Raw genomic sequence first — 72,089 nt, forward strand, 5'->3', positions numbered from 1 at the left:
CTAGCCAAATCCTTAGCAAAACAGGAACACAACCCTGCCATTAGCAGAAAGGATGCCCAAAGTCATACCAAGCCCACAGACACCTCAAAACACACTACTGGACATAGATGGCACTGCCCTTCAAAGAGACAAGATCAAGCTCCACCCACCAGAACACAGGCACAAGTCTCCCCAACAACAAAAATTTCACAAGGCACTGGCCAACACCATCCACAGAGCAGACTCCACAATTAAGAGGACCTACAACCTTGCAGCCAGCAGAAAGGAGACCCCAAACACAGTAACTTAAAAGGAAAAGTTAGAGAAACATGTAGTAGATGAAGGAACATGGTAAAAGGCTACAAGACAAAACAAGTGATGAGAAAATAAGCAGTCTAACTGAAAAAGAATTCAGAGTAATGATAGTAAAGATGATCCAAAATTTTGGAAATGAAATGGAGGTACAGATAAATAGACTGGAGGCACATAGCAAGAAAATACAAGGAGTGTTTCACAAATATGTAGAAGAATTAAAGAATAAACAACCAGCAATTAAAAAATCAATAATTGAGATTAAATATACACTAGAGGGAACTGACAGGCAAATAACTGAGACAGAAGAATGGATAAGTGAGCTAGAAGATAGAATGATGAAAATAACTGAGGCAGAGCAGAATAAAGAAAAAATAATGAAAAGAAATGAGGACAGTCACAGAGACCTCTTGAACATTAAGTGCACCAACATTCAAATTATAGGGGTCCCAGAAGAAGACAATAAAAAGGGTACAAGAAAATATTTGTGATTATCATTGAAAAATTCCCTAACATAGGAAAAGAAATAGTCACCCAAGTCCAGGAAGCCCATAGACTCTGACACAGGATAAACCCAAGGAGAAACACACCAAAACACATAGTAAGCAAACTAACAAAAATTAAGCACAAAGAATAAATATTAAAAGTAGCAAGGGAAAACAACAAATAACATATAAGGGGATCCCCATAGGCTAACAGCTGATCTTTCAACAGAAAATCTGTAGGCCAGAGAGAGTAGCAAGATATACTTAGAGTAATGAATGGAAAATATCTATAACCAAGACTACTCTATACAGCAATGATGTCATTCAGATTTGAAGGAGAAGTCAAAAACTTTTCAAGCAAGCAAAGGTTAAGAGAATTCAGCACCACCAAACCAGCTCTACAACAAATGCTAAAGGAACTTCTTAAAACACAAGAGAAAGAAAAGGCCTACAAAACAAACCTAAAACAATAAAGTAAATGGTAATAGGGTCACACACACCAATAATTACCTTAAAGGTAAACAGACTAAATGGTCCAACCAAAAGATGCAGATTGGCTGAATGGATACAAAAATAAGACCCCCCTACATATGCTGTCTACAAGAGATCCATCTTAGACCTAGGGAAACATACAGACTGAAAGTAAGAGGTTGGAAAAAGATATTCCATGCAAATGGAAATTAAAAGAAAGTGGGAGTAGCAATACTCATATCAGATAAAATAGACTTTAAAATAAAGACTATTACAAGAGTTAATGAAGGACACTGCATAATGATCAAGGGATCAATCCAAGAAGATATAAAAATTATAAATATATAGGCACCCAACATAGGAGCACCTCAATACATAAGGCAAATGCTGCTGCTCCTGCTAAGTCGCTTCAGTAGTGTTCGACTCTGTGCGACCTCATAGACGGCAGCCCACCAGGCTCCCCCATCCCTGGGATTCTCAAGGCAGGAACACTGGCGTGGGTTGCCATTTCCTTCTCCAATGCATGAAAGTGAAAAGTGAAAGTCAAGTTGCTCAGTCATGTCTAACTCTTAGTGACCCCATGGACTGTAGCCCACCAGGCTCCTCCATCCATGGGATTTTCCAGGCAAGAGTACTGGAGTGGGGTACCATTGCCTTCTCTGAAGGCAAATGCTAACATGTATTGAAGAAATTGACAATAACACAGTAATAGTGGGGGACTTTAACACCCCACTCACACCAGTGGACAGAACATCTAGATGGAAAATAAATAAGGAGATACAAGCTTTAAATGATACACTGGACCAGCTGGACCTAATTCATATCTATTGGGCATTTCATCCCAAAATAGTAGATTTCACTTTTTTCTCAAGTGCACATGGAACATTCTCCAGGTTATATCACATCTCGGTTCACAAATCAAGCCTTGGTAACTTTTAGAAAACTGCAATTATTTCAAGTATCTTTACTGTATGCTGTTAGACAACAACTACAGGAAAAAAAATTAAAAACATAAACACATGGAGGTTAAACAAAACATTTCTGAAAAACATTTCACTAAAGAAATCAAGCATAAGCAGAGCTAAGGTGGAAGCTTATAGCAATTCAGGCCTATCTCAAGAAACAAGAGAAATATCAAATTAACAACCTAACCTTACATGTAAAGTAACTAGAAAAAGAAAAACAAGAAAATCCCAAAGTTAGTAAAAGGAAAGAAATCATAAAGATCAGCAGATAAATAACTGAAAAAGAAATGAAGGAGGCAATAGCAAAGATCAATAAAACTAAAAGCTGGTTCTTTGAGAAGACCAAAGAACCTAACATAGGAACCTGGTTTTTTGTCAACAAAATTGACAAAACATTAGACAGACTCATCAAGAAAAAAAAGGAGAAGACTCAAATCAATAAATTAGAAATGAAAAAGGAGGTTACAACAGACAACACAGAAATACAAAGGATATAAGAGACTACAACAAGCAACTATATGCCAAGACAATGAACAACCTCGAAGAAATGGAGCAATTCTTAGAAAAGTATAACCTTCCAAAACTGAACCAGAAAGAAATAGAAAATATGAACAGACCAATCACAAGCATGGGAATCAAAACTGTAATCAAAACTCTTCCAACAAACCAAAGCTCAGGGCCAGATGGTGTTGCATGTGAATTCTACCAAAAGATTAGAAAACAGTTAATACCTATCCTGTTCAAACTCTTCCAGAAAATTGCAGGGGAAGGAAAACTCTGAAAATTATTCTATGAGGTCACCATCACCCTGATACCAAAACCAGATAAGAATAACACAAAAAAAGAAAATTACAGGCCAATATCTCTGAAGATTACAGGCCAATATCTCTGATGAATATAGATGCAAAAATCCTCAACAAAATTTTAGCAAACAGAAGCCAACAATAATTTAAAAAATCATACATTCTGATCAAATGTGCTTTATCCCAGGGATGCAAGGATTCTTCAATATATGCAAATCAATCATTTTGATATATTATATTAACAAATTGAAAGATAAAAACAATATGATCATCTCAACAGATGCAGAGGAATTTTTTTTACAAAATTCAACACCCATTTATGATAAAAGCTCTACAGAAAGTAGGCATAGAGGGAACATGTGAAAGTGAAAGTGTTAGTTGCTCAGGTTGTGTCCGACTCTTTGTGATCCCATGGATTGTAGCCCCCTAGGCTCCTCTGTCCATGGAATTCTCCAGGCAAGAATACTGGAGTGGGTAACCATTCCCTTCTCCATGTGACCTTCCCAACCCAGGGACTGAACCCAGGCTGAATCTGCACCACAGGCAGATTCTTTACTATCTGAGCCGCCAGGGAAGCCCAGAAGGAACATACTACAACATAATAAAAGCCATCTACAACAAACTTACAGCAAACACTATTCTCAATGGTGAAAACCTGAAAGCATTTCCTCTAACAGCAGGAACAAGACAAGCATGTTCACTCTCACTACTATTATTCAATATAGTTTTGGAAGTCAAGGCACAGTAATTAGAAAAGAAAAAGAAATAAAAGGAATTCAGATTGGAAAAGAAGTAGAACTCTCACTGTTTGCAGATGACATGATATTAAACATATAAAATGCTAAAAAAAAGCCAACAGAAAATACTAGAGCTAATCAGTGACTATAGTAAAGTCGCAAGATACAAAATTAATACACAGAAATCACTTGCACTGCTATACCCTAATAATGAAAACTCAGAAAGAGAAATTAAGGAACCAATTCATTCATCAATCCAACAAAAATAATAAAATACCTAGGAATAAACCTACCTAAAGGGACAAAAGAACTGTATACAGAAAACTATAAGACACTGATTAAAGAAATCAAGGTGACAAGCAGATCAAGAGATATATACCATGTTCTTGGATTGGAAGAATTAATATTGTGAAAATGACTATTCTACCCAAAACAATCTATGGATTCACTGCAACCCCTATCAAACTGCCAATGATTATTTTTCACAGAACCAGAAGAAATAATTCCACAATTTACATGGAAACATAAAAGATCCTGAATAGCCAAAGCAACCTTGAGAATGAAGCTGGAGGAATCAACCTTCCTAATTTCAGATAATACTACAAAGCTACAGTCATCAAGGCAGTATGGTACTGGCACAAAAATTGAAATACAACCCAATGGAACTAGATAGAATGTCAAGAGATAAACCCACCAATCTATGGGCACCTTATCTTTGACAAAGGAGGCATGAATACAATGGGGAAAAGGTAATCTCTTCAGTAAGTGGTTCTGGGAAAACTGGACAGCTGAGTACAAGAGAATGAAATTTGAACATTTCCTAACACCATATACAAAGATAAACTCAAAATGAATTAAAAAACTTAAAGTAAGACTGGAAACTATAAAACTCTTAGAGGAAAAGATAGGCAGAACACTGTTTGACATAGATCGCAGCAAGATACTCTACAGCCTACCTCCCGGAGTAATGGAAATAAAAACAAAAATAAGCAAATGGGGCCTAATTAAATATAAAAGTATTTGCACGGCAAAACAACCCTCAATTTGCTGGAAAAAATAACAGCAAATGAAACAATAGACAAAAGATTAATCTCCAAAATATACAAACAGCTCATTCAGCTCAATATCAGAAAAACAAACAACTCAATCAAAAAGTGGGCAGAAGACCTAACTAGATATTTTTCCAATGAAGACATATAGATAGTTAATAAACACACAATAGATATTCAACATCCTTCATTATTAGATAAATGCAAATCAAAACTACAACGAGGTATCATCTCACATCAGTCAGAAGGGCCATAATCAAGAAATTTACAAACAAAAAATGCTGGAGAGGATATGAAGGAAAAGGAACACTCTTGCACTGTTGGCGGGAAAGTAAACTGATACAGCCACTATGGAAAACTTTAAAAAACTAGGAAGAAAACTACCATATGACACGATAATGACACTATCGTGCATATACCCTGTTCAGTTCAGTCACTCAGTCATGTCCGACTCTTTGCGACCCAATGAACCCCAGCTCACCAGGCCTCCCTGTTCATCACCAACTCCTGGAGTCCACCCAAGCCCATGTCCATCGAGTCGATGATGCCATTCAACCATCTCATCCTCTGTTGTCCAATTCTCCTCCTGCCCTCAATCTTTCCCAGCATCAGGGTCTTTTCAAATGAGTCAGCTCTTCACATCAGGTGGCCAAAATATTGGAGCTTCAGCTTCAACATCAGTCCTTCCAATGAACACCCAGGACTGATCTCCTTTAGGATGGACTGGTTGGATCTCTTTGCAGTCCAAGAGACTCTCAATAGTCTTCTCCAACACCACAGTTCAAAAGCATCAATTCTTCGGTGCTCAGCTTTCTTTATAGTCCAACTCTCACATCCTCCATGCATGATCACTGAAAAAACCATAGCCTTGACTAGACGGACTTTTGTTGACAAAATAATGTCTCTGCCTTTTAATATGCTGTCTAGGTCGGTCAAAACTTTCCTTCCAAGGAGTGTCTTTTAATTTCATGGCTGCAATCACTATCTGCAGTGATTTTGGAGCCCCCCAAAATAAAGTCAGCCACTGTTTCCACTGTTTCCCATCTATTTCCCATGCAGTGATGGGTCCAGATGCCATGATCTTAGCTTTCTGAATGTTGAGCTTTAAGTCAACTTTTTCACTCTCCTCTTTCACTTTCATTGAGAGGCTCTTTAGTTCTTCTTCACTTTCTGCCATAAGGGTGGTGTCATCTGCATATCTGAGGTTATTGATATTTCTCCTGGCAATCTTGATTCCAGCTTGTGCTTCCTCCAGCCCAGCATTTCTCATGATGTACTCTGCATATAAGTTAAATAAGCAGGGTGACAATATACAGCCTTGACAAACTCCTTTCCCGATTTGGAAGCAGTCTGTTGTTCCATGTCCAGTTCTAACTGTTGCTTCCTGACCTGCATACAGATTTCTCAAGAGGCAGATTAGGTGGTCTGGTATTCCCATCTCTTTCAGAATGTTCCACAGTTTATTGTGATCCACACAGTCAAAGGCTTTGGCATAGTCAATAAAGCAGAAATAGATGTTTTTCTGGAACTCTCTTGCTTTTTCCATGATCCAGCGGATGTTGGCAATTTGATCTCGGTTCCTCTGCCTTTTCTAAAACCAACTTGAACATCTGGAAGTTCACGGTTCATGTATTGCTGAAGACTGGCTTGGAAAATTTTAAGCATCACTTTACTAGTATGTGAGATGAGTGCATATACCCTGAAGAAAGCATAAGTTATTTGAAAGAGCACATGTACCCCAATGTTCACTGAAGCACTATTTACAATATATAGGACATGGAAGCAACCTTGATGTTCACCAACAGATGAATGAATAAAGAAGTAGTGGTACATATATACAATGGAATATTACTCAGCCATAAAATGAAATGCATTTGAGTCTGTTCTAATGAGATGGATGAAACTAGAATTTATTTTACAGAGTGAAGTAAGTCAGAATGAGTAAAACAAATATATTAATGCATACATATGGAATCTAGAAATATTGTACTGATGAACCTATTTGCAGGGCAGCAATGAAGATGAAGACATAGAGAACAGACTTGTGGACACAGAGGGGTAAGGAGAATGTGGAACGAATGGAGAATAGCATGGAAACATATACACTACCATTTGTGAAATAGATAACTATGAGAATTTCATGTGTGACTCATGGAATTCAAACCAGGGCTCTGTGACAACCTAGAGGGGTGGGGTGGGGTGGAAAGTCGGAGGGAGGTTTAAGTAGGAGGGGCATATGTATACTTATGGCTGATTCATATCGATGTGTGGCAGAAACCAACATAATATTATAAAGCAAGTATTCTTCAATTAAATATAAATAAGTTTTTAAAAAAGAAGTTCACAGGCTCAGAGAGGTAGAGAAATTTGCCCCAAATCACAAACCAGTAAGAGGTGGCACAAGGAATGCCTCACCCATGGCCTTACTGCTAACCTGGGCTACCATTAGCTCTAGCAGCCTACAGCCTACACCATCTTCCTAACTGGCCTATAGACTCACTGGAGGTCAAAAATACTGTTTAAGTGTGGAGATTCCTTAAAAAATTGCAAATAGAACTGCCCTGACCCAGCAATCCCACTGCTGGGCATACACACCGAGGAAACCAGAATTGAAAGAGACACATGTACCCCAATGTTCATTGCAGCACTGTTTATAATAGCCAGGACATGGAAACAACCTAGATGTCCATCAGCAGATGAATGGATAAGAAAGCTGTGGTACATATACACAATGGAGTATTACTCAGCCGTTAAAAAGAATACATTTGAATCAGTTCTGATGAGATGGATGAAACTGGAGCCAATTATACAGAGTGAAGCCAGCCAGAAAGAAAAACACCAATACAGTATACTAACACATATATATGGAATTTAGAAAGATGGCAATGATGACCCTGTATGCAAGACAGCAAAAAAGACACAGATGTGTAGAGCGGACTTTTGGACTCAGAGGGAGAGGGAGAGGGAGAGTGTGGGATGATTTGGGAGAATGGCATTGAAACATGTATACTATCATGTAAGAATCGAATCGCCAGTCTATGTCCGATGCAGGATACAGCATGCTTGGGGCTGGTGCACGGAGATGACCCAGAGAGATGTTATGGGGAGGGAGGTGGGAGGGGGGTTCATGTTTGGGAACGCATGTACACCTGTGGTGGATTCATGTCAACGTATGGCAAAACCAATACAGAATTGTAAAGTAAAAATAAAAATATTAAAAAAAATACTGTTTAGCTCTCATGTATACTCTCACACTGAATTCACTCTCAAGTGCATACTTGGGGAGAGAATTTCTCCCTTTAACCTGGAAAGAAGGGTTCCTTTCAATATTTCAGACAGCTTCTAGAAACAAGTTACGTGAGGTGGTTCTCTAAGTGTACACTTAAAAAAATCAAATGTGATATCTATTGATACAAGGTTTATCTTTAATGAAACTAGACAGTTTAGTGTAGTTTACATAGGCAGTAGGTGAAGCTATAATAAGCTGCAAGGAAGAGATACTGAGCAAGGATCAGGATGGCAGATTTCTCTATTGAGGAGACACTGTTGTGGTCAGAGGGGAGCCACAGGGGCTCTGGGGTTTTAATAATATTTGAGTCACTGTTTTGGGTGGTGGTTACATAGATTTTCACATTATAATTATTCATTATTAATCTTTGTATATGTTTCATGCTTCTTATGTATGTTATATATTACTTCAAAATTGAACCCAACAAGAGGGAATATGTAGGTCCCAAGACACAAATGCTGAGTTTGAATAAAGGTATTAACAGCAACCCACTCTAATATTCTTACTTGGAAAATTCCATGGACAGAGGAGCCTGGTAGGTACAGTCCATTGGGTCACCAAGAGTCAGACATGACTCAGCACACATGCATTAACACGGCTACATGAAGAAGATGTTATCAGTCAGAAGGTTACTCATTCATAAAACAAAACTTTTAATGCCAATCTAACTACTGTTTGGGCAAAAATGTCTCTACTCACTTGACTGTGAGTATTCCTAGTGCCTTTGTCAACACAGTATCTAGTCTGAGATAGACATATCAGATGATGTTAGCCTCATGTGATTAGCAGACCAGGAGTTTCTATGCAAGATGCCAACTCTTCTCCCATCTCCTGCCTCCTGAATTACTATAATCTACTTCTTTATGATCTGAAACCACTACATATCAGAATTCTGCCCCCCTATCAATCACAAACACACACACACACACACAAACACACACACACACACACTCTCTCTCTCTCTCTCTCTCTCTCTCTCTCATCATAACAGTATATGGATGTTTTTTCAGGGGACATTGTGATAAAATCCTCATCATCTCATGTTCATCTAAGCCAGTTATGATGCATCCAATATCACTGACAATCACTGATTTGGGGTTGGTCATATGACCAGATTCAGTCTCATATTCTTGGGATAATGGGGGTGGAAAGTATTATGTCACAGTTTTCTTGCTCTTGGAAAAGGAACACTGGAAGATATTTTCCACTTTCTGTAAATATTACCCTTTCTAGATATGAGCTCTGTATTGCTATAGACATCTGGGGACCAAAATGATAGAGGACACTGAGGTGGATGAGAAAAGAGGGAAAGAATCTGAACCCTTAATGACACCCCTGAACTGGACTTCTCCATGTCTAGAACCCACCCTACTTTGCACTTCCAGTCTACTTGGCAATTAGACCAAATGCATAATGATTAACAGCTACCTGCCAGGCACTACTGTTGACCCTGAAGATACTAAAGTAAACAAAATGTACATCTGTCTCTGCCTTCACAGAACTCATATTTTGGGGTACCTGTATAAACAATAAATAAAATAAATGACTGAATTACACTGTAAGTAGGAATATTATACTGCTATGGAAAGCAGATTAGAGCAAGTTGAGCAGGCTTTATAAATTGTCAAGGAAAGAACAGAAGTAAAAAGCAAGGGATAAAGGGAAAGATAACCAACTGAACATAGAGTTCTAGAGAACAGCGAGGGGAGATAAGAAGGCCTTCTTAAATGAAGAATGCAAAGAAGTAGAGGAAAACAATACAGTGGGAAAGACTAGAGATTTCTTCAAGAAAATTGGAGATATCAAGGGAAGATTTCATGCAAGGATGGGCACAATAAAGGATATAAATGGTAAGAACCTAACAGGCAGAAGAGATTAAGAAGAGGTGTCAAGAATACACAGAATAACTATAATGACCAGGTTTTCAATGATGGTGTGGTCACTCACCTAAAGACAGACATTCTGGAGTGTGAAGTCAAGTGGGCCTCAGGAAGCATCACTAAAAACAAAGCTAGTACAGGTGATGGAATGCCAGTTGAGCTATTTCAAATCCTAAAAGATGATGCTGTGAAAGTGCTGTACTCAATATGCCAGGAAATTTGGAAAACCCAGCAGTGGCTGCAGGATGGAAAATGTCAGTTTTCATTCCAATCTCAAAGGAGGGCAGTGCTAAAGAATGCTCAAAGTAAAAGAAAGTGAAAGTGAAGTCATTCAGCCGTGTCCAACTCTTTGCGACCCCATGGACTGTAGCCTACCAGGCTCCTCCATCCATGGGATTTTCCAAGCAAGAATTCTAGAGTGGGTTGCCATTTCCTTCTCTAGGAGATTTTCCCAACCCAGGGATTGAAACTGGGTCTCCTGCATTGTAGGCAGACGCTTTACCATTTGAGCCACCAGGGAAGTCCATTGGCAGGTCGATATAAACCCCTGACAGGGTTTCTGCCATAAGCAGTATGAGATCACTGCAGAACTGCAGAAATGAAGAGCAGGGCTCCTCACTTGCTTCACGCAGGGTGTGTAATTCATTCACACAAGCACACTGTAGAGTTAGTAAAGTACAGCAGAAAGCATGTTCACTAGGAGATCAAAGAACTAGAGCTCCAAGCATCCTTACTTGTCCTGAAGAATCCAGGATGAGGCCCCAAGATGAAAGATTGCTGCTAAACCACAAAAGATGCCGGGATTCTTGGCCTCCAGAGGACAAGAATTCAATCCAGGGCCAGTGATGAGGTTTGATCGCTCAGAGCTTTTATGTAATAAAGTTTTATCAAAGTATAAAAGAGACAGAGAAAGTTTCTGACACAGACATCAGAAGGGGGCAGAAAGAATGCTCAAACTACTGCACAATTGCACTCATTTTCCATGCTAATAAGGTAATTCTCAAAGTCTACAAGTTAGTCTTCAGCAATATGTGAACTGAAAACTTTCAGATGTACAAGCAAGGAGTTAGAAAAGGCAGAGGAACCAGAGATCAAATTGACAACATTCACTGGATCATAGAGAAAGCAAGGAAATTCTAGAAAATCATCTACTTCTGCTTCATTGACTATGCTAAATCCTTTGACTGTGTGGATCATGACAAACTATGGAAATTACTTAAAGAGTTGGGAAAACCAGACCGCCTGACCTATCTCCTGAGAAACCTGTATGTGGGTCAAGAAGCAACAGTTAGAACTTTACATGCCAGAACTGACTGGTTAAAAATTGGAAAAGGAGTAAGACAAGTCTTTATATTGTCACCCTCTTTTATTTAACTTATATGCAGAGTACATCACATGAAATGCCGACTAGATGAATCACAGGCTGGAATCAAGACTGCTGGGAGAAATACAAACAACCTCAGGTATGCAGATGATACCACTCAAATGGCAGAAAGTGAAGAGGAGCTAAAAAGCCTCTTGATAAAGGTGAAAGAGAAGAGTGAAAAAGCTGGCTTAAAACACAACATTCAAAAAACGAAGATCATGGCATCCAGTTCCATCACTTCATGGCAAATAGAAGGGGAAAAAGTGGAAACAATGACAGATTTTATTTTGGGGGGCTCAAAAATCACTGTTGATGGTAATTGCAACCATGAAATTAAAAGATGATTGCTTCTTGTAAGAAAAGTTATGACAAACATAGACAGCATATTAAAAAGCAGAGACATCACTCCCTACAAAGGGCTGTATAATCAAAGCTATGGTTTTTCCAGTAGTTACGTATGGATGTGAGAGCTGGACAATAAAGAAGGCTGAGCACTGAAGAATTGATGCTTTCAAATTGTAGTGCTGAAGAAGACTCTTGAGAGTCCCTTGGACTTCAAGGAGATCAAACCAGTCAATCCTAAAAGAAATCAACCCTGAATAGTCATTGGAAGGACTGATGCTGAAGCTGAAGTTCCAATACTTTGGCCACCTGATGTGAAGAGCTGATTCATTGAAAAAGACCCTGATGCTGGGAAAGATTTAAGGCAGGATGAGGAGGGATGATAGAGGATGAGATGGTTGGATGGCATCACTGACTCAATGGACATGGGTTTGAGCAAAATTCAGGAGACGGTGAAGGACAGGGAAGCCTGGCATGCTGCAATCCATGGGGTTACAAAGAGTCAGACACAACTGAGCAACTGAACAACAACTGGAATATTGTGAAAACTGGAAGCATGAGTTATAGACAAAGTATATATATTTCTATATTTATAGATATGATTTAGCCACTGAACTATAACAACAACAAAGAAAGATCTGGAATGTTGAGAAATTGGAAATTTTGTTAAGTACTCAGAATAAGCCTCACTCAGAAAGTGTATTTAGGCAAAGATTTGAATGAGTTGGTGGGATCAGCCATTAAATATGTAAAGGAAGAACATTTTAAACACAGACAATAACCAGTTGAAGAGTCTTCAGGTAACGTGTGATTACTTGAGGTAGATATGGAGGGATTTCGTGGTAATGTAGTTGGATTTCAGAGAAATAACACATCAAATCTTGCAGAAACTTGTAGGTCATGTAAATATTTTGATGTTGTGTTGTTGCACTAATCAAGGCAAGAAGTTGTAGTGGCTTAGAATCAAGTGGTAGGAGTGGGGAAGGCAAAATTTTTCATACTCCCAGTCTACTTAGACCACAGAATCAACAGGATATCTGGATGGATATAATGGTAAGACTGATTCCAATATTTTAAAATATTTATTTATTTGGCTGTGCCAGGACTTAGTTGGAGCATGTAAGATCTTCAATCTTTGGTGCAACATGTGGGATTTTTAGTTGGGGCATGTCAATCTTTATTTGGGGCATGTGGAATCTAGTTCCCTGATCAGGCAATCGAAGCCAGAACCCCTGCACTGGGAACACAGAACCACCAGGGATTCCCCTGACTCCAGTATTTTTAAGTGAGTATCTGGAAGGCTGATGTTAACTGAGATGACAACCAACAGAATTTGATTGGCTGAAATGAAATAAGTTCATTTTTTGCATGATTGAAATGTAATGTCTATTGGATATCCATTTGTGCTTCTAGGCGGACAGTGACAACAGACTCTGGAGCCTAAGTTGGATATCAAAGCTGGGGAGAAAAGAGGGTATAGATGGCACAGAAAGCCTCGGTCCTGGATGAGATCATGAAAGGAATGAGTGTAGGTAGAGAAGAAGAGGATAAGGATTCAGTTCTGAGGTTTGTCAATATGGAGAGAACACAAAGAAAGGAGGAGAACCAGCCAAGGAGACTGAGCAGCTACAGTTACATGACATCAGGGAACACCAGGGAAGTGTTGTCCTGGAACCCGGGTGTGTATGCGTCAACCTGACTGGATCACGGGGTATCCAAATATTTGGCTAAACATCATTTCTGGGTGTGTCTGTAAGGCTATTTCCAGGTGAAATTAACATCTGAGTTTAATTTGGATTGGACTCAGAAAAGAAGTTTGCCCTTCCCAGTGTGAGGGCAAATAATGTTGAATACAACAAAAAGGAGGAGGAAGGAAAATCTGAGCCTTTCCTGACTGACTGAATGAACTATGATATTGATCTTCTACTGTTCTCGGTGCTACAGTTTCTCAGGTCTTCAGACCCTGACTAGAATCTACCTCATTAGTTCTCTTGATTCTCAGGCCACTGGAGTTGAAATGAATTAAGCCACCAAGCCTCTCTGGGACTCCAGCTTGCAGACACCAGATTGGGGGAATTCTGTCTCCACAACTGCATAAGCCAATTCCTTTAAAGAATCTCTTCCTGTATATATATCCTATTGTTTCCATATCTCCAGAGAATGCTAAATGATGCACCAGGGGAGAAAGTAGTTCCAGGTGGAAGGAGTGATTGACTTGGCCCAAAATTATAGACAGGATACACAAGAAGGAACTGTGACATAGCAACTGACTTAGAAATATTGATGTCATTATTACATTGATTAGAAGTTTCAGTTCAGGTGAAGATGTCCTCGCTCAATCACAGTGAGATTAAGACAGAATGGAAGGATAGGGAACTGGAGACAGTGAGTGTAGACCCTCGCTATGTGAGGTAGGCTACCAAGGGGAGGAGAAATGTCCCCACAGGGAGTAAGAAATAGGGAGGCAAAAAGAAAGTTTTTAAAATAATAATAATAAATCAATTTTTATTTTGACAGGAGTAATCTACCAGAGGGAGGGAAAGTGATGCAGATGTTACAAATGCTCTGAGATCATGAACTTCCTTTTCCATTGAGCCAACCTAGAAAATAATTTCCTGCTCCTTGCAACCCAAAGGATTTTCACTAATAGAGTGAACAGCATCTTCAACATATGTAAGTCTTTTCTGTTTTATGCCCACTGAGGTATAATTTTTCATAGTGCTCTCATTCTGGTGTGGATGATAAATTATATGCTCACACTAACTAGTTATGGACATTGGTTCTGAAGCCATAGATTCCAACCCTGGGCCTACCACTTAACAGTTGACATCTTCAGCAAATTATTTCTGTGCCTCAGTTTCTTCATATGGAAATGGGAATAACAATGGCATGTGTCTCGTGGGGTTTTGCTGAACAAACAAGGTAAAGCGCTTTAAAAACACACAAAAGGATGTGCTATATGGTAACTATTTCATAAATATTAGGTATTATTAAATCTGCATGCTACATGATGCAATATTCTCCTTTACCATATAGAATGTACACTGCTTCCTGATCAGTGTTTCCCTTTCACACATATATTCTTCAAGGTAATTAGTTAAAATAAAACTAACAAAGGGAACTTATCCACAGCTCCCTCTTACAGGCAAGGAAGGTGGGAAACTAAGCAGTTAATTAACAAAGAATAGGAATTTTAAAATAAATGATAACGTATGGACGGTGTCAAGATGCCTGGACTGATGTGCAATATTTTTTGTCAACGTGATTGGGCCACAGAAAGTGCCCAGACAGTAGGTCAACCATTATTGTGAGTGTGTCTGTGAGGGAGTTTTAGATAAGATCGGCGCTGGAATAAGTGGATTGAGTAAAGCAGGTTGCCCTCTAATGAGGATGTCCCATACCAAACAGTTGAAAGCCTGAATAGAACAAAAAAGCTGAGCTTCCTTCAGGAGGAGGGAATCAAATCTGACTGCTTGAGGTGGGACTCTGGTCTTTTCCTGCCTGTGGACTTGAACTGAACAAGCTCTTGAGGCTCAATCTCAGCACTTTTGGATTAGAACTTACACCACTGGCTCTCCTGGTTCTCAGCCTTTGGACTCAAATTAACTGTACCATCAGCTCTCCTAGGTCTCCACCTTGCTGAATGCATATCTTGGGCTCTTGTCAGCCTCTATAAATATGTGAGCCAATTCCTAATAAAAAAATCTCTTTCTCTCCTCTCTCTCTCTAAATATCCTATTGGTTCTGTTCCTCTGGAACCCTGACAATACACTTGTGAAGGCACTAGTCACTGGTGCAAATAAAATTACATGATGACATGCTGGAGCTCAGTGAAGACCTGCAATATGATCACAGAATTTACAGATACTCCATCAGGGTCACAAAACAGGGTTTTAATAAATAATTATCTGATGGTTATTAAAGGCTATGGTAGACAGAATCCTAAAACTGGTTTCCCAGGATACCTCACCATAATCCCAGGTACTGTCAATTAGAGGAGGAATCACAGGCACATTTGTGTTATATTTGCATGGCTAATGGGATTTTGCAGTAGTAACTGAGATTATTAAACCACTTACCTCAAAATTGGGAGATTATCCTGGATTATCCAAAGGGGCCTAACATAATAACAGCAGTCCTTTAAAAGCAGAGAGTTTTCCCTGGCTTGCAGCAGAGGAAAGCAAAAGAAATTTGAAGCACAAGGTTTTGACACACCATCATTTGCTTGAAGATTGAGGGAACCATATGATGAGAAAAACAGGCAGCTTCTAGGATCCAAGAGCAGCTTCGACAAGACCCTGCAAAGACATAGTTCAGTCCTGCCACCATAAGAGATAAATTCTGCCAATCACCTGGATGAGCTTAAAAGCTGCTTCTTCCCCAGAGCCTCCAGGTAAGATTCCAGCCACATTGACACCTTGATTTCAGCCTCATAAGATCCTAAGCAGAGAACTCACTTGATCCATGCAGCATGTATTATCTATGGGAACTGGGAAATAATACATATGGGCTGGTTTAAGCTGCCAAATTCGAGGCAATTTGCTGTGCAGCAATCAAAAACCGATCACAGGTATATAAGTTATTGGTGTATTGAATCTGTTGAGCATAACGTAATTCTCTGCATTATCCAATCTACTGGGGAGGTTAAGGAATAATTTCTGGCCCAGTGATAATCACACATACTACAAAAAGTGCCAATTAAAATAAGCATCACCAAAGTCACAGTGAAGAGAATTCTAACTCTAACTGTAGTGAAGACTAATTGCAAAATAGAGGCAAAAACAGGCAGCCTATAGTGGGACAGCAACATGAGGTCACATGGCTGTCAGATGGGGCCATACTCAACATGAAGGGATTGGGCACAGGAGCTGCCCACTCAGTCCCTGCTCTTTAGATAGGGCAGAACATTCAGTTCCCAGTTCCTCTTAAGGGCAACAACAGGCAAGCACAGTCAGGGGAACTGCAGGTAGTGGTTCTCAATTAAACTGAAATACATTATTATGAAAAAGGGTTTGATGTCATAGACATTCTTTGAGGCTTTGGAGGCAGACAGACTGGCTCCAAAACTGTGATCTTAGCTAGCTTTCAGAATTCTAATTTATTAACTGTGCGTGAGTGTGTCTGTGTGCATGTGTGCAGGTAAGACACCTCCTCCATCAACAATCATGACAAATCTTTCAAGACCACTGGGTTTAAGATACGACTACATGATTCTGTACTAAGAGACCTGGATCAGCTTGCCTGATTGCTCTAATCCCAGAGCCTACCATAGCACATGGAACATACGCATCTCCTGACTTTTACAGCAGCTCCCTGTACTCAGGAGCCTTTTACTAGTGTACTGGCGACTTCCTGGATTCATCATCATTGGCCTTTCTAACACCTCTCAGTTTCTGAAATGTCCTCACAATGGGAGCCTTTGGAAATCCAAGGCTTTGCAAATAAAAAAATGACAGAAACACAAAAATCATCAAAAAACCAATACAATATTGTAAAGTAAAAAATAAATAAATAATAAAATAAAATTTTAAAAAAGAAAAAATGTAACTGGAGAGATTAATTAGTGAATATAAGGTTTGTATAAGAATATAATAGAAAGGGATGACAGAGGATGAGATGGTTGGATGGCATCACCAACTCGAAACACATGAGTTTGAGCAACCTCTGGCAGTTGGTGATGGACAGGGAAGCCTGGCGTGCTGCAGTCCACCGAGTCGCAAAGAGTCGGACACAATTTAGCAACTCAACTGAACTGATAAGGCTGGTAATGTGATTATTTAATCATTCTGTTGAAAATCACAAATATTCAGGATTAAGGAATTGCATCCCCCCGCAAACAGTGGAATCTTCCAATACAGGCATTAGTGTTCACAGTCATAATATGATCTGACTTCTGACCCTACTGCCTCTCTTCATTCTCAGCCCTAATCTTTGTTTCCTCTTCCTCTTTGCCCATCTTGCACTGTACATGTACTCCATGGATACTTCTAATTCAGAAAGGACACTTCTTTTTTGGTTTGTTTTCCTGTGAGATCCTAAGGGCTGGCACCATGGTTGCTTTGCTCTTTGCTTATCATGTAGGACATACACTGCAGGAAACATCTTAGACGTCGCTGAATGTTTGTTGAATGCGACTCTTTCATACTGAAACTTTAACCCCAAAAACATCCATTTGCAACCTGGGAGTAGTAGAGTAGAGGCTTTCTACACAGGTAGCATAGCTGTGGGTTATGAGTATCAGGTACCATGGAAACTCTTCTAGAAACTCAGGAGGTTTTGGAGGACATGAACTGGCTCTTATCTCCATGTGCCTCTACACAGTATATGCCACAGTTTTTAGCCCACAGTATGGCAAAATGCAACACTTTCCAGAACTGAGTCATGTTTATGCCTTTCCACGTTTGCCACCCCCAAGTATAATGTTATAAGCTTAATACTGTCTGTAAAGGAAAGTACTATTTGTCATGAGAAAGACTCTAAAAATAAACAGAATGAGGAGATAGAGAAACAGTATAGAATTTTTCAATTTACATTGGTGACTCTCAAAAACACAAGTGAAGTCGCTCAGTCGTGTCCGACTCTTTACGGCCCCATGGACTGGAGCCTACCAAGCTCCTCTGTCCATGGGATTTTCCAGGCAATAGTACTGGAGTGGATTGCCATTTCCTTCCCCAAGGGATCTTCCCGACTCAGGGATTGAACCCGGGTCTCCCGCATTGTAGACAGACGCTTTACCATCTGAGCCACCAGGGAAGTCCTCAAAAACACAAGAATGTTCTTCAAATTCTTTTTTAAATTGTGGAGATATGCAGACAATGGATTGTGACAGCAGTTCTAAATCCCAGCTCTGCCAATTCCTCACTCTGTGGTGAGCAAGGCATCTATCCTCCCGGGCCTCAATTCCCTCATTTGTGACACTGGAATAATGGTATTTATGCTGCAGGGATTTTATGAAAACTGTCAGCGAGTTATGAAAACAGCTGACCTGCAGTAGCCCCCAAAGAGATTCTATCATCTCTTCTGATATGTAGTTAGGAAACAGCAACAAGAGAACTAGGATTCCTTTACAAGAACTCTGGGAATTATACACATCAGAAGATTCATCCAAAGCAACAAGTCAAGGAGCTTTCCTGTGAGGTGTAGGCTGGTACTAAAAGCAATCTGATCAACGTTAAAATGAAGTTTAGAAACTAAGAGTCTAATTGGTGTCCTCTGCTAGGAGATCTTCTATTTTATGAAAACTGCTAACAAAACCACTGATTTTCAAATGTGCCTGAAATAAATACCCGAGAAGAAGATGGGGAAAAAATAAAGGGGAAGCCATTGTCCACTAATCTCTAATTCCAGAGAATGATGCCTGGCTCAGAACCCCTCTACCATGCTGCTCACTAATGTGCATCATCCCAGAACATGCAGATTTTACTGAGGTCCTGGAAGACTGTGGCCATTTTCCTGATTCCAATTTTGATTCCAAATCTCACTTGTTGTCTTTATCAAAGGAGCCTGTGAAATGTGCAGAACAGCTTGGTAACCCTGAAAGATCTGTGTTGCTTCTGAGGGAACCGGTCTCGTGGTGCAGTGCTTGGGCCTGTGGGTACACAGCAGCACTGATCAGTAAGATCCTGACCTTCCCTCCTGGGCCAGTTTGAAGTCTTTGTGGAAGGAAAGGGCATCCTGCCAAGAACTTGATTCTCACACAAGGAAACTAGCTCTGCAGCAAAGGACCCTCCCCAGCATACACAATCATCAAAAGTCATGAAGAAGTATAAATAACATTTACTTTGTTCCTTTGCAAGGACTCAAAACAGTCACCTTCCATCTGCCACAGCAGGGGTCAGTGTTGAATATACCACCATTTGATCAAAGGAGCTGGGCTGAAATCTCTGGGATGAAGCACTTCTGCAAGTGATATGAGCTGGGATGAAAGCTTTGGAGAGTGCATCAGTGAAAAAAGGAAGGGAACCAAACAGGACTGCTGGGAGCAGATTAAGTGTGTGTGTGTGTGAGGGGGGTGTGTGCCTTCACTGTGGGCTTCCCTGGTGGCTCAGTGGTAAAGAACCCACTTGCTAATGCAGGAGATGCGGGTTCAATCCCAGGGCCCGGAGGATCACCTGGAGAAGGAAATGGCAACCCACTCCAGTATTCTTGCCTGGGAAATCCCAAGGACAAGGATTCTAGTGGGCTATAGTCCATTTGGTCACAGAAGATTCAGACACGACTTAGTGACTAAACAACAACAGCAACTGTCTATGCTGAACTCACTCTGAGGTGTTATCACCAATGAGCCCTGAATTGGGCTCTCATTGGGCTATCTACTGCCAGATCACAGGAAACTCAAAGAATGTCCATGGTCTCAATACTCTCCCTTGTGAAATGGGAATGACAATATGACCTCTTGAGGGTTTTTATTAGGATTCAACTACAGAAGATCCATGAAGAGCCTAGCGTGGTGCTGATCTTTGTGTGTGCTATGACTCCACAGTAGTCTCAACTTTCGTTCAACTAGTTCATTACCTTCTTTTGCACTCACCATGTTTGATTATATGGTTACCTTTTTATTCTCAAAGATACAATTTTATTGAAAGAAAATATGTAAAGTACTGCATGTTCTGCACAGCTAAAGCAAAGTCTATTTAGATGACGAAGGCCTGAGTTCCAGAAATGCCACCCTAAGTCAGGCTGGGTAGTAAGCCCAGTGCTAGCCTATGAGACTTCCACAGAAAATGAGTCAGACATCTGACCGCACTGACTAGCAGACTTTGCATGGCGCTGATAGGTCCATGGTTCTCACACGGATGGTGCCTACTGGGAGAACTGCAGTTTGGAAACAGAATCTTTTCTCTATTAGTGCCACTTTCACAATTTAATTCATTAACTCAGTGAATATTCAGTAGTGTCTCTCCAGCTGTATCAGAAAGTTTGCTGGACCGTGGACTGACAAAGTTCCATGGTTTGACAAAGACAAACAACAGCCCTTGCCCTCAAGGGTATCACAATGTACCAAGGGAGGCAGAAACATTCAGTATAGAAACTGATAGCATCTGCATGACTACAGTGTGTTCTTAGTAATGTTCTGGGCTGGTGGAGATTGACCAGTGAGCAAGAGAGAAAGATCTCTAAGATCAAGGACTTTGCAGCTGGGAACTATGGGGGAGGACAGAGATAAGTACAAACAAAACAAAGAAGTAAATAACAGAGTCTGTTAGGTGATAAGTGTTGTAACGAAAGGACAATGTACGGCAAGATAAAGGGGATGAGGGATAGGGTGGATGGTGGGACAGGTGGGTACACCTGCCCATATACTGTCCAGTGGCCTGGGTAGCCCTCACAGAGAAAGCAAGTGAAAACTGAGCAAGGCCTCCAGGGAAGTGAGCAGGTCAGCCAGGCAGATGTGGGTGAGGAGCATGCAGGCAAAGGGAAGAGCTGGGACAAAGGCCCTGAGCGGGGAGCCTAGCTGACATGACCCAGAAACTGCAGAGCCCAGCTGACCTGGAGCTGAGTGACTGAAGGGAGGCTGCTGGGGGTATAGTCAGAGAGGAGACAGGGTCAGATCCCATAGGACCTCAAACACCTCTCTTAGTGATTAGCATTTGACTCTAGAGACAGCACTAGCAAGGGTTTGGGTGCTGAATTTAGGTCAGTAGAGAGGACAGTATCGGTGAAAAAGGGGGACACTGCACTCAGGGAACCAGAGGGAGTGACCAAAGAAGCAGGAGGAATCAAGACGTGCTCACGGCCTCTTTGAGAGAGTGGAAACACTCACCTGGACTTGCTCTCCATTGATCTTTGTGCTCACACCCTTGATTGTTCACACGTGTGCTGTTACTCACACAATCACAAACCTAGAAGTCTTGCTTTTATCCCCATGGTTCATTGATTAATCAAAGAGAAAGACTGGAAAGATATTGTTTTGTTCTGATCACTTGGTGTTTGAGAAGTTTCTACTGAATGCCCTCCTATAGCCCCTCTCTGCACTTGAGGGAAAAAGAGATAATGCAAGGAACACGATGAAGACTCCCCACATGAAAAGCCACGTATGGAGTTGCCTGTGTTCACTCATCTCTCATTTTATATTTGGAATAAACAATTATTAGGTGTAATAAGAACCATCCTTCATGATCCAAATAGCCTTTGTCACACTCTTTCATTCAATCAATATATTTTGAATCCCTGCTGGATGCCAAGTTCAGGTCACTGTGCTGACTCTGAGAACAGGTGTTTATTTGGCTGGCCCCTAGCCTTTACATTTTTTTCAAACATGCAGACAGACCATCACAGCGCTCCCTAAATAAAACCATGACAGAATTCAAGTCAACGGAGCCTGGCAAAAAGAGGAGGGTAATTTGATCGCAGTATAAGAGATGAGTGAGTAATGGTCAGGAAAGCCTTTGCGGGAGGGAGAAATTAATGAGGTAGGTACTTTCATGATCCCCATTTTAAGATGAGAACTATCAAGGTCCAAGATATTCACTGATGGAAGAAACACAAGCTGGAATCAAGATTGCCAGGAGAAATATCAATAACCTCAGATATGCAGATGACACCAGCCTTATGGCAGAAAGTGAAGAGGAGCTAAAAGCCTCTTGATGAAAGTGAAAGAGGAGCATGAAAAAGTTGGCTTAAGCTCAACATTCAGAAAACGAAGATTATGGCATCCAGTCCCATCACTCCATGGGAAATAGATGGAGAAACAGTGGAAACAGCGTCAGACTGTATTTTGGGGGGCTCCAAAATCACTGTAGATGGTGAGTACAGCCATGAAATTAAAAGACGCTTACTCCTTGGAAGAAAAGTTATGACCAACCTAGATAGCATATTCAAAAGCAGAGACATTACTTTGCCAACTAAGGTCCATCTAGTCAATGCTATGGTTTTTCCTGTGGTCATGTATGGATGTGAGAGTTGGACTGTGAAGAAGGCTGAGCGCGGAAGAATTGATGCTTTTGAACTGTGGTGCTGGAGAAGACTCTTGAGAGTCCCTTGGACTGCAAGGAGATGCAACCAGTCCATTCTGAAGGAGATCAGCCCCAGGATTTCTTTGGAAGGAATGATGCTAAAGCTGAAGCTCCAGTACTTTGGCCACCTCATACAAAGAGTTGACTCATTGGAAAAGGCTTTGATGCTGGGAGAGATTGGGGGCAGGAGGAGAAGGGGACGACCGAGGATGAGATGGCTGGATGGCATTACTGACTCGATGGATGCGAGTCTGAGTGAACTCCGGAAGTTGGTGATGGACAGGGAGGCCTGGCGTGCTGCTATTCATGGGGTTGCAAAGAGTCGGACACGACCGAGCGACTGAACTGAACTGAACTGAAGACTATACAGCTAGTGAGAGAGCGAGATTTAAATTCTAAGGCATTTGGTTAACAAAACACCAATTTTCCCCACTCAGTGACTACTACTAAAATCACATTCCCTGACTCTGCTTCCCTTTAACACATCCAGAAATTCTCACAGGTATGGGTGGTAACTCTCCTGAAAGCTGGAATCGGCTATAAATACCATAAAGCTCTGAGAAGGTCTGAAATTGTCTCCATCTGAGCTGACATCTGTTTTGGAGAACTCCTCCCTCTTAGAATTGCATTCCACTTCAATTTAATCACAGAAGAGGCAATTCTAAGTTCCCTGCCCATCTCACCAAGAAAGGTGCCCAACTGTGCACGATCATTTTTCTAATCTTTGTCTCACTTTCCAATCTGCCTGCTCCTTCCTAACTCAGAAACAGTGCACAAATATGTATCCCTGACCTGTTGCTCTCAGGGCAGATCATCTCAGTTTTAGAACATTACATAGAAGCTATGGTTTCCTGGGTGCCTGGATCACCCAGGTAGAAAAAAAAAATGAGAGAGGAGAACATCTGTACCATAAGGGACGACATGTACTGTGTGTGCATCTCAGCAATCTCTGCACACGTGCAATCTGTCATAGTGAAGGGAAGATTACCTTCAGAGTCAGAGTCAAGGTCTGACTCAGTTCAATGTCAATCTCTTCAAAAGAGGTGAAATTCTACTAGGAAATATACATTCTCTCTTTAGTTTTGGTTGGAATTTGATGGATGGCAGTTAATGGTTGTGTCAGCTAGCTCTTGATGCACCCCACAATTTACAAAACTGATTCTTTTGCTCACAATTCTGCAGCTCAATGAGTTCAGCTGGGTTCAGCTGAGCAATCCTGCAGTTCTCAGAAGACTTAATGCATTCGTGTCAGTGCTCTGTTAGCTAACTGGCTCTGCTGGAGGCTGGATGGTATAGGATGGTCTCACCCACACTTCTGGTAAATGATTCTCTGGCAGCTAGGGTGAAAGCAATGCATGGACCATGGATCTCACATCATTCACCTAGCCCAGGCTTCTTCACATTGCTATCATCTTGTTTCAAGAACAGCAACTGAGGGCAAACCCCAGTGCACAAGCGCTTTTCAACTCTCTGCTTGCTTCACACATGCTGTTGTCCCATCAAAGCAAGCTCCATCGCCAAGGCTATGACAGTGTGGGAGGCATGCACGTATCACAGCTGTCGCTGTAACAGGCTACTACTACAGTGGCTCAAAAAACAACCCTGCTCATCAGTGCAGTAGCACTGAACTACAGATAAACCACACGGTGGAGCTAGTCTTTCAGAAAAGATTTCTACTCTTGTTTAGAAAAAGTCAAAACTGTCTTGCCCTATTGTTTTAACAGGTGGAAAATACAATTATTTTATGAAAATCAGGGGAAAAAACTAGTTTGTAAATATCCTTGGCATTGTACTAAACCTGCAACTAGTGGATCTCATTATCCAGAAACATGCTATGACTTTGCCAGTAGGAATTCACTCTCTACCTCCTTCCATATTATAATGTTGCCTCTCCTCTGCCTTCCAAAAACTATGCCCCACCCCCAGCACAGACATATTCAGTTCAGTTCAGTCCAGTCGCTCAGTCGTGTCCGACTCTTTGCAACCCCATGAATAGCAGCACGCCAGGCCTCCCTGTCCATCACCATCTCAGGGAGTTCACTCAGACTCACGTCCATCGAGTCAGTAATGCCATCCAGCCATCTCATCCTCGATTGTCCCCTTCTCCTCCTGCCCACAATCCCTCCCAGCATCAAAGCCTTTTCCAATGAGTCAACTCTTTGTATGAGGTGGCCAAAGTACTGGAGCTTCAGCTTTAGCATCATTCCTTCCAAAGAAATCCCGGGGCTGATCTCCTTCAGAATGGACTGGTTGCATCTCCTTGCAGTCCAAGGGACTCTCAAAAGTCCTCTCCAACACCACAGTTCAAAAGCATCAATTCTTCGGCGCTCAGCCTTCTTCACAGTCCAACTCTCACATCCATACACGACCATTGGAAAAACCATAACCTTGACTAGACGGACCTTAGTCGGCAAAGTAATGTCTCTGCTTTTGAATATACTATCTAGGTTGGTCATAACTTTTCTTCCAAGGAGCAAGCGTCTTTTAATTTCATGGCTGTACTCACCATCTGCAGTGATTTTGGAGCCCCCCAAAATAAAGTCTGACACTGTTTCCACTGTTTCCCCATCTATTTCCCATGAAGTGATGGGACCGGATGCCATGATCTTCGTTTTCTGAATGTTGAGCTTTAAGCCAACTTTTTCATGCTCCTCTTTCACTTTCATCAAGAGGCTTTTTAGCTCCTCTTCGCATTCTGCCATAAGGGTGGTGTCATCTGCATATCTGAGGTTATTGATATTTCTCCTGGCAATCTTGATTCCAGCTTGTGTTTCTTCTAGTTCAGCGTTTCTCATGATGTACTCTGCATATAAGTTAAATGAGCAGGGTGACAATATACAGCCTTGACATACTCCTTTTCCTATTTGGAACCACAGACATATTACATGGGTGTAATTTAATGTGGGAATGGGGGAATAGACTATAAAACGGCACCTCTGGTATGACAAGGAAATAGTACCTGGCAATTGTGACGCAGACCTGTGATGTAGCTGCAGCGTGTTTGGTCCACACCTCCCTGCAGACAGGAGAAGAAAATGGCAACCCATTCCAGTATTCTTGCCTGGAGAACCCCATGGACAGAGGAGTTGGCACGACATGACTCAGGGACTAACACTTTCAAGCCCTAAGCAGATAGTGAAGGACAGGGAAGCCTGGTGTACCGCAGTCCATGGGGTCTCAGAGAATCACGACATGACTAAGTGACTGAAAACAAGAAAGTACTAAGCAAAAATTGAATAATAATAATCTCTGCAGACACCAGCACAATCTCCCAACTTTGCTAAATTGCCTCTTGATTTACTCAAATATCTTTTAAAGCTGAGTATGAGTTTTATCATTTTACAATGTCCTAACCATATTTTTAGGATTCCTTGGTGTTTCATTTACTTTGTAGTGGTTGATACTACCACTGTGATGTGATCATTCACCCATTCTATTTTCTACAGGATTATTGATGGCATACATGAAAGCTTTTGGGATTTTAAATTTTACTATTTATTAATTTCTCCCACTTAAAGAAGTTTATTTTTACATCATTTCTCAGGTGTTTCCCAAGAATATATTCCTCCTGTCTGCAAAAAAGAGAATTTTGTCTTCTTTACCAAAATGGCAGGCATTTTTCTCTTTATGATCTCGTTACATGGGAAAGAAAATTTTAAATGATATCTAATAACATGGGTGATAATTGATATATTTGCCTAGATTCTGATTATGATGGATTTTGTTTTTGATTTTTAATTGTCAGTATGAACACACTGAGGAATACATCTTGCTGAAATCTATATTTTTTCCTAGTATAGTGTTTTGTTTTGTTTTTTTTTTGGTGGGGGGTAGGGTGGAAGTCCTAGCATGCAGCAGAGGAAACTTTCCTGAGCAGGGATCTAACTCGTGCCTCCTGCTTTGAAGTGCAGAGTCCTAACCACTGGATCTCCAGGGAAGTCCTCCTAGTTTGTTTTTGGTCATGGTCTGTTGCATTCCACCAAATGTTCTTTGATCATCCATACATCATTGAAATATGGTCATTAGAGGTAGTATGGCTATTGGTTCAGGTGATACTCTGTATATCTCTTATCTTTTTCTTCCGATAGTTTTGTTCTATCATGCCCACATACTTTTGTCATATTATGCTCAAGATATTGAGGGTAGTCTTGCCACCAGGAACAGAATCATTTTTATGGGCTATTTGGGTATACACGGAGTGGAACAGACCCTGGGAAGCTGAACAAACTTGTTATTTAAAAAACAGACTGTATGTTTCATAACCATTTTCCACATACCTTTCCGATTCGATTTCCCCTTGAGGAATGGATTATTTCCTTGGAAAAGTGAGTTGTCATGATCCGGCTTGCCTGATGCCAGCAGAGTGTCTGCAGGTAAAAGAGACAAAGATGCCTAAGTTGCAATAAGGCAAAATGTGGGGGACATCAGAGGTCTTCTCCATAAGGTTACTGTGAGAGCAGGGAAACAATCAGAAGGAATGAAATGCAGGGCGAAGGCTTTAGGTTGTTATATCTGGGGTTGTGGGAAGGCCACTTCTTGGCCATGGGTATAGGATGGCTAGACCCACTCCAGTATTCTTGCCTAGAGAATCTCGTGGACAGAGGAGCCTGGTGGGCTGCTGTCCATGGGGTCGCACAGAGTCGGACAGGACTTAAGCGACTTAGCATGCATTGGAGAAGGAAATGGCAACCCACTCCAGTATTCTTGCCTGGAGAATCCCAGGGACGAAGGAGCCTGGTTGGCTGCCATCAGACTCAGACACGACTGAAGCGACTTAGCAGCAACAGCAGCAGACAGAGGTGAGAGATCACCAAGTGGCCTTGCTGGAGTCCCAGGCCAGGAGGCTTCTGAAACTCAAAATGTAAAATGTGAAGGGACTGCCAGAGGCATGTTTCCCAAAACCTCAACCAGTGCTTCCCAATGAGAAAGAGACGTGTGGAGTGTGTGAAGGGGAGAGATTCCTGCTTTGCATGGCTCTCCAGCTGTTGGGTGAATATGACCTAAAGTGCAAAGGTCTGGACCAAGTAGGTGAGGAGTTTACTGATGAGGAAACCAGAGACCAGAGGTTAGGTAACATGTCAACAGGGGTAGGTTCAAGAAAGCTGTTCAGTCGTGGACTGGACTGTGCCATGGTGCCTGGCCAAGTGAAGAACCTGTTGAAAAAACAAAACTGCACGAAATGACTCAGCAACGATTCGGTACTCTTTCGCCCAATACCTAGGATCATCTTGACAAAACCGAGGCCTTCCTATAAGGAAGCCGGTACTCTTCACTGTGGAAGATGACTACGACCTTATGCACTTGACCATCCGTCTTGTGGTGCTGTGTGAAAAACGATTGCGTGTGTGTTTTCTGCGACCTGCTGGAGAGGGTGAAGAGAAACGTCCGGCCGCGCCACAGCCACGTCTGGGTCAAAGGCACACGTGGAAAGAAGCTGGCCCAAGTCACAATGCGGTGCCTTTCACCCTGGGGGACGGACAGCCCCAGCCGGAGAAGGGCCAGGCGCCTGCGCTGTGCGCCAGTGGCGCCGGGCGCTGCGGGAGCCGCGAGACCCCCGCCCTCCGACGGGAACGCGCACGTGCCTGGGGACGCGGACGCGCGCGCGAATGCGCATCACCTCGCTCAGCCTCAGTCTGGGCGGCTGAGGAGGGAAGGAGGGACGCACGGAGACGCGCACCGGAGACGCGAGTGGGCTCTTCGCAGAGTGGCGGGCTCGGGGCGGAGGCGGGGATGGGGGCGGGGGCGGGGCCTCCTCCACTCTGGCGTCTGTGCCCGGGACCCCCGGCCGCGCAGGGGACGGACCGACTGACGTACCTCGCGCGCCCCCGCCCCCGTCCCCGCCCCCGCCTTATCTTCCCTGAGCTCCTGGGGCTCCTGGGCTGAGGCCCCTCTCTCTCACCCTCGGCCCCTCCCCGCGGCTCTTTCTCTCCCCAGCACCTTGGAGCCCCTCGAGCCGGCGGCGGCGGGGACCTGAGCGGTGGCGGACGGCCTCGAAGATGAAGTGCAAGCCGAACCAGACGCGGACCTACGACCCGGAGGGGTTCAAGAAGCGGGCGGCGTGCCTGTGCTTCCGGAGCGAGCGCGAGGACGAGGTGCTGTTAGTGAGTAGCAGTCGGTACCCGGACCGCTGGATCGTGCCGGGCGGGGGCATGGAGCCCGAGGAGGAGCCGGGCGGTGCGGCCGTCCGCGAGGTGTTCGAAGAAGCGGGAGTCAAGGGGAAGTTAGGCCGGCTCCTGGGCATTTTCGAGCAGAACCAAGATCGCAAGCACAGAACGTACGTGTATGTACTGACTGTCACTGAGATTCTGGAGGATTGGGAAGATTCGGTTAGCATTGGGAGGAAGCGAGAGTGGTTCAAAGTCGAAGATGCGATCAAGGTTCTCCAGTGCCACAAGCCCGTGCATGCCGAATATCTGCAAAAACTAAAGCTGGGCGGTTCCCCAACCAATGGAAACTCCGTGGCCCCGTCCCTGCCGGAGGGCGATCCCTAGTATGTACCGCTCGTGCACAGACTTCTGCTTTCCGCCTACCTGACAATAAGTAGTGCCCGGAGCACCTCTCTTGTTGCCGTGTGCGTTCTCACTGGGAGGAGGGAGGCTTCTTTTGTTTCCTTGGCAGACCTCTGAATCACGCTTGCAAACTGTCTCAGTTGCCAGGCACTGTTTTCAGACACTTTGCACGTTTTTCAGATGCTTTCAGAATCGCTTCTTGGTAGCACTATAACACATTTCAGAAAGCCAAAGCCACATGGGTTTTTTAAGTTGCCTTAACTGGTCGCCCAGAGTTTGGGATGTGTGTGTATGTGCATGCACGCGCTTGTGTGCATGTGTACTTTTCGTACCAGTCTTGTGGCTTGTATTGTATTGAGGGCCTTTAAAATCTGATCACCTTGGTTGTGTGGCATTTTCATTAATTTTTTTTAAGTTGTTTTCTCACTCACAGCTTTAGTCCTGTCAGCAAGTCCTTCTGTGATGGGAATTGGTTTGACGGTCCAGCTTTGAATTTCAAAAAAGTATTTAAGAAATTTTACATCATTTGCTCTTTCTGCACTGAGCAATAATTGCATGTTCAGATATGTGATCTAATTTGCCCTTTTCAGTAATTGCTTTATTCATATGTTGTTAATTCGAGTTTCAGAATATTTTCATAACTGATATTTTTACTTCTTACTTGAAATAACCATTACCTTTTTAGCCCAAATGTAGCTTAGCAAAATATCATTTTATAAACACCCTCTCGAGAAGGTTGTTATATACTGTCCTGATAATGTACATATTATGAAAACTGTATTCCTAGTGTGATTTAGCATGCTCAACTTCCAGCTTCCATTGCTCTTTTCTCAGTGCCCTAGAACAACTATGGTTCTCTCAGTATAAACTAGTCTTGAAAGAAAGTTTGCCTATTTGAATTTGTGATAGTCAAGTTAAACTTGTCTGAATATCAGTAGTCAAATAAGTGGAATATTATATGGTAATTTCATCCCAATTGAGGGAGTTAGCTTTCTTGATACTCAGCTACTACTGACTTCTCAAACTGTTGAGATGTCTGAACAATCTCTTGTGAAGATTTTGGATAAGGTTTTGTGTCACATGACAATCTTTTTTGGGTATCTAAGTAAAAGCTCTTACTTAAACATTTGCTTCAGGACTTGTTTGAAATCAGGGATCCTATCTAAAATGTATAGGTCTGTCTTCTGGAACTACCTTTATTCCTCTAGCCATGTCGGCAGTTAGGTAGATGGAAAATCTACTTTCTAAATTGGACATCAGGTTGAAAAAGTCATTCCATAGATAATACTTAAGCATTTTTAAAACATCCTTCTAGTATATAATAAGATAGAAAGTAATAGTTATTTCAAACATTTCGTTAGTCCTGAAAGTAGCCTGTTTTTAAACACAATTACTGCTAAAGATTTAATGGAAGTTATCCTTTGTTAAATTAATTCATATTTTACTGTTGTGCAACATACATGCAGAACAGTTGACAAATCTTTACAGCTTAATGAATCTTTACATAGTGAGCAATACATGTAACTAGAGTTCAGATCCAGAAATTATTAATAACATTACCTGTAACTCAAAAGTCCATTGCATTCCTCTTCCTAATCAGTACTCTGCCCTTCTATCTTTTAAGACCATAGAGTAGTTATGCTTTTAAACTTTATATTGAATTTTAGAACATATACTCTTTTGTGCTATTCCCTTGTGTGCTGTATGTGTTTGTTCCTCAAAATACTCAAATATTTTTCTCTATTTGGTTGCATTTTAGTTCTATAAATTAATAGCATGCTTATATGATTGCTGCTAAAAAGTGGGTTCTGTTTCACTTTCTAAAGAAATTTGGTACTACTATTTTGAAAACAAATCTTATTACACTTTCAAGTACAGATAAAGTGCAAGTTTCAGTTCGCAAAACATTTTCTGTACTAATGCCATTGAAGTAAACTAAAAAATGAGTTTTAAAAACAAATGACAGTTTATTATCTGAATTATTTCATTTGATTATAGTTATTGTGTATTTTTCAATTTTCCTCTGCAAAAGTGATCTATATCAAATATATATTTGAGCACATGTTTAATTCCAAACAACTTGACCTTTACTATTCATATAATCTCAAATAGACCCAAAGATATTTTCCCCCAATAACCTAGTTATTCAAGAGGGTTCTTAAATTCTACCTTAACATTAACACAGCAGATATGCTGGGTTCTTATTTTACAGATATTTTTGCAGATAAAAACCCCTTCCATCTGAAATGCTGTCACAAATACTTTGGAGCCTTAACTTGTTATTCTTAGAGGTAATAATGCATCATCTTATTTGGTTCTTAAATTAAGTGTCTGACAAAGGCAGAAATATACAGTATTCATATTAACACGTTGTTAAGAATTTAGCATCTAAATACATTGTGGGTTTGTTTGCTTTTGCCAGAAACATTTAGAATATGTCATGCTATACTTTAGGATTGACTGTTAGCTTCATTTAAGTAGCTTTTGTGAAATATTCTCTGGAACTTAGCCTGGTTGAAATAGTTTAAAGCTCCAAGGAGACTTCTCTTTTTCTCTTTAAGACCAAGGCTTTCAAGCTAAACAGATGAGCAGAGATCATGTAGAAAATTTCTACCACCTCAGCGCTCCAAAGATTGATGTACAGTTGATTTTTTTTTCCTTCTAAGAGTGTTAAAAAGTCACTTATATGTTGTTTGTTTGTTTTTTCAGCCTTCCCCTTGGTGAAAAGAGAAAAAGAGTACTCTCCATAGATAATTGAGGTTTGCAGCAATGAATCAAATTTTTTTCTGCATGTTTTATAAACACCATATATTTTCAGCTGCTCAAATATTTTATTCTTTTAATTTATAGACAACATTAGAGATTAATATAGATACATAGAAACACTGAAAATAATTGGTGCTATGTCTATAATGTATAAAAATTTTTAAATAAATTGTATCTGTATATGTACACACACAAATATATTTGGGGGGCAAATCTTTTACTTCCAGGTGTCCCATATAGGGAAGCCACCAGGCACTACCAGAGTTTCACCAGTATTTTCCTGGCAGTTGTCTCCTGATAAACTGTTATACTATATTTAACAGATATTAAATATTTTATGGGGAAATAGCATTATGAGAATCAGAAAGGCCACTATGGTAACTGAAGTAAAACTGGATATTTTTATGAGCAGTTTTCAACTGCTTCTTTCTGCTAATTCTGTAACTTCAGCCAAGTTATCTATCTGATGCTCAGGGTTTTTAATATAAAATTGAAGATAATAAAAATAGTTACTTCATAAACTTTTCCTATAAGAAGCCTTTCCTGACCTGGGTCGAGATACCCTCTCCTGTGTGTGTCATGGTTTTTATAATTTATTGTACTTACCTATTTGCATGGTTGTGTGGCCACTACACAACAAATTTCACAAACTTTTTGATGGCTAGGAACCAATAATTCCCATAAGCCTGCAGTCCAGAACATGAAATTTAGGATTTTTTTTTTTATGTCTTAGATGACCACTCCCCCTTTTGCAAAACTTCTGGTATCATTTCTTTGCAGACTTTTTTGTTTTGTAACATATATTGACTTATAACTTCCTCAGCTGCTCATCCAGACTCACATTGAAGCTGCATTACATAATTCTGGGAAGGCTTTCCAAATGTGAAGTGAATGATGCAGATAATAAAGCCTTTGTAAATTTATCAATTGGAAGAATTGTTACATTAGTATAAGCCTTCTAATTTTATGTTGGTTTGTTTCTCCAGATGAACAGCAAAGATGTCCAGGATTGTTTGAAAGAATCATTGATGTGAACCATTAATAAATGGAATTGTCAAGTATAGGTGAGCACTTCCATGCTTCCAAAGAGACAGCTCATCTGGTTTTCTTCCTGCATCTTGAGACACTCCTTCCCTGTCTGTTTTGCTGATTTCTCTTGCCCTGGTGATTGTACTGTTGTACATGAACAGACTCTTATTCAGCACCTGTAGCCTTTTGTTGTGCTTTTTTATTGATATGTCTGCCTTCTTTATTGGACTATGATATCCTTGAAAACAAGAACCACGTCTCCTTATTCTTTTCATATTCTGCACCTGAGACACTACTTGAAATATGGTTGACATCACTGAAGTTTCTTTGATTCAATTAATATTTTATAATCACTACATATAATTATAATGGCAAAACATCCCCCTTCCAATCTGGTGCTATATGCTCTCCAGGCACCACGTGTGTGGCTTTTCTGAATAAGACATTTTGGAAACTTTTCAAGGCAGTTTTAGGATATTCAAGGACAAGAATTATACTCCTATTGCTATGTCATACCATGCAGTGGCTAGCACAGTTTTTACATCACTTAGGGCAAAATTTTATAGAATCAGTCCTTTGTGTAACAACTTCAGTGTTTTTGTACTATTGTTAATTTGCTTAAAATTTTATTCAAGAATACCACTTGCTGTAAAACTAATTATAAAAATAAATACAATGAACATAAGAAGATGATGTGCTTTTTATAAACATTTTACAATATACAAATAATAATGTTTTTGCACTGCCCTAACCACTTGCATTGGAGAAGGAAATGGCAACCCACTCCAGTGTTCTTGCCTGGAGAATCCCAGGGATGGGGGAGCCTGGTGGACTGCCATCTATGGGGTTGAACAGAGTCGGACACGGCTGAAGTGACTTAGCAGCAGCAGCAGCAACCACTTCTTACATGTAATCTTAACATTTCTTTGAAGAAAAGATTGCTTTTCTAATTTTACAGATTCAGTATACTGTATTATTTGATGTCAGAGGCAACAAAAACTGCTACAGGCAGTTTCCAAAGTTAATCATGCCACTTAGTTTGCCTAGGTTTCTTTATTATCTCTCACTGATTCAGTTGGCCACAGTTTTCATCCCCTTTTCCAATACACTCAGCTAGATTCTCATCCCACCTGGATTCTGTATTTGAGAATGCAGAGCATTGAAAGAGAGCTACATTGTTGTCACCTGGAAAAGTCAAGGGTGAGGGGACTTCTAGGAGGGTGCTGAAAATTAAAAGATTTAGAGATGACTTGGGTCAGCTACCTCCAAGAGAGCAACTTTAAGAAAATTACAGAGATGTTTAGAGGAAATTTTATGGAGTTCTGCCATGGGTTTGTGATGTTAGCACTCTTCCTCATCTCCCTACAGAGGCCCTAGAGTGACCTTAATAAGGTAGTTTTCTTTCTTTTGCATTGTAAAGCAGTAAAATCGAAAAAAAGCTTGGGCTCCATTTGAGTGTTATACCCTTCCACATGGTACCAGTGAAATGTATTGATTATTTCCCCAATTTTTATAGAATTTGAAATAAAAACACATCTCCCTGGTGTATTGGGATATTTTTAGGTATGATATGGTACTGTGGTTATGTTTTTAAAATCCTTATCTTTTAGGGAAATATACTGTAAATTTAACAGATGAAAAGATATGCTACTGATATTTGCTTAGATGGGGTAAGCATATAGATGAAATTGGCAATAAATTGAAAATTACTGAAGTTGGGTGATGGATATTTGGGAGTTCGTTATACTATTCTCTATACTTTTGTATATGTTTGAGATTTTTCATAATAAAAATTGAAAAAAATTCTTCAGAGTATAATTGTAGGCCTCCCTCTGTCCTTAAGACTTGAGAAGGTTGGTTGGAAGATCAGTCAACAGCCCATACAGCCAGAACCTCTCCTCCCCTCAAAAAACCTAGGTTTTGTTCCTGAGCTAACATGTTGGCAGACTTTCTCTTCCCTAAATGTGAATTCTTTCCTCAGAGGTCTCCCCGCTCTACATGTAAAAAGACTTTTAGTTGCATCAGTATGTCAAAATGACCAGACAGCTTTGAACACTACTGGTGGACATAGCTTAGGTTCCACTCCCCATTCTATAATTGAGTTTTAAAAGCTGAAATTTTTTTCCTCATTACAAAATTAATTCATCTTAATTTCATAAAAGTTGGAAAATTCCCCCCCAAATAAATGAATCAAAAATCACACATGATCCCCCTACCAAGAATAACTATGCTTGAAAATAAATGTGTGTGTGTATTCTAGCCATTTTTCTTTTCAAATATAAACATATGTAACCCAGACACAGATGGCATAGATGAGCCCCTTCCCCCAGAATAGTTCCCATATCCATGACCCCTTTATTGTTAAACACACACAACACCGGCACCTTGCTGTTCCTCAGAGTGTTTTAGGGTACTGCTCATGGTTGTTATGGGCTTCCCTGGTGGCTCAGATGGTAAAGAATACTCCTGTAATGCAGGAGACCTGGGTTCGATCCCTGGGTTGGGAAGATCCCTGGGAGGAGGGAATGGCAACCCAGTCTAGTATTCTTGCCTGGAGAATCCCCTTGGACAGAAGAACCTGGCAGGCTGCAGTCCATGAAGTTGGAAAGAGTCAGACACAACAGAGCGACTAAGTACAGCACACTGCACAGGGCTGTCATGGAATTTTTGCTACTTTTCTGTACAAGTGCACAGGCATGGCACAAAACTTGGGTGTCAAATCCAGACCAAGTTTTCTATCAAGTCTTGATGAAGGGAGGAATGCAGGCTTCTTTTATTTATTTATTTAGCCATGAGAGAGCTGCAGCCTAGGCTAGCAAGCCCTGTGTGGAGATCTTTATACAAGAATAAGATAGTAAAGGTTGTGATCTTTTCTTATTTTCTAATTTATTTTTTTACTTTACAATATTGTATTGGTTTTGTCATACATTGACATGAATCTGCCATGGGTGTACGTGTGTTCCCCATCCTGAACCCCCCTCCCACCTCCCTCCCCATACCATCCCTCTGGGCCATCCCAGTGCACCATCCCCAAGCACCCTGTATCATGCATCAAACCTGGACTGGCAATTCATTTCACATATGATAATTCACATGTTTCAATGCCATTCTCCCATAGCAACCCACCCTCACCCTCTCCCACAGAGTCCAAAAGACTGTTCTATACATCTGTGTCTCTTTTGCTGTCTGGCATACAGGGTTATCATTACCATCTTTCTAAATTCCATATATATGTGTTAGTATACTGTATTGGTGTTTTTCTTTCTGGCTTACTTCACTCTGTATAATAGGCTCCTGTTTCATCCACCTCATTAGAACTGATTGAAATGCATTCTTTTTAACAGCTGAGTAATATTACATTGTGTGTATATATATCACAGCTTTCTTATCCATTCATCTGCTGATGGACATCTAGGTTGCTTCCATGTCCTGGCTATTATAAATAGTGCTGCAATGCACATTGGGGTACACGTGTCTCTTTCAATTCTGGTTTCCTCGGTGTGTATGCCCAGCAGTGGGATTGCTAGGTCATATGGCAGTTCTATTTCCAGTTTTTTAGGAATCTCCACACTGTTCTCCATAGTGGCTGTACTAGTTTGCATTCCCACCAACAGTGTAAGAGGGTTCCCTTTTCTCTACACCCTCTCCAGCATTTATTGCTTGTAGACTTTTGGATAGCTGCCATTCTGACTGGCGTGAGATGGTACCTTATTGTGGATTTGATTTGCATTTCTCTGATAATGAGTGAGGTTGAGCATGTTTTCATACGTTTGTTAGCCATCTGTATATCTTCTTTGGAGAATTGTCTGTTTAGTTCTTCGGCCCATTTTTTGATTGGGTCATTTATTTTTCTGGAATTGAGCTGTAGGAGTTGCTTGTATATTTTTGAGATTAATTCTTTGTCAGTTGCTTCATTTGCTATTATTTTCTCCCATTCTGAAGGCTGTCTTTTCACCTTGCTTATAGTTTCCTTCATTGTGCCAAAGCTTTTAATTTTAATTAGGTCCCATTTGTTTATTTTTGCTTTTATTTCCAATATTCTGGGAGGTGGGTCATAGAGGATCCTGCTGTGGTTTATGTTGGAGAGCGTTTTGCCTATGTTTTCCTCTAGGAGTTTTATAGTTTCTGGTCTTATGTTTAGATCTTAATCCATTTTGAGTTTATTTTTGTGTATGGTGTTAGAAAGTGATCTAGTTTCATTCTTTTACAAGTGGTTGACCAGTTTTCCCAGCACCACTTGTTAAAGAGATTGTTTTTTCTCCATTGTATATTCTTGCCTCCATTGTCAAAGATAAAGTGTCCATAGGTGTATGGATTTATCTCTAAGCTTTCTATTTTGTTCCACTGATCTATATTTCTGTCTCTGTGCCAGTACCATACTGTCTTGATGACTGTGGCTTTGTAGTAGAGATTGAAGTCAGGCAGGTTGATTACTCCATTTCCATTCTTCTTTCTCAAGATTGCTTTGGCTATTCGAGGTTTTTTGTATTTCCATACAAATTGTGAAATTATTTCTTCTAGCTCTGTGAAAAATACCATTGGTAGCTTGATAGGGATTGCATTGAATCTATAGATTGCATTGCATAGTATACTCATTTTCACTATATTGATTCTTCCAATCCATGATCATGGTCTATTTCTCCATTTATTAGTGTCCTCTTTGATTTCTTTCACTACTGTTTTATAGTTTTCTATATATCAGTCTTTTGTTTCTTTAGGTAGACACATTCCTAAGTATTTTATTCTTTTCATTGCAATGGTGAATGGAATTGTTTCCTTAATTGCTCTGTTTTGTCATTGTCAGTGTATAGGAATGCAAGGGCTTTCTGTGTGTTAATTTTATATCTTGCACCTTTACTATATTCATTGATTAGCTCTAGTAATTTTCTAGTGGAGTCTTTAGGGTTTTCTATGTAGAGGATCATGTCATTTGCAAACAGTGAGTGTTTTACTTCTTCTTTTCCAATCTAGATTCCTTTTATTTCTTTTTCCGCTCTGATTGCTGTGGCCAAAACTTCCAAAACTATGTTGAATAGTAGTGGTGAAAGTGGGCACCCTTATCTTGTTCCTGACTTTAGGGGAAATTCTTTCAATTTTTCACCATGGAGGATAATGTTTGCAGTGGGTTTGTCATATATAGCTTTTATTATGTTGAGGTATGTTCCTTCTATTCCTGCTTTCTGGGGGTATTTATCATAAATGGATGTTGAATTTTGTCAAAGCCTTTCTCTGCATCTTTTGAGGTAATCATATGGCTTTTATTTTCCAATTTGTTAATGTGGTGTATTACATTGATTGATTTGTGGATATTGAAGAATCCTTGCATCCCTGGGATAAAGCCCACTTGGTCATGATGTATGATCTTTTTAATATGTTGTTGGATTCTGATTGCTAGAATTTTGTTAAGGATTTTTGCATCTATGTTCATCAGTGATATTGGCCTGTAGTTTTATTTTTTGTGGCATCTTTGTCAGGTTTTGGTATTAGGGTGATGGTGGCCTCATAGAATGAGTTTGGAAGTTTACCTTCCTCTGCAATTTTCCGGAAGAGTTTGAGTAGGGTAGGTGTTAGCTCTTCTCTAAATTTGGTAGAATTCAGCTGTGAAGCCGTCTGGACCTGGGCTTTTGTTTGCTGGAAGATTTCTGATTACAGTTTCAATTTCCGTGCTTGTGATGGGTCTGTTATGATTTTCTATTTCTTGCTGGTTCAATTTTGGAAAGTTGTACTTTTCTAAGAATTTGTCCATTTCTTCCACGTTGTCATTTTATTTGCATATATTTGCTGATAGTAGTCTCTTATGATCCTTTGTATTTCTGTGTTGTCTATTGTGATCTCTCCATTTTCATTTCTAATTTTGTTGATTTGATTTTTCTCCCTTTGTTTCTTGATGAGTCTGGCTAATGGTTTGTCAATTTTATTTATCTTCTCAAAGAACCAGCTTTTGGGTTTGTTGATCTTTGTCATGGTCTCTTTTGTTTCTTTTGCATTTATTTCTGCCCTAGTTTTTAAGATTTCTTCCCTTCTACTAACCCTGGGGTTCTTCATTTCTTCCTTTTCTATTGCTTTAGGTGTAGAGTTAGGTTATTTATTTGACTTTCTTCTTGTTTCTTGAGGCAAGCCTGTATTGCTATGAACTTTCCCCTTAGCACTTGCTTTTACAGTGTCCCACAGGTTTTGGGTTGTTGTGTTTTCATTTTCATTCATTTCTATGCATATTTTAATTTCTTTTTTCATTTCTTCTGTGATTTGTTGGTTATTCAGCATAATGCTGTTCAGCCTCCATATGTTGGAGTTTTTAATATTTTTTTCTCCTGTAATTGAGAGCTAATCTTACTGCATTGTGCTCAGAAAACATGCTTGGAATGATTTCAAGTGTTTTGAATTTACCAAGTCTAGATTTCTGGCCCATGATGTGAGCTATCCTGGAGAAGGTTCTGTGTGCACTTGAGAAAAGGTGAAATTCATTGTTTTCGAGTGAAATGTCCTATAGATATCAACTAGGTCTAACTGGTCTATTGTATCATTTAAAGTTTGTGTTTCCTTGTTAATTTTCTGTTAGTTGATCTATGCATAGGTGTGAGTGGGGTATTAAAGTCTCCCACTATTATTGTGTTATTGTTAATACCCCTTTCATACTTGTTAGCATTTGTCTTACATATTGCGGTGCTCATATGTTGGGTGCATATATATTTATACTTGTTATATCTTCCTCTTGGATTGATCCTTTGATCTTTATGTATTGTCCATCTTTGTCTCTTTTCATGGCCTGTTTTAAAGTCTATTTTATCTGATATGAGTATTGCTACTCCTGCTTTCTTTTGGTCTTTATTTGCATGGAATATCTTTTTCCAGTCCTTCACCTTCAGTCTGTATGTGTCCCTAGTTTCGAGGTGTGTCTCTTGTAGACAACATATATAGGGGTCTTGTTTTTGTATCCAGTCTTTGTCTTTTGGTTGGGCCATTCAACCCATTTACGTTTAAGGTAATCATTGATAAGTATCATCCCGTTGCCATTTACTTTATTGCTTTAGGTTTGAGTTTATACACCCTTTCTGTGTTTCCTGTCTAGAGAAGATTCTTTAGCATCTGTTGGAGAACTGGTTTGGTGGTGCTGAATTCTCTCAGCTGTTATCCTTATGGGAATCCCCTTGTATGTTATTTGTTGTTTTTCCCTTGCTGCTTTCAATATTTGTTCTTTGTGTGCGATCTTTGTTAATTTGATTACTGTGTGTCTTGGGGTGTTTCGACTTGGGTTTATCCTGTTTGGGACTCTTTGGATTTCTTGGACTTGGGTGATTATTTCCTTCCCCATTTTAGGGAAGTTTTCGACTATTATCTCCTCAAGTACTTTTTCATGGTCTTTCTTTTGTCTTCTTCTTCTGGGACTCCTATGATTCGAATGTTGGGGCATTTTAACATTGTTCCAGAGGTCTCTGAGGTTGTCCTTATTTCTTTTAATTCTTTTTTCTTTTTTCCTCTGTTTCATTTATTTCTACCATTCTATCTTCTACCTCAGTTATCCTATCTTCTGGCTCCGTTATTCTACTGTTTGTTCCCTCCAGAGTGTTTTTTTTAATCTCATTTATTGCATTATTTATTATATATTGACTCTTTTTTATTTCTTCTAAGTCCTTGTTAAACCTTTCTTGCATCTTCTTAATCATTGTCTCCATGCTATTTATCTGTAACTCCAATTTGTTGTCAAGGTTTTGGGTCATTTTCGCTATCATTATTTGGAATTCTTTATCAAGTAGATTCCCTATCTCTTCCTCTTTTGTTTGGTTTGGTGGACATTTATCCCTGTTCCTTTGCCTGCTGGGTATTTCTCTGCCTTTTCATCTTGTTTATATTGCTGTGTTTGATGGCTCAGATGGTAAAGTGTCTGCCTGCAATGCGGGAGACCTGGGTTCGATCCCTGGGTGGGGAAGATCCCCTGGAGAGGGAAATGGCAACCCACTCCAGTACTCTTGCCTGGAAAATTCCATGGAGAGAGGAGCCTTGTTGGCTACAGTCCATGTGTTCGCAAAGAGTTGGACACGACTGAGTGACTTCACTTCGCTTCACTTTACTTCACTTCTGTATTCTGGCAGTCTGTGGCTCCTCTTTATTGTGGAGCTTCCTCACTGTGGGTGGAGTTGGATGGGTGGCGTGTCAATGTTTCCTGTTTAGGGAATCTTGTGTCAGTGTTCTGGTCAGTAGAGCTGGATTTCTTCTCTCTGGAGTGCAATGAAATGTCCAGTAATGAGTTTTGAGATGTCAGTGGGTTTGGTGTGACTTTGGGCAGCTTGTATATTGAAGCTCAGGGCTATGTTCCTGTGTTGCTGGAGAATTTGCGTGGTATATCTTGCTCTAGAACTTGTTGGCCCATGGGTGGTGCTTGGTTTCAGTGTAGGTATGTAGGCATTTAATGAGCTCCTATCGATTAATGATCCCTGGATTCAGGAGTTCTCAGGTGATCTCAGCATTTGGACTTAAGCCTCCTGCCTCTGGTTTTCAGTCTTATTTTTACAGTAGCCTCAAGACTTCTCCATCTATACAGCACCAATGATAAAACATGTAGGTTAATGATGAAGTTTCTCCACAGTGAGGGACACCCATAGAGGTTCACAGTTACATGAAGAAGAGAAGAGGGAGGAGGGAGATAGAGGTGACCAGGATGAGAAGAGGGGGAATCAAAAGGAGAGAGAGTAAGCTAGCCATTAATCATTTCCCTGTGTGCTCTCCAGTTTGTATCCCTAGGAGATGTTCACAGAGTTACACAGAGAAGAGAAGAGTGAGGAAGGAGACAGAGGTGGCCAGGAGGATAAAATGGGAATCAAAAGGAGAGAGACAGATCCAGCCAGTAATCAGTTCCCTAAATGTTCTCCACAGCCTAGAACACACAGAGAGATTCACAGAGTTGGGTAGAGAAGCAAAGGGGGAGCAGGGAGATAAGAGGTGACCTGGTGGAGAGAAAGGAAAATCAAAAGGGGCAGAGAACAATTAGGCCAGTGATCTCGCTCCCAAGTAAAAATGGGTACTGAAGATTGGGTTCTTAAAGGTACAAAGTTGATAACAAATACCAAAAAGCAAAGATTAAAAATCTAGAGTAGAGGTTAGATTCTCAAATATACAATATTTGAAAAAACAAAGTCACAAATATATATATATATATATATATATATATATATGAAGTTTGCTTTAAAAATAGGGTCTTTTTTTGCAAGGTAATAGTAGGTTATAAAAATGAAAATTAAAGGAGTAATAGGGGACTTAAAATAATTTTTTTACTTAAAAAATGATAATAGTAAAAATATATCTAGAGCTTTCTCTGGAGCTGTTGCGAACAGTGTGGGGTCAGTTCATTTTCAGATAGTTCCTTGGTCCAGCTTGTACTTCTCAAGGTCTATAGGCCCCTTCCTATGTAGTCAGTGCTAACTACAGGGTTTTAATCTATTGCACCTGTCTCTTCCAAAGCGGTTCCCTCTGTTTATGTTAGCTTCTTCTGTTTCCTGGTCTCTTCAGTGTCTAATTTCTGCCCTGATACAAGCAGTGGTAGTGGTCACTTTTTTTTAGGCTCACTTGTTCAGTCGTGGGAGGGAGGAACACTGCAAACAAATATCACTGGCGTGTGCTCACAGTGATTCAGCCACACTGGGTTTGCCCCCACTCACAGCATGTGTGCCTTCCCAGTGTACACTGCTCATGCTCTAGGTTGCTCTACTGGGAATTGTCTGATGCTGGCCCTGGGTTGTATGCACTCCCCAGGTCAGGTTCAGGTTCTCAGGTACTCCACAAAGGCACAGATTTGGTTGGGCCTGTTTTGTGCCCATCCCAGGTCCAAGCAACTCAGGTGACCAGGTACTTGGCGAGTACAGTCACCCCCAGTTGAAGGCTGTAACTTATTGCCTCCCCCAACCCAGCTGCTCAGTTTTCTGGGTGTACAACAGGCATGCCTTCTCAGGTGTGCCGTGTGTCTCTTCTGGGGAGCTGATCTCTGACCATGACCCTCCTGGTGGATGTCAACCATCCAGAATCCCAAGAAGTCTTGGTTAGCAATAAAGTCTGCTTGCAGTTTCGTATAGGGTGACTCTCTGGGGCTGTGATTTCCCCCTTCTGGCTCTGGCTGCCCTCGCCTGCCTGTCTCTAGCAGGGGATGTGCCGGCCACAGCTGGCTAGCTCTACTCAGTCCTTTGTTCTGTGAGCGGGCCTGGCCGTGTCTTAGGTTAGGGCTTTTCACGGGATAGCTATCCCACAGTCTGGGTTGCTATCTCAAGCTAGTTCCCTGAGATTGCCCTCGGGGCCTTCAGGCCCCATCCTTACCCTAAGCAATGCAGCCCCCGCTTGCTAGTGGGGGATGTGAGTGTCTGGGCTGCTGCTCCGCTGGGAGTTGCTGTTAGGCATGTAATCTGTGGGGTTTAATTATTAATTATTTTTTCTCCTGGTTATTTTGCCCTCTGAGATTCCAAGGCTCACCACAGACCCACTGGAGAGAGTGTGTTCCGGTGTTTGGAAACTTCTCTCCTTTTTAAGACTCCCTTCCTGGGACAGATCTCCATCCCTACCTCTTTTGTCTCTTTTTATCTTTTATATCTTGTCGTACCTCCTTTTGAAGACAATGGGCTGCCTTTCTGGGTGCCTGATGTCCTCTGCCAGCATTCAGAAGTTGTTTTGTGGAATTTGCTCGGCGTTCAAATGTTCTTTTGATGAATTTGTTGGGGAGAAAGTGGTCTCCCCATCCAATTCCTCCACGATCTTAGGACCGCCCCCTGCAGGCTTGTTTTATTTGGTTTGGTTTTTCATCTCCTAATTCCCACACAGACTTTCTACTCACCAAGCACTGAGGCTGGCAGGGGAGGGAGAATAATCAATTCAAACAGGTTCACCTTTGTTAAGTCGCACAATTGCAATATATTAGCTAAAAGTAGGCTGGCCTGCTACTACCTTGTTTTTCAGAAACTTCCCTGTTTTTTCTGGATCCTTTTTAAGCTGCCATGTGTGACTCTCATGTGCTCTTCTGAGCACAGTGATTTTTCAGCTGGTAAGCAAGGACATCACCACTCTGACCTCAGGAAATAGAACCCTGTTATTCATTCCCCTTCTATCTTTTTACCCCAGAATGTGCCCTTATCAACTTTCTACAGTGCCCTAGAGAAAAGGCCATTTATTGAAGAGTACCAGATTATGTGAGGCAAAGAATACAATTTACAGGTCTTTGCTAGGTTTCATTGTTAGAAAAGTTCCCTAATGCAGGCTGACTCCAAATTGGCCTAGGAAAGTCCCTCCATCCCCTACTCTCCATCACTACCAAAAACCTGAGTTTGCAGTTTCAAATCATGGATAAAATGATTCCCACCATGGATAAGGTAAAGCTGCTCCCAGACTCAATCTCTAGAAAGTACTTAAAGAGTATCTCAAATTTATATTCCTAGAATCAAAGATATAAACCTTAATGGAATGGATCAAAGGACTAAAATGTGATGGATTGGATATAGAAATTGTCTCCTTTTACTCCAAAGTTCATGATTTATGTTAAGATGAAGAAGAACACGACTGACAGTATCTCGCAGTGAATTTGGTGTTCCACCTCTTCCCAGGATAGTGAACATAAGGAATCAAGAAGCCCATCCATGGTCTAAGAAGACTTAACAACCCCTCTCCCCCCTGTATAATCCTACACAGCAGTGTGAAAAAGCAGTCCAGGAACTCTCGAACCTTAGACCTCTCTGGGGCCAGTGCTGAAGGTATAGAGGACTGGAAACAGAGTTCATATCAATTCTCTTTTTGCCCTTTGTCTAACCACTCAAAATTAGACCTCATTTCTTGGTATTACAAACACATAAATTGACTGCAAAATCATTCTTAGTAGGCGTTACCAGTGATAGCATCATGCTCCCTAGTGGACATTTTAGGGATTAGCCCTGTCTATCTAAACAGATGTATCCTGTTTAAAGCAAGGAAAAACCCTTCCCAGGAATACTTTGCTGCCCTAGAGCACCCTGCTGTCCAAGTCTATTTACAATTATTTTTTTCTTAATTAATTTCTAAAGTAAACCTTAATATATTAGATATGCATAAAGACCTTCTATCATCTCAGTCAATAATATTTTGAGTCTTTAAGCTGTGTTCTTTCATCTAGCTTTAACCTGGTAGGTAAATAGGAAATTATTTGCATTTATCTAGTACCTCTATCCTTTCAATTGGAGTTCTCAGTGTTGGGAAGACAGATGATAAAACAAGAAATCCCCAAAAAATGTAGTGGGTTGTTTGTGTGTGTGATAGTGGGGATTCAGTGGGCTCTGCCAGCATGTAGTAAACTAACCTAGTTTAGCAGGGATGAGAGATTCTCAGAGAAAGTGCCATGTAACTTAGCACCTGAAGGGTAAACAGGGCCTAGCCAGGAGAAGTAGTGGGAGGGTATTCTTCCAGAAAGGGAAGAGCCAGTGTGAGATTCTAGATGATTTTAGGAACAAGAACTTGTTCATTATGTCTGGAAGATAGTTTGAGCATGTAGAAAAGGAAGAAAGGATCTCCAAGTGAATGTCTTGGGGTTAAAAAAAAAGCCAGATTATAGAGGGTCTGATATGACTTGTTCAGGAATTTGAGGAGAGGAGACATGACATCAACTTGTCTAAAGAGTAGAAAATTATTTGTAAAGGGAGAGAAGATTGTGATAGTAGTTCAGGTGAGAAATGATGGTGATCTGAACTAGGGTACTGACCATATTGATAGATGTGGACACATTTTAGAAATTTATAGGATTTAATGGGGCATGAGTTGATTAATTGGATGTAGGGGATTAGAGAGAGGTAGATATCATGGATATATTTAAAGATATCTGTCTAAAACAACTGAGATGATGGTACCACTCCCTTGGTGGAATCTAATAGAGGGAAAGCATTAGTTATGGGAAACTGAGCAATGAAAGTAGTTTTACAATTGTTAGTTTCTGCTAGCCGAGAGACATTAACTTAGACATATCCAAAAGTCCAGAGATACGTAGACATGCAGCTTAGGAAAGAAGAATGAGCTGGAGGTGTAGATTCTGGAATCATCAGTAGATGGACAATAAGTGAAGAGGTAGAGAGTATATAAAGAGGACAATGAAAATCTCCCTGAAGAATATCAACATTTAAGGGTGGGTGCAGGAGTTCCAAAAGAGTTGTATGAGGATCTTGGTAGGCCCACTCCCTACTGAAATAACATTTAATTGGTGACAAATATGTATGCGCACACACATATTTAAAGTCCCTAAAAACTGTCATAAGGGCATACAGCAAATGGATAAACATTTGTTTAAAAAAAAACTACTAAATCTCTGTAAAAATAGAATTTGGCATTTGAGCTATAACCTGTTCCAATCTCCCTCAGCTCTATGTGACAAGCTGTCCTCCAAGTATGGGTGTGCCCAAGAAGACCACGGCTCATTATCCTCCCAGTTCTTAGTCTAGGGCTATACTTTCACCTCTGGGGGAAGGCACCAATGTATTTTATTCCATCACAGCCCTATGTTGCCGAATCACTACTCTAGGCAAGCCTGGGCTAAAGAACTGATCTTCTTGGCCCAAGTTCATTTCTAGGGTGAAGTTTCTACATGGAGATAGGAAAGGTGAAATAACCAGGTGCTACCATCTCCCTTGAATGCCCAGGGGAGTGTTACTATAGAAGTATCCTACTATATCCACCATTTCAGGTCAAAACTACAATGAGATACCAGTTAGCATGGCCATCGTCAAAAAGGCTACAAACAATAAATGCTGGGGAGGGTGTGGAGAAAAGGGAACCCTCTTGCACTGTTGATGGGAATGTAAATTGATACAGCCACTATGGAAAATGGTATGGAGATTCCTTAAAAAATTAGCAATAAAACCACTATATGGCCCAGCAATCCCACTCCTAGGCATATACCCTGAGGAAACCAAAATTGAAAAAGACACATATATAGTTGTCTAAAGTTTCTGCCTGGGTACAGAAGCAGGCTGTAAGCAGCACAGCAGCTGTGCCTGAAGGGATTGAATTTATTTCGAAAAGAACCTGGAAACATTTATGCCTAAGGGCATTTTTGGAAAAACAATGAGGATCTTAATGGTGAAAAATCAAAGGGCCTGGTAGCTCCAGGACGCCATTACAAACAGGAACAACACTATAAAACATTAGACTAATACACATATAATGACCACTCCAAACAACAACAAAATGTACATGGATCTTTCTCCAAAAAAGACTGTATGCTAAGCCATAAACATGCCTCAAAAGATTTAAGACTGAAATTATACAAATTATGTTCTCTAACCAAAATGGAATTAAATTAGAAATCAACAATAGAAATATGGGAAACTCACAAATATGTGGAAATTAAATAATACATTCCTAAATAACCAATGGGTTAAAGAAGAAATCATGATGGAAATTAGAAAATACTTTGAGATGGATACAATCAAAACACCAAAGCTTGAAATGCAGCTAAAGCAGTACTTTAAATGGTAATTCGTAAGTATAAATTCTTATGAAAAGATGAGCAAAGTAAACACAAAACAAGCAAAAAGAAAGTAATATAAAAGGATAGAATGAAATTAGGTAAACAATAGAAAAATAACTGTGAAATTAGGTAAACGGTAGTGAAAATCAACAACACTAAATGTTGGTTCTTTGAAATGATCAGTGATCTGTATTGTATCTAGAATATTAAAGAATATGTATAAGTCAATAATAAAACAAATACTGCAATTAAAAGGTGGACAGAGGATTTGAATAGACTTCTCCAAAGATACACACAAAGGGACAATAAGTGTGTGCAACGTTATTAGCTATTAAGGAAATGGATGAACAACAGGTCAGACATACACATCACATATTGTACAACTTCATTTATATAATGCCTAGTATGGGTGAACATACAGAATCAAAACACAGATTAATAGTTACCTATGGCTGAAGGAAAGGGGAATGGGGATTGACCGCTAATGGGTACAAGGTTTCTCTCTGAAATGAAGATATTTTAAAATTAGATTATAACAATGATTGCCCAACTTTATAAATGCACTAACAACTTTTGACTTATACGATAAATAGGTGAAGATTATGGTATATAATTTACATTGTAATAAACCTGTTAACAAAAATTTCTGGGTTGGGCAGAGAAAGAAGTACATACAAAGGGATCATCAAAAAAAAGGAGTAGTTATCAAAATAAAAGGGAAATGGAGAGAATGTAGACACAGAATTGAGTGAATTTAAGGCATAACATGATTAACAAGAACTGCTTCAATAAAGTGGCAGGGTGGAAAGACAGATGACAGTGGGCTAGGGAATGAGTGGGAGATAAGGAATTAGATTCAGTGAGTCTAAATGATTCATTCAAGCAGCTTAATTATGAAAGAGAGGAGAGGAATGGAAGGGATAGTAGCTCAAAGGTGATGTCACATCAAAGAACAGTTTTAATGTTTTCAAGGTGGCAGAGACTTGAGCACCTTTACTTGTTGATGAAGAGAAGCCAGTGTTATCAAGTCAAGCTTGTTCTGCTCGCTGGACGACAGGCCAAAAAATCCGAGAAACAAGGTGTTGAGGCAAGGAGTATGACTTTTTCATAAAGCCAAGATGACAGACTAATGTCTCAAAATAACCATCTTATTAGGGTCTGGATACTGGTTTCTTTTATAGAACAGAGATGGGGGAGGTGAGGAAACAAAGTTAAAAGGTCATTAATCTTGTAAATATCTCCTAGAATGGCAAGCTTCAGGGAGGGGATGTGTTAATTTCTTCTTTCCTGCCACCCACAGGTGGACAGGGTCCTGAACAGAAGCACTTTAGTTTAGCAGTCTGGCAGAGGGGCAACATTCTCTGAGGTAGGCCATTATATATGATTACAATAACAAAAGCAATGAAAAGCAAGTCAAAGAAATGGTTCCAACATGAAGTCAGAATTGGCTTTTCCTTGAAACACCAGTAGAGAGGGAAAACCTGAAAACATAGTAAGATGTGGTAAACAATTGAACAAGAGGATAGAAGGACTTGTGTGTGAAGCACAGTGAATGAATTTATCTTAGATGGTGGCGGGGGGGGGGGTAGGAAAGGTTGGATTACATATAAGCAAGGTTGTACATTTGTGCTGCAAAACTGAGGTACATTACACTTGAGAGATTCATTTCCCTTGGGGATGTAAGAATCAAATCATCTAATGTGTGTGAGGATAGAATGTGTAAAAGGTTAGGAGAAGGAAGAGCAGAATGGATAAAGCTCTGTGGAGAATAAAAAAGAGAACTAAGAAAACAGCAAGATTTCCAAGCAGCAGTGAGAGATGAAGTTGGAAAACACCTACACTGTTGGTGGGAATGCAAACTAGTATAGCCACTATGGAGAATAGTGTGGAGATTCCTTAAAAAATTGCAAATAGAACTACCTTATGACCCAGCAATCCCACTTCTGGGCATACACACCGAGGAAACCAGAATTGAAAGAGACACATGTACCCCAATGTTCATCGCAGCACTGTTTATAATAGCCAGGACATGGAAACAACCTAGATGTCCATCAGCAGATGAATGGATAAGAAAGCTGTGGTACATATACACAATGGAGTATTACTCAGCCGTTAAAAAGAATTCATTTGAATCAGTTCTGATGAGATGGATGAAACTGGAGCCGATTATACAGAGTGAAGTAAGCCAGAAAGAAAAACACCAATACAGTATACTAACACATATATATGGAATTTAGGAAGATGGCAATGACGACCCTGTATGCAAGACAGGGAAAGAGACACAGATGTGTATAACGGACTTTTGGACTCAGAGGGAGAGGGAGAGGGTGGGATGATTTGGGAGAATGACATTCTAACATGTATACTATCATGTGAATTGAATCGCCAGTCTATGTCTGACGCAGGATGCAGCATGCTTGGGGCTGGTGCATGGGGATGACCCAGAAAGATGTTGTGGGGAGGGAGGTGGGAGGGGGGTTCATGTTTGGGAATGCATGTAAGAATTAAAGATTTTAAAATTTAAAAAATAAAAAACTAAAAAAAAAAAAAAAGAAAAAGAAAACACCTGTATGGTGACAAGTGGCTATACACCCATAGAAACTCTATTTAATGTGACCCTGTTTCTTTACAATTAAATGACAGACTAAATAAATTTTCACTGTTTCCACTCTAAAAACAATACTTCTGGAATCTAAGAAAAAACACTAACTTGTGAATATAATAAAAAAGAAACAGATTCACAAATATAGAAAACAGTTAACCAGTGGGGAGACAGAAGGGAAGAGGAGCAATATAGGGGAGTAAGAGATAGAAATTATTATGCATAAAATAAGTAAGCTAAAGGATGTATTGTACAGCACAGGGAATATAACTAATACTTCATAATAACTACAAATTGAGTATGGGCTTCCCTGGGGGCTCAGATGGTAAAGACTCTACCTTCAGTGCAGGAGACCCAGGTTTGATCCCTGGGTTGGGAATATCCCCTGGAGAAGGGAATGGAAACCCACTCCAGTGTTCTTGCCTGGAAAATCCCATGGATGGAGGAGCCTGGCAGGCTCTAGTCCATGTGGTCACAAAGAATTGGACACGACTGAGTGACTTCAGTTTCACAAATTGAGTATAACCTTTAAAAATTCTGAATTACTATATTGTACACCTGTTGTTCTAGTTCGGTCACTAAGTATTGTCTGACTCTTTGCCTCTCTATGGATTGCAGTACACCAGGCTTCCCTGTCCTTCACTATTTCCTGGAGTTTGCTTATATTCAAGTCCATTGAGTCAGTGATGCTATCCAACCATCTCATGCTCTGTTACCCCTTCTCCTCCTGCCCTCAGTTTTTACCAGCATCAAGATCTTTTCCAATGAGTTGGCTCTTCACATCAGGCAGCCAAAGTATTGGAGCTTCAGCTTCAGCATCAGTCCTTCCAATGAATATTCAGGACTGATTTCCTTTAGGATTGACTGGTTTAATCTCCTTGTTGTCCAAGGGACTCTCAAGAGTCTGCACCAGTACCACAATTCAAAAGTATCAATTCTTTAATATTCAGCCTTCTTTATAGTCCAACTCTCACATCTGTGCATGACTACTGGAAAAACCATTGCTATGACTATATGGACTTTTGTCAGCAAAGTGATGTCTCTGCTTTTTGGTATGCTGCCTAGGTTTGTCATAGCTTTCCTAGCAAGAGTCTTTTAATTTCATAGTTCAGTCACTGTCTGGAGTGATTTGGGAGGCCAAAAAAATAATCTGTCACTCTTTCTACTTTTCCCCCTTCTATTTGCCATGAAGAGATGGGACCAGATGCCATGATCTTAGTTCTTTGAATGTTGAATTTTAATACAGCTTTTTCACTCTCCTCTTTCACCTTTATCAAGAGGCTCTTTAGTTCCTCTTTGCTTTCTGCCATTAGAGTAGTGTCATCTGCATATCAGGTTATTAATATTTCTTCCAGCAAGCTTGATTCCAGCTTGTGATTCATCCAGCCAGGCATTTCACATTATGTACTCTGCATATGAGTTAAATAAGCAGGGTGACAATATACAGTCTTTATGTACTCCTTTCCCAATATTGAACCACTGCATTGTTACATGTCCAGTTCCAACTGTTGCTTTTTGACCTGCACACAAGTTTATCAGGAGGCAGGTAAGGTGGTCTTGTATTCCCATCACTGTCTACACTTTGTTTTGATCCACATAGTCAAAAGCTTTAGTGTAGTCAATGAAGCAGTAGATTTCTTCTGGAATTTCCTTGTGTTCTCTATGATCCAAAGAATGTTGGCAATTTGATCTCTGATCCCTCTGCCTTTTCTAAATCCAGCTTGTACATCTGGAAATTCTCAGTTCATGAACTGTTGAAGCCTAACTTGTAGGATTTTGAGCATTACCTTGCTAGCGTGTGAAGTAAGCACAATTTTATGGTAGTTTGAACATTCTTTGACATTGCCTTTCTTTGGGATTAGAATGAAAGCTGACCTTTTCCAGTCCTGTGGCCATTGCTGAGTTTTCCAAATTTGCTGACATATTGAGTGCAGTACTTTAACAGCATCATATTTTAGGATCTGAAATAGCTCCACTGGAATTCCATCACTTTCACTAACTTTGTTCATAGCAATGCTTCCTAATGCCCACTTGACTTCACACTCCAGGATGTCTGGCTGTAAGTGACTGATCTCACCATCATAGTTACTCCAGGTCATTGAGACTTTTTGTATAATTCCTCTGTGTATTCTTGCCATCTCTTCTTAATCTCTTCTATTTCTGTTAGAAGAAATAGACTACAGATAAATAAAAAAATAAATAAAATAAAATGTTAAAAAATAAAACTGTACCTCTATTTGGATATATTTTATCCATTCTTTGGATACTGTACTTTATCTACTTAAGAAAACTCGAAGTCCACATACTGAAAGTCTGTTTCATGACATCTCTTAATAGTTTCATGACATCTCTTAATAGCACTTTGCCAGAGGATACTTCTAGATATAAAAGCTGGATTTAGAAAAGGTAGAGGAACCAGAAATAAAATTGCCAACATCCATTGCATCATAGAAAAAGCAAGAGAATTGCAGAAAAACATCTACTTTTGCTTCACTGACTATGCTAAAGACTATGACTGTGTGGGTCACAACAAACTGGAAATTCTTCAAGAATTGGGATACCAAACCACCTTACCTGCCTCCTGAGAAAACTGTGTGCAGGTCAAGAAGCAACAGTTAGAACTGGACATGGAAGAATGCACGGGTTCAAAATTGAAAAAGCATCCTGCGTCAGACATAGACTGGCGATTCAATTCACATGATAGTATACATGTTAGAATGTCATTCTCCCAAATCATCCCATGCATGTAAGAATTAAAGATTTTAAAATTAAAAAAAAAACAAAATTGAAAAAGCAGTACATCAACACTGTATATTGTCACCCTGATAATTTAACTTATATGCAGAGTACATCATGCAAAATGCCTGGCTGGATGAATCACAAGCTGGAATCAAGATTGTCGGGAGAAATATCAATAACCTCAGATATGCAATGATACCACCCTTATGGCAGAAAGTGAAGAGGAACTGAAGAGCCTCTTGATGAAAGTGAAAGAGGAGAGTGAACAAGTTGGCTTAAAGCTCAACATTCAGAAAACTAAGATCATGGCATCTGGTCCCATCTCTTCATGGCAAATAGAAGGGGGAGAATTGGAAACAGTGACAGATTTTATATTCTTGGCTCCAAAATCACTGTGGACAGTGACTGCAGCAATGAAATTAAATGACACTTGCTCCTTGGAAGGAAAGCTATGACAAAACTAGACAGAGGATTAAAAAGCAGAGACATCACCTTGCTGACAAAGGTCCATATAGTCAAAGCTATGGTTTTTCCAGTAGTCACATACAAATATGAGAGTTGGAACATAGAGAAAGCTGAGCACCAAAGAACTGATGCTTTCGAACTGTGGTGCTGGAGAAGACTCTTGAGAGCCCTTTGGACAGCCAGGAGGTCAAACCAGTCAATCCTAAAGGAAATAAACCCTGAATATTCATTGGAAAGACTGATGCTGAAGCTGAAGCTCCAATACTTTGGTCACCTGATGTGAAGAGCTGACTCTTTGGAAAAGACCCTGATGTTGGGAAAGATTGAGGGCAGGGAGAGAAGGGGGTGACAGAGGATGAGATGCTTGGATGGCATCACCGACTCAATGGACATGAGTTTGAGCAAACTCTGGAAGATAGTGAAGGACATGGAAGCCTGGCATGCTGCAATTCATGGGGTCACAAAGAATTGGACATGACTAAGTGGCTAAACAACAACAACAACAAAAGAATAGGATATTTGTGTGCCTGATGAAATATCAGAGGGACTACAGGAGAAAGTTCTAAAGGAAAGAAGAAAACCACACTTCGTGATCTTAGGTCTTATGACTCTCACCAAGGAGGTCACAACTTCAGCAGATCAGATACCCACTGATAAGCAGTTCTGAGTGAGCTATGCTAATGTCTCTGCCACAGTCACAGTTTAATGGGTGAGTCAAATGATGACTTCAAGGGACAATAGGATTCACGGTCAAAATCTATTTTTAAGTTAAAGATAATTCTAAACTATGAAGATATACCATGACTTTTTTTTTTAAAGGATTTTAGAAGAGAATATAATGGCATAATATGCATGTGTGCCAAGTCACTTCGTTTGTATTCAACTCTTTGGGATCCTATGGACTATAGTCCACCAGGCTCTTCTGTCCATGGAGAGTCTCCAGGCAAGAATACTGGAGTGGGTTGCCATTCCCGATTCCAGGGATTTTTCCTGACCCAGGGATCAAATCTACGTCTTTCATGTCTCCTGCATTGGCAGGTGGATTCTTTACCACTTGCACGACCTGGGAAGCCCCACAATGGCATAATAGCAACTACTATTTGTTATTTTCATATCCTATGAGATTTGCAATAGCCCTCTAATTATTTATTTTAAATATATTTAGAAAGCATATAGCAGTTTCTATATCCCAGTCATTGTTGCATACTATTTAACATAGTAGTCATTTGAATTTTCATAACTACCCTGTGAAGTTGTCTCTATTACAGGCATACTTCAGAGATATTGCAGACTGAGTTCCAGACCCACACAGTAAAGTAAATACTGCAACAAAGTGAGTCAGAATAATATTTTGGTTTCCCTGGGCATATAAAATTTATGTTTACACTGCATGAAGTGTGCAATAGTATTGTTTAAAAAAAAAAACACTGTACATACAGTAATTTAAAAGTTTTTTAAAGTACCTTATACAAAAGTAAGAAGCTAAAAAAAACTTAACCATCATCTCAGTCTTCTGTCTTACTCTTTTTCCTGATGGAGGGTTTAAAATATCTGGTGGAAAATTACCAAAGTATGACACTGAGTAAGGAAGTGAGCAAATGCACCAATAGACCTCCTTGACACAGGATTACCACAAACCTTCAATTTGTAAAGAAAATAATATCTGCTAAGTGAAGTGCAATAAAAAAGGTATGCCTATATTTAATATGCCATTTTACAAATAAGAATACTTGGAAGATTAAAATGTATTCACTTTCCTATAGCAAGTAAGGGATAGTACTGAGCTTCAAAACCGTGCAATCCAATTTCAGAGTCTCAACAACTGTGCCACATTACACCTTATACTATTGTTTTTAATTTTAACAATAATGTTGGGTTATTGGTTATTGGGAATCAAACCCTCAACACATAAAAGTCAATTGCCTAAGGTCATAAAGCTAATGTGCACCAGAACCAAGAGGTAAGCTGAATTTGGCCTAAGAAAGACTGTCTTCTTCCACAGTTGCTTTTTCCACTTCTTGCCAAGTACAAAACATTAAACATTATGGTTTATTCATCTACATCTGAACCTATTGCTGTGCTTAGTTACTCAGTTGTGTCTGACTCTTTGCAATTCCATGGATTGTAGCCCGTCAGGCTTCTCTGTCCGTGGGGATTCTCCACACAAGAATACTGGAGTGGGTTTGCCATGCCCTCCTCCAGGGGATCTTCCCAAACCAGGGATTGAACCCAGATCTCCCACATTGCATGCTGATTCTTTACTGTCTGAGCCACCAGGGAAGCCCAAGAATACTGGAGTGGTAGCCAGATCCCCTTCTCCAGGGGATCTTACTCACCCAGGAATTGATCCAGGGTCTTCTGCATTGCAGGTGGATTCTTTACCACCTGAGCTACCCGGGAAGCCCACCGCTAACCTACGTTTTGGCAAATCCTCTCTTCCCTAATAATTTCCCTCTTCCTGGATTCCCTGTCTTGGAAAATGACCCCACCATGTTTTCTAACGCCAAACACATCACTCTTACCACTCTTACCACCCCTTCCCATTTAACTTTAAAATGAAATCCCACTATGAATCCAGCAGTTTCTTAAAATACTTGTCTGACTCACTAAACTGTGACTAAGAGAGAGATGGTAGCATGGCTTATTTGTTGATGGGGAGGAGCCAGTAGAGAGTGAGCGATGAAGACATAGGAAGATGTGGTAACCAATGGAATAAGAGTTTGAGAGGGTGAAAGAATTTGGGAGTGTCTATATACCACACTTTACCCAGTATACACTTATGCGTACTCTGTCACAGTCCTTGAGTTATTTGCTTCCAGGTTGTTCTCCTACTAGACAATGAGTCCCATGGACTCTGTTTTGTACATTTGAATCTCAGGTTCCTAGTGTGGTACCAGTATAATTTAGTCTGGCTTCTGAATGGGCCAGGTTTGCACAAATTTATTAGTACAATAAAATATATTACATATACTCTGTTGTGTACCAAGATTGGGTTAGAGAAACTATTTAGCTTTATAAAAATTGCTTTTACTGTGATATATTTGTGTAATGTACCAGAATGTTCCTAAATAGCTATAACACATATATAGCCCTTTCTAGTTCACAAAAGTATTTCTACATATGATAATGATATCTAATACACCATCAGTGGAAAGTAGTTGCTTTACCCGACACTTTATCTAAGTGGACACCAAAAATCAGAAATGTTAGGCAATTTTTCTACATATAAAGGTAATAAAAATATGCCATTCAGAAATACACATATTTGGTTGTTTTTTCTTGCTAAGGCTACTATAGGGTGTAGAGATAAATTTTAAAAAGAAGAAAATTAAGGAAGAGTTTTATTTTAATTTGTAGTTTTCTTCATTCTAGTAGTATTACTATTTCTGATCTGTGAAGTCCAGATACCCAAAAGACAAGTGGGAAATCATTTAAGAGTGATAGAGCTACTTTTCTGAAGGTCCATGTATTTCGTGTATTTTATTGCCCCTTCTAAATGGGTACTTAACAGTAGATGATAATGGTTTAATATTTGCTTTTGAGCAGGATTTTCATACTTCAAGTCCAGTTTTCACTGATGTGAATAGTCAAATGGATGAATTTCGGGGAAGGAAGTTCTAGGATGTTTATAAGGATCCATATGATGTTGTTATTTGATTAGATCTTGAGAGGTCATTAGGTAAGTTATAATTGTTATTAAGACTGGGTAAAGCAGCATATTGGGTATTCCAGGCCTGGGGCCAAAGATCAGGAAGATGAGATTCGTAGGTGGTTAGAAAACCAGTGGGATTAACACAGGGCTATATTCTTATAGACCTAGACTCTGGGAGGGTCCTAAGATGGCGGAGGAATAGGACGGGAGACCACTTTCTCTCTCACAAATTCATCAAAAGAACATTTCAACGCTGAGTAAATTCCACAAAACAACTTCTGAATGCTGGCAGAGAACATCAGGCACCCAGAAAAGCAGATCATTGTCTTCAAAAACAGGTAGGAAAAAATATAAAAGACGAAAAAAGAGACAAAGGAGGTAGGGAGGGAGCTCCGTCCTGGGAAGGGAGTCCAGTCCCGGGAAGGGAATCTTTAGAAGAGAGGTTTCCAAACACCAGCAAACACTCTCGCTGCCGAGTCTGTGGCAAGCCTTGGAAGCACAGAGGGCAACATAACAGGAAGGAAAAATAAATAAATAATTAAAACCAACAGATTACAAGCCCAACAGCAACTCCCCCAGCGGAGAAGCAGCGCAGACACCTGAATCCACCACTAGCAAGTGGGGGCTGGGCACGGAGGTGCGGGAGGCGCAGGCTGCAGTGCTTTTTAAGAATCGGGCAGGAACGCCCCACACATAACCAGAACGAACTAACTTCGGCTAGTAAACCAGACTGTGGGATAGCTACCACGCAAAAAGCTCAAACATAAGACACCACCAGGACTGTGCGCAGAACAAAGGACAGAACAGAAATAGCCGGCTGCAGACCATCCCCCTCCAGTGACAGGCAGCCAGAGCCATAAGGGCTGGAAGAGGGCAATCGCAGCCCAAGAGAGACATTACCTACCAAAATGCAAGCAGGCTTCTTTGCTAACTAAGACTTCTGGGGGTTCTGGACAGTCATCGTACGCCTGAGAAAGGACGCCAGCGGTACTCCCAGAAAACTGAGCAGCAGAGACGGGAAAGGCGGTAAGTCGCAGTGACTGCACTTGCAAAACACCTGAGCTACTCGGACCTGGGAAGGGCACAAAACGCAGGCCCAACTGCATCTGCACCTCTGAGGGCTACCTGAGTGCTGAGCCTGAGTGGCTTAGACCGGGGAGGTGCATGCAGCCTAGGGCTGGCCTTAGACGGTTCCCCACAGAGCAATGAAGAGCCTGAGTGGTGTGCGCCGTGAGCAGGGGCAGGACCAGTGGGACTGAGACACTGTGAGCACACGCCAGTGTTATTTGTTTGCAGCATCCCTCCCTCCCCACAGTGAGACTGAACAAGTGAGCCTAAAAAAAAAAGTGTCCACCACCACCCCCGCCCGCCCCCGCCCCCTGTGTGAGGGCGGAAATCAGACACTGAAGAGACCAGCAAACAGAGGAAGTTAGACAGAGAGAACCGCCTTGGAAGTGACCTCACACTGCCCACAACACCAGAGAAAGGGCCAGATATATCTTTACTATTTTTACGATCATTCGTTTTTGTTGTGGTTGTTCATGTTGTTGTGTGGTTGTTTCTTCTTCCTTTCTTTTTCTTCTTCTTTTTTAACTTTTTAAAATTTTAAGTCCTCTATTTCTCCTTTAATTATTATTTTTATAACCTACTATTACTTTTCAAAGAAAAGACCCTATTTTTAAAGCAAATGCCATATATAGTCTTTTTGTGGTTGTTGTTGTTTTTTTAATAATTCTTGTGGCTTTTTTTCTTCTTCTTCTTCTTTCCCTTAATATTGTAGTTTTGAAAATCCAACCTCTACTCTAGATTTTTAATCTTTGCTTTTGGGTATTTGTTGTCAATTTTGTACATTTAAAGGGATCAAGACCATCCCCATGGAAAAGGAATGAAAGAAAGCAAAATGGCTGTCTGGGGAGGCCTTACAAATAGCTGTCAAAAGAAGAGAGGCGAAAAGCAAAGGATAAAAGGAAAGATATAAGCATCTGAATGCAGAGTTCCAAAGAATAGCAAGAAGAAATAAGAAAGCCTTCTTCAGCAATCAATGCAAAGAAATAGAGGAAAACAACAGAATGGGAAAGACTAGAGATCTCTTCAAGAAAATTAGAGATACCAAGGGAACATTTCATGCAAAGATGGGCTCAATAAAGGACAGAAATGGTCTGGATCTAACAGAAGCAGAAGATATTAAGAGGAGGTGGCAAGAATACACAGAAGAACTGTACAAAAAAGACCTTCACGACCCAGAAAATCATGATGATGTGATCACTAATCTAGACCCAGACATCTTGGAATGTGAAGTCAAGTGGGCCTTAGAAAGCATCACTATGAACAAAGCTAGTGGAGGTGATGGAATTCCAGTTAAGCTATTTCAAATCCTGAGAGATGATGCTGTGAAAGTGCTCACTCAATATGCCAGCACATTTGGAAAACTCAGCAGTGGACACAGGACTGGAAAAGGTCAGTTTTCATTCCAGTCCCAAAGAAAGGCAATGCCAAAGAATGCTCAAACTACCACACAATTGCACTCATCTCACATGCTAGTAAAGTGATACTCAAAAATTCTCCAAGACAGGCTTCAGCAATACGTGAACCATGAACTCCCTGATGTTCAAGCTGGTTTTAGAAAAGGCAGAGGAACCAGAGATCAAATTGCCAACATCCGCTGGATCATGGAAAAGCAAGAGAGTTCCAGAAAAACTTCTAATTCTGCTTTATTGACTATGCCAAAGCCTTTGACTGTGTGGATCACAATAAGCTGTGGAACATTCTGAAAGAGATGGGAATACCAGACCACCTGACCTGCCTCTTGAGAAATCTGTATGCAGGTCAGGAAGCAACAGTTAGAACTGGAAATGGAACAACAGACTGGTTCCAAATAGGAAAAGGAGTTTGTCAAGGCTGTATATTGTCACCCTGCTTATTTAACTTATATGCAGAGTACATCATGAGAAATGCTGGGCTGGAAGAAACACAAGCTGGAATCAAGATTGCCGGGAGAAATATCAATAACCTCAGATATGCAGATGACACCACCCTTATGGCAGAAAGTGAAGAGGAGCTAAAAAGCCTCTTGATGAAAGTGAAAGTGGAGAGTGAAAAAGTTGGCTTAAAGCTCAACATTCAGAAAACGAAGATCATGGCATCCAGTCCCATCACTTCATGGGAAATAGATGGAGAAATAGTGGAAACAGTGTCAGACTTTATTTTTTGGGCTCCAAAATCACTGCAGATGGTGATTGTAGCCATGAAATTAAAAGACGCTTACTCCTGGGAAGAAAAGTTATGACCAACCTAGACAGCATATTCAAAAGCAGAGACATTACTTTGCCAACTTAGGTCCGTCTATTCATGGCTATGGTTTTTCCTGTGGTCATGTATGGATGTGAGAGTTGGACTGTGAAGAAGGCTGAGCGCCAAAGAATTGATGCTTTTGAACTGTGGTGTTGGAGAAGACTCTTGAGAGTCCCTTGGACTGCAAGGAGATCCAACCAGTCCATTCTGAAGGAGATCAACCCTGGGATTTCTTTGGAAGGAATGATGCTAAAGCTGAAAATCCAGTACTTTGGCCACCTCATGCAAAGTGTTGACTCATTGGAAAAGACTCTGATGCTGGGGAGGGATTGGGGGCAGGAGGAGAAGGGGATGACCGAGGATGAGATGGCTGGATGGCATCACCGACTCGATGGACGTGAGTCTGAGTGAACTCCGGGAGTTGGTGATGGGCAGGGAGGCCTGGCATGCTGCGATTCCTGTGGTGGCAAAGAGTTGGACACGACTGAGCGACTGAACTGAACTGAACTGAACTTGTACATTTAAAAACTCAATCTTCAGTACCCAATTTTACCTGAAAGCGAGATTACTGGCTTGACCACTCTCTCTTCCTTTGGACTCTCCTTTTTCTCCACCAGGTGGCCTCTGTCTCTTCCCTTCCCCTTCTCTTCTCTACCCAACTCTGTGAATCTCTGTGTTTTCCAGACGGTGGAGAACACTTAGGAAACTGGTTACTGGCTGGATCTGTCTCTCTCCTTTTCTTTTCCCTCTTTTATCTTCCTGGCCACCTCTGTCTACTTCCTCCCTCTCCTCTTCCCTGTATAACTCTGTGAACACCTCTGCGCGTCCAGACTGTTGAGTGCACCTAAGAAAGTGATTACTGGCTAGCTTGCTCTCTCCTCTTTCGATCCCACCTCATCTCATTCCAGTCACCTCTAACTACCCCTTCCCTCTTCTCTTCTCCATGTAACTCAGTGAACCTCTCTGGGTGTCCCTCAATGTGGAAAAACTGTTCATCTTTAACCTAGATGTTTTATCATCAGTGCTGTATAGATGGAGAAGTCTTTAGGCTACTGTAAAAATAAAACTGAAAACCAGAAGCAGGAGGCTTAAGTCCAAATCCTGAGAACATCAAAAACTCCTGACTCCAGGGAACATTAATCGACAGGAGCTCATCAAACGCCTCCATACCTACACTGAAACCAAGCACCACCCAAGGGCCAACAAGTTCCAGAGCAAGACATACCACTCAAATTCTCCAGCAACACAGGGACACACCCCTGAACTTCAATATGCAGGCAGCTCAAAGTTACTCCAAAACCACTGACGTCTCATAACCCATTACTGGTCACTTCATTGCACTCCAGAGAGATGAAATCCAGCTCCACCCACCAGAACTCCAACACAAGCCTCCCTAACCAAGAAACCTTGACAAGCCACTGATACAACCCCACCCACAGTGAGGAAACTCCATAATAAAGAGAACTCCACAAATTCCCAGAATATAGAAAGGCCACCCCAAACGCAGGAATATAACCAAGATGAAGAGACAGAGGAATACCCAGCAGGTAAAGGAACAGGAGAAATGCCCACCAAACCAAACAAAAGATGAAGAGATAGGGACTCTACCTGAGAAAGAATTCTGAATATTGATAGTAAAAGTGATCCAAAATCTTGAAAACAAAATGGAATCACAGATAAAAAGCCTGGAAACAAGGATTGAGAAGATGCAAGAAAGGCTTAACAAGGACCTAGAAGAAATAAGAAAGAGTCAATATATAATGAATAATGCAATAAATGAGATCAGAAACACTCTGGATGCAACAAATAGTAGAATAATGGAAGCAGAAGATAGGATTAGTGAAATAGAAGATAGAATGGTAGAAATAAATGAATCAGAGAGGAAAAAAGAAAAACGAATTAAAAGAAACGAGGACAATCTCAGAGACCTCCAGGACAATATGAAATGCTCCAACATTTGAATTATAGGAGTCCCAGAAGAAGAAGACAAAAAGAAAGACCATTAGAAAATACCCGAGGAGATAACAGTTGAAAACTCCCCTAAAATGGGGAAGGAAATAATCACCCAACTCCAAGAAACCAAATTAACAAAGATAAAACACAAAGAACAAATATAAAAAGCAGCAAGGGAAAAACAACAAATAACACACAAAGGTATTCCCATAAGGATAACAGGTGATCTTTCAACAGAAACTCTTCAGGCCAGGAGGAAATGGCAAGACATACTTAAAGAGATGAAAGAAAATAACCTACAGCCCAGATTACTGTACCCAGCAAGGATCTCATTCAAATATGAAGGAGAAATCAAAAGCTTTCCAGACAAGCAAAAGCTGAGAGTATTCAGCACCACCAAACCAGCTCTCCAACAAATGCTAAAGGATATTCTCTAGACAGGAAACACAAAAAGGGTGTATAAACCCGAACCCAAAACAATAAAGTAAACAGCAACGGGATCATACTTATCACTAATTACCTTAAACGTAAATGGGTTGAATACCCCAACCAAAAGGCAAAGACTGGCTGAATGGATACAAAACAAGATCCCTATATATGCTGCCTACAAGAGATCCACCTCAAAACAAGGGACACATACAGACTGAAAGTGAAGGGCTGGGAAAAGATATTCCACACAAATAGAGACCAAAAGAAAGCAGAAGTAGCAATACTCATATCACATTAAATAGACTTTAAAACAAAGGCAGTGAAAAGAGACAAAGAAGGACACTACATAATGATCAAAGGATCAATCCAACAAGAAGATATAACAATTATAAATATATATGCACCCAACATAGGAGCACTGCATTATGTAAGACAAATGCTAACAGGTATGAAAGGAGAAATTAACAATAACACAATAATAGTGGGAGACTTTAATACCCCACTCACACCTATGGACAGATCAACTAAACAGAAACTTAACAAAGAAACGCAAACTTTAAATGATACAATACACCAGTTAGACCTAATTGATATCTATAGGACATTTCACCCCCTAAAAATGAATTTCACCTTTTTCTCAAGTGCTCACGGAACCTTCTCCAGGATAGCTCACATCCTGGGCCATAAATCTAACCTTGATAAATTCAAAAATATCGAAATCATTCCAAGCATCTTTTCTGACCATAATGCAATAAGATTAGATCTCAATTACAGGAGAAAAACTATTAAAACTTCAAACATATTGAGGCTGAACAACACGCTTCTGAATAACCAACAAAGCACAGAAGAAATCAAAAAAAGAAATCAAAATATGCATAGAAATTAATAAAAATGAAAACACAACAACCCAAAACCTGTGGGACACTATAAAAGCAGTGCTACGAGGAAAGTTCATAGCAATACAGGCATACCTCAAGAAACAAGAAAAAAGTCAAATAAATAACCTAACTCTACACCTAAAGCAACTAGAAAAGGAAGAAATGGAGAACCCCAGAGATAGTAGAAGGAAAGAAATATTAAAAATTAGGGCAGAAATAAATGCAAAAGAAACAAAAGAGACCATAGCAAAAATCAACAAAGCCAAAAGCTGGTTCTTTGAAAGGATAAATAAAATTGACAAACCATTAGCCAGACTCATCAAGAAACAAAGAGAGAAAAATCAAATGAATAAAATTAGAAATGAAAATGGAGAGATCACAACAGACAACACAGAAATACAAAGGCTCATAAGAGACTACTATCAGCAATTATATGCAAATAAAACAGACAACGTGGAAGAAATGGACAAATTCTCAGAAAAGTACAACTTTCCAAAACTGAACCAGGAAGAAATAGAAAATATTAACAGACCCATCACAAGCATGGAAATTGAAACTGTAATCAGAAATCTTCCAGCAAAAAAAAAAAAAAAAAAAAAAGCCCAGGTCCCGACGGCTTCACAGCTGAATTCTACCAAAAATTTCGAGAAGAGCTAACACCTATCCTACTCAAACTCTTCGAGAAAATTTCAGAGGAAGGTAAACTTCCAAACTCATTCTATGAGGCCACCATCACCCTAATACCAAAACCTGAAAAAGATGCCACAAAAAAAAGAAAACTACAGGCCAATATCACTGATGAACATAGATGCAAAAATCCTCAACAAAATTCTAGCAATCAGAATCCAACAACACATTTAAAAGATCATACACCATGACCAAGTGGGCTTTATCCCAGGGATGTCAGGATTCTTCAATATCCACAAATCAATCAATGTAATTTATAACATTAACAAATTGAAAAATAAAAGCTGTATGATTATCCCAATAGATGCAGAGAAGGCCTTTGACAAAATTCAACATCCATTTATGATAAAAACTCTCCAGAAAGCAGGAACAGAAGGAACATACCTCAACATAATAAAAGCTATATATGACAAACCCACAGCAAACATGATCCTCAATGGTGAAAAATTGAAAGCATTTCCCCTAAAGTCAAGAACAAGACAAGGGGGTCCACTTTCACCGCTACTATTCAACATAGTTTTGGAAGTTTTGGCAATAGCAATCAGAGCAGAAAAAAAAAATAAAAGGAATCCAGATTGGAAAAGAAGAAGTAAAACTCTCACTGTTTGCAGATGACATGATCCTCTACATAGAAAACCCTAAAGACTCCTCCAGAAAATTACTAGAGCTAATCAATGAATATAGTCAAGTTGCAGGATATAAAATCAACACACAGAAATCCCTTGCATTCCTATACACTAATAATGAGAAAGTAGAAAAAGAAATTAAGGAAACAATTCCATTCACCATTGCAACGAAAAGAATAAAATACTTAGGAATGCTGCTAAGTCACTTCTGTCGTGTCCGACCCTGTGCGACCCCATAGACGGCAGCCCACCAGGCTCCCCCATCCCTGGGATTCTCCAGGCAAGAACACTGGAGTGGGTTGCCATTTCCTTCCCCAGTGCATGAAAGTGAAAAGTGAAAGTGAGGTCGCTCAGTCATGCCCGCCTCTTAGTGACCTCATGGACTGCAGCCTACCAGGCTTCTCCGTCCATGTGATTTTCCAGGCAAGAGTACTGGAGTGGGTTGCCACTGCCTTCTCCAATACTTAGGAATATATCTACCTAAAGAAGCTAAAGACCTATATATAGAAAACTATAAAACACTGATGAAAGAAATCAAAGATGACACTAATAGATTGAGAAATATACCATGTTCATGGATCGGAAGAATCAATATAGTGAAAATGAGTATATTACCCAAAGCAATCTACAGATTCAATGCAATCTCTATCAAGCTACCAGCGGTATTTTTCACAGAACTAGAACAAATAATTTCAAGATTTGTATGGAAATACAAACAACCTCGAATAGCCAAAGCAATCTTGAGAAAGAAGAATGGAACTGGAGGAATCAACTTGCCTGACTTCAGGCTCTACTACAAAGCCACAGTCATCAAGACAGTATGGTACTGGCACAAAGACAGAAATATAGATCAATGGAACAAAATAGAAAGCCCAGAGATAAATCCACACACCTATGGACACCTTATCTTTGACAACAGAGGCAAGAATATACAATGGAGTAAAGACAATCTCTTTAACAAGTGGTGCTGGGAAAATTGGTCAACCACTTGTAAAAGAATAAAACTAGATCACTTTCTAACACCGCACACAAAAATAAACTCAAAATGGATTATAGATCTAAACATAAGACCAGAAACTATAAAACTCCTAGAGGAGAACATAGGTAAAACACTCTCTGACATAAATCACAGCAGGATCCTCTATGATCCACCTCCGAGAATACTGGAAATAATAGCAAAAATAAACAAATGGGATCTAATTAAAATTAAAAGCTTCTGCACAACAAAGGAAACTATAAGCAAGGTGAAAAGACAGCCTTCTGAATGGCAGAAAATAATAGCAAATGAAGCAACTGACAAACAACTAATCTCAAAAATATACAAGCAACTTATGCAGCTCAAGTCCAGAAAAATAAACGACCCAATCAAAAAATGGGCCAAAGAACTAAACAGACATGTCTCCAAAGAAGACATATGGATGGCTAACAAACACATGAAACGATGCTCAACATCACTCATTATCAGAGAAATGCAAATCAAGACCACAATGAAGTACCATTTCACACCAGTCAGAATGGCTGCGATCCAAAAGTCTACAAGCAATAAATGTTGGAGAGGGTGTGGAGAAAAGGGAACCCTCTTACACTGTTGGTGGGAATGCAAACTAGTACAGCCACTATGGAGAACAGTGTGGAGATTCCTTAAAAAACTGGAAATAGAGCTGCCTTATGACCCAGCAATCCCACTGCTGGGCATACACACCGAGGAAACCAGAATAGAAAGAGACACGTGTACCCTGATGTTCATTGCAGCACTGTTTATAATAGCCAGGACATGGAAACAACCTAGATGTCCATCAGCAGATGAATGGATAAGAAAGCTGTGGTACATATACACAATGGAGTATTACTCAGCTGTTAAAAAGAATACATTTGAATCAGTTCTAATGAGATGGATGAAACTGGAGCCTATTATACAGAGTGAAGTAAGCCAAAAGAAAAACACCAATACAGTATACTGACACATATATATGGAATTTGAAAGATGGTAATGATGACCCTGTATGCAAGACAGCAAAAGAGACACAGATGTGTAGAGTGGACTTTTGGACTCTGAGGGAGAGGGAGAGGGTGGGATGATTTGGGAGAATGGCATTGAAACATGTATACTATGATGTAAGAAACGAATCGCCAGTCTATGTTCAATACAGGATACAGGATGCTTGGAGCTGGTGCACGGGGATGATCCAGAGAGATAATATGGGGTTAGAGGTGGAAGGGGGGTTCATGACTGGGAACTCATGTACACCCGTGGTGGATTCATGTCAATGTATGGCAAAACCAATACAGTATTGTAAAGTAAAATAAAGTAAAAATTAAAATTAAAAAAAAGAAACCTAGACTCTGTTCATTAAGAGTGCACACACACATTTTCCCAAAACAAAGTGGAGAAAGCAGATTTAAATGGCATGGAACTCTGGCCGGTTTTCTATAACCACCCTGGCACATAGTCCAACCTAAGCCAGGTTCCTTCTCCAACCTTGCTTGCATCATAATGCAGCTCGATACTAGGGAGAGGGCTGCTGTGTCCAATGGGAATGGGAATGGAAACACAGCTTTCCAAAATCTATGGGATACAGCAAAAGCAGTTCTAAGAGGGAAGTTTAAAGCTGTACAGGCCTACCTCAAAAAACAAGAAAAATCTCCAACAACCTAGACTACAATCTAGAGGAATTAGAAAACTAAGAAAAAGCAAACCCCAAAATCAGCAGGAGGAAGGAAATAATAATGATCAAAGAAGAAATAAAAGAGACCAAAAAACAAAATAGAAAAAAAATCAATGAAACCAAGAGCTGATTTTTTGAAAAGACAAACACAATTGATATGCTTTTAGCCAGGCTGATCAACAACAACAAAAAAAGAGCAAGAACCTGAATTAAAAAGATAAGAAAGAGGAGAAGTAACACTCAATACCACAGAGGTATAAATATCATAAGAGAATTCTATGAATAGATTATCTCAACAAACTGTACAACTTAAAAGAAATGGTCAAATTTCTAGAAACATACAACCTTCCAAGGCTAAATCAGGAAGAAATAAACAATCTGAAAAGACTGACCGCTAGTGGTGAAATTAAGTTAGTAATAAAAATCCAGAACCAGCGAGGTGGTCCTAAGATGGCAGAGGAATAAAACAGGGAGATCACTTTCTCCCCAACAAGTTCATCAAAAGAACATTTGAACGCTGAGTAAATTCCACAAAACAACTTCTGAATGCCGGCAGAGGACATCAGGCACCCAGAAAAGCAGCCCATTGTCTTCAAAAGGAGGTAGGAAAAATATAAAAGACAAAAAGAGAGGCAAAAGAGGTAGGGATGGAGATCCGTCCCAAGAAGGGAGGCTTGAAAAAGAGAAAAGTTTGCAAAAACCAGGAAACACTCTCACTGCCGAGTCTGTGGTAAGCCTTGGAACCATAGAGGGCAATATAATCGGGAGGAAACATAGATAAATAATTAAAACCCACAGATTATGTGGCCAACAGTAACTCCCCTAGCAGAGAAGCAGCGCAGTCACCTGCATCTACCACTAGCAAGCGGGGACTGGGCAGGGAGGTGTGGGCTCCATTGCTTAGAGTAAGGACCGGGCCTGCATGCCCCAAGGGCAACCTGAGGGAACTAACTTGGGCTAGCAAACCAGACTGTGGGATAACTACCATGCAAAAAGCCCTAACCTAAGACACAGCCAGGCCCACTCACAGAACAAAGAACTGACTAGAGCTATGCAAAAAGCCCTGACCGAAGACACCATTCAATATCACAGTAATGCAAGTCTATGCCCCAACCAGTAATGCTGAAGAAGCTGAAGTTGAGCAGTTCTATGAAGACCCACAAGACCTTTTAGAATTAACACCCAAAAAGATGTCCTTTTCATTATAGGGGGCTGGAATGCAAAAGTAGGAGGTCAAGAAAAACCTGGAATAACAGGCAAATTTGGCCTTGGAATATGGAATGAGGCAGGGCAAAGACTAATAGAGGTTTGCCAAGAAAATGCACTGGTCATAGCAAACACCCTCTTCCAACAACACAAGAGAAGACTCTACACATGGACATCACCAGATGGTCAACACTGAAATCAGATTGATTATATTCTTTGCAGCCAATGGAGAAGCTCTATACAGTCAACAAAAACAAGACCAGGAGCTGACTGTGGCTCAGATCATGAAATCCTTATTACCAAATTCAGTCTTACATTGAAGAAAGTAGGGAAAACCGCTAGACCATTCAGGTATGACCTAAATCAAATCCCTTATGATTATACAGTGGAAGTGATAAAAAGATTTCAGGGCCTAGATCCGATAGATAGAGTGCCTGATGAACTATGGAATGAGGTTCATGACATTGTACAGGAGATGGGGATCAAGACCATCTGCATGGAAAAGAAATGCCAAGAAGCAAAATGGCTGTCTGAGGAGGCCTTACAAATAGCTGTGAAATGAAAAGAAGCAAAAAGCAAAGGAGAAAAGGAAAGATATAAGCATCTGAATGCAGAGTTCCAAAGAATAGCAAGGAGAGATAAGAAAGCCTTCCTCAGCAATCAATGCAAAGAAATAGAGGAAAACAACAGAATGCGAAAGAGTAGAGATCTCTCCAAGAAAATTAGAGATACCAAGGGAACATTTCATGCAAAGATGTGCTCGATAAAGGACAGAAATGGTATGGACCTACCAGAAGCAGAAGATATTAAGAGGTGGAAAGAATACACAGAAGAACTGTACAAAAAAGATCTTCAAAACCAAGATAATCATGATGGTGTGATCACTCACTTAGAGCCAGATCCTAGAATGTGAAGTCAAGTAGAAAGCGTCACTACAAACAAAGCTAGTAGAGGTGATGGAACTCCACTTGAGCTATTTCAAATCCTGAAAGATGATGCTGTCAAAGTGCTGCACTCAATATGCCAGCAAATTTGGAAAACTCAGCAGTGGCCACAGTACTGGAAAGGTCAGTTTTCATTCCAACCCCAAAGAAAGGCAATGCCAAAGAATGCTCAAACTACCGCACAATTGCACTCATCACACATGCTAGTAAAGTAATGCTCAAAATTCTCCAAGCCAGGCTTCAGCAACACGTGAACCATGAACTTCCAGATGTCCAAGCTGGTTTTAGAAAAGGCAGAGGAACCAGAGATCAAATTGCCAACATCCACTCGATCATGGGAAAAGCAAGAGAGTTCCAGAAAAAAACATCGATTTCTGCTTTACTGACTATGCCAAAGCCTTTGACTGTGTGGATCACCACAAACTGTGGAACATTCTGAAAGAGATGGGAATACCAGACCACCTGACCTGCCTCTTGAGAAATCTGTATGCAGGTCAGGAAGCAACAGTTAGAACTGGACATGGAACAACAGACTGGTTCCAAATAGGAAAAGGAGTTTGTCAAGGCTGTATATTGTCACCCTGCTTATTTAACTTATATGCAGAGTACATCATGAGAAATGCTGGGCTGGAGGAAGCACAAGCTGGAATCAAGATTGCTGGGAGAAATATCAATAACCTCAGATATGCAGATGACACCACCCTTATGGCAGAAAGTGAAGAGGAACTAAAAGCCTCTTGATGAAAGTCAAAGTGGAGAGTGAAAAAGTTGGCTTAAAGCTCAACATTCAGAAAACGAAGATCATGGCATCTGGTCTCATCACTTCATGGGAAATAGATGGGGAAACAGTGGAAACAGTGTCAGACTTTATTTTTTGGGGCTCCAAAATCACTGCAGATGGTGACTGCAGCCATGAAATTAAAAGATGCTTACTCCTTGGAAGAAAAGTTACAACCAACCTAGATAGCATATTCAAAAGCAGAGACATTACTTTGCCAACAAAGTTCCGTTTAGTCAAGGCTATGGTTTTTCCAGTAGTCATGTATGGATGTGAGAGTTGGACTGTGAAGAAGGCTGAGCACCAAAGAATTGATGCTTTTGAACTGTGGTGTTGGAAAAGACTCTTGAGAGTCCCTTGGACTGCAAGGAGATCCAACCAGTCCATTCTGAAGGAGATCAGCCCTGGGTGTTCTTTGGAAGGAATGACGCTAAAGCTGAAACTCCAGTATTTTGGACACCTCATGCAAAGAGTTGACTCATTGGAAAAGACTCTGATACTGGGAGATATTGGAGGCAGGAGGAGAAGGGGACGACAGAGGATGAGATGGCTGGATGGCATCACTGACTCAATGGATGTTAGTCTGAGTGGACTCCGGGAGTTGGTGATGGACAGGGAGGCCTGGCGTGCTGCGATTCATGGGGTCACAAAAGAGTTGAACACGACGGATCTGAACTAAACTGAAGACACCGTCAGGTCCACTCACAGAACAAAGGACTGAGCAGAGCTAGCCAGCTGCAGGCTATACCCCTCCAGGGACAGGAAGCCAGAGCCGGAAGGGGGCAATCACAGCCCCAGAGAGGCATTATCTACCAAACTGCAAGCAGGCTTCGTTCCTAAGATTTTCTGGCATTCTGGACAGTCAACATCTGTCTGAGAAGGTGAGCCAGTTGTACATCCAGAAAACCAAGCAGCAGGGACGGGGGAGGTGATAAGTTGCATGTATTATAGAGTGAAGTGAGCAGAAAGAAAAACATCAATACAGTATCAGTTCAGTTCAGTTCAGTCACTCAGTCGTGTCCAACTCTTTGCGACCCCATGAATCGCAGCATGCCAGGCCTCCCTGTCTATCACCATCTCCTGGCTTTCACTCAAACTTACGTCCATCAAGTCAGTGATGCCATCCAGCCATCTCATCCTCTGTCATCCCCTTTTCCTCCTGCCCCCAATTCCTCCCAGCATCAGAGTCTTTTCCAGTGAGTCAACTCTTCACATGAGGTGGCCAAAGTACTGGAGTTTCAGCTTTAGCATCATTCCTTCCAAAGAACACCCAGGGCTGATCTCATATAGAATGGACTGGTTGGATCTCCTTGCAGTCCAAGGGACTCTCAAGAGTCTTCTCCAACACCACAGTTCAAAAGCATCAATTCTTTGATGCTCAGCTTTCTTCACAGTCCCACTCTCGCATCCATACATGATCACTGGAAAAATCATAGCCTTGACTAGATGGACCTTTCTTGGCAAAGTGATGTCTCTGCTTTTCAATATGCTATTTAGGTTGGTCGTAACTTTTCTTCCAAGGAGTAAGCATCTTTTAATTTCATGGCTGCAGTCACCATCTGCAGTGATTTTGGAGCCCCAAAAAATAAAGTCTGACACTGTTTCCACTGTTTCCCCATCTATTTCCCATGAAGTGATGAGATCGGATGCCATGATCTTCATTTTCTGAATGTTGAGCTTTAAGCCAACTTTTTCACTCTCCTCTTTCACTTTCATCAAGAGGCTTTTAGTTCCTCTTCACTTTCTGCCACAAGGGTGGTGTCATCTGCATATCTGAG

General features: G+C 40.5%; 1 protein-coding gene across 3 annotated transcripts; it reads left to right on the forward strand.

Moving 5' to 3' along the window:
* The first annotated feature begins 28,217 nt into the window (after positions 1–28,217).
* NUDT11 (nudix hydrolase 11) lies at positions 28,218–34,750 on the forward strand. Of its 3 annotated transcripts, XR_003587390.3 has the most exons (3): positions 28,515–29,123; positions 31,355–31,433; positions 32,895–34,750. XR_003587390.3 is itself a non-coding variant. In XM_060407822.1 (2 exons), the coding sequence occupies exon 2, from the start codon at positions 28,630–28,632 to the stop codon at positions 29,122–29,124; it is 495 nt and encodes a 164-aa protein (XP_060263805.1). In that variant the 5' UTR covers positions 28,218–28,337; positions 28,568–28,629; the 3' UTR covers positions 29,125–31,102. The 3 variants fall into 3 exon arrangements, 2 of the variants coding, with proteins under 2 accessions (XP_060263805.1, XP_004022124.1); XM_060407822.1 differs by lacking the exons at positions 31,355–31,433; positions 32,895–34,750 and adding an exon at positions 28,218–28,337 and having other exon boundaries at positions 28,568–31,102; XM_004022075.6 differs by lacking the exon at positions 31,355–31,433.
* Positions 34,751–72,089: the final 37,339 nt, after the last annotated feature.

The sequence above is a fragment of the Ovis aries genome, chromosome X (genome assembly GCF_016772045.2).
Source record: "Ovis aries strain OAR_USU_Benz2616 breed Rambouillet chromosome X, ARS-UI_Ramb_v3.0, whole genome shotgun sequence".
In the NCBI taxonomy this organism is placed as follows: domain Eukaryota; kingdom Metazoa; phylum Chordata; class Mammalia; order Artiodactyla; family Bovidae; genus Ovis; species Ovis aries.

What these genes read in the sequence shown, in the direction of transcription:
- NUDT11 (XM_060407822.1), top strand. Translation starts at nt 28,630, where the DNA reads ATGAAGTGCAAGCCGAACCAGACGCGGACCTACGACCCGGAGGGGTTC.